At 49.5% G+C, this 60,948-nt stretch overlaps 1 protein-coding gene across 1 annotated transcript; it reads right to left on the bottom strand.

Annotated features, from left to right (window-relative positions):
* Positions 1–200: 200 nt before the first annotated feature.
* SLC1A7 (solute carrier family 1 member 7) lies at positions 201–52,133 on the bottom strand. The gene is made up of 11 exons (XM_070786525.1): positions 51,999–52,133; positions 43,691–43,770; positions 26,462–26,677; positions 13,769–13,811; positions 10,352–10,574; positions 6,830–6,929; positions 5,945–6,178; positions 3,421–3,615; positions 2,466–2,600; positions 1,969–2,071; positions 201–1,373 (listed from the first exon to the last, which is right to left on the bottom strand). The coding sequence occupies exons 1-11, from the start codon at positions 52,131–52,133 to the stop codon at positions 1,155–1,157; spliced, it is 1,683 nt and encodes a 560-aa protein (XP_070642626.1). The 3' UTR covers positions 201–1,154.
* Between the last annotated feature and the right edge of the window lie 8,815 nt (positions 52,134–60,948).

Here is a 60,948-nt window from a genome sequence, read left to right as displayed (position 1 = left end):
GCCCAGGCAGGCCCATCCACACACTGACAGCCCAGACAGACCTGTCTACACTCCAGCTATGCAGACAAGGCTGTTTACATTCCGGCTTCCTGGACAGCCCCTTCTGTACTCGGACTGCCCAGACAAGCAAGTCTGCGCTTTGCCTGTATTAACCCAATAAAGAAATGCTGGTTTGGGTATGGTCACTAAGCCCACAAGCCTTGAAAAACAAAATACCTTTATTTAGTTATCACTGAACTTGAAAACACAGAAAGGAATAGAAAATCTAACTCCTCTTCATCACATGGGCTTTGGGGTGGGGGGTGGGGAGTGCTGACCCCAGGGCCATCTGGGCAGCTTGACTGAAACATCCCAGGTGAGTCTGCATCCCCAGTCCTGGCTGGCTCACCTGTCCAATGGGAGACTAGCCCGGGGGTTTCTAGGGGCCTTGAAGCTCTGGTGAAGACATCTTCATCTCCACATCAGATGAGCTTTATGAGACAGAACCGCTAGGCCAGGAGATGGGACGGGCTGTGGCACGTGGAAGGCAGTGGGTCTCGGCTTTAGGCTGGGCCCGTCCTTGGGGAGAGCTGTTGGTCTGAGGCCACATGTTATGGGGCTGGGTGGGGGCGGGCCTGGGCTGGGGCGCAGCTGGGGCAGAACCAGGACATTGCTATGTCCTCATAAACTGAAATCAGTGATGGCTCTGGGGCTCCTGGAGGGGGCAGAGCCTCCCTCTCAGCATCTGACCCTGCAGCCATCCCTGTCCTCTGGCAGGGAGTGGCCAGGGCTTGAAAGCCTTGAACTAGAGTCCTAGTCCTGATATCACTTGTTCCGAGACCTGGGGCACGTGTTTTCAGCTCTCAGAGCCTCAACTTTGTGATCCAGAAAGTGGGGACCGTACCCCTGCCTGCCACCTGCACAGGCCAACCCAGTGGAAATGTCACAGTCGGGGCTCAGGCTACGCCTGCCTGTAACTCTCCAGCTGGGACCCCCACGTGCAGTCTTTCCCCTTCCTTACACTCCACTTTCCGTCAAGTGGAGCCCATTCTGGACCCTCAAGGGTGGGGAGATAGTGTGAGTCTGGCCCTTGTGCTCAGGAAAGTAGTGAATTGAGATCCTGCCCTTGGCCCCTAACCCTGGAGGCCTTCCTCAGGCCCCGCAGTTCCTCAGGCTCAGACGTTGGTCTCGAGCTCGCTGATCTCAATGGTGCAGTGGTCCAGACTGGCGGTGGCTGGTTCCTCATCCTGCTCCACCTGGACGGGGACGTGGTGGGGACAGGAGGGGCCCAGGGTCAGCTCTGCGGCCTCAGCCACGCTCTTCACACAGCCATTCTGCTGGGTTGCCACGATCTCCTGGAGGCTCACGGGCTTGGTCTCACAGGGCAGTGGTTTCTGGGGAGAGGAAACAGGTCTTGGCAGCAGCAGGAGGGACTGAGGTTAGACAGTAGGGAGGACTGGACAGGCAAAGGGCTGGGGACAGTCTGATTGGTTTTCCTACAGACATGCTGTGAGACCTTGCTAGGTCATAGGGCCTCTCTGGGCTCCAGTTTCAAGTTGTCCTGCCTCCTGGGACTGTCTTAGGAGAGGGGGCACCTGCCCCCTGGGATCCAGTGTGGGAGTGGACAGCTCCCCTGCCTGAGCCTCAGCGTCCTCCCCATGGAATGGGACAGCCACTCCAAGTAGTTGTTGAAGGAGCCCTGAGGACCATGAAGCTCCCAGCAGACGTGTGAACACTGGCCTTGTTGTCAACAGGACACGAGGGTATGGCTCCCTGAGGTTGCTGTGTTCACCGCCGGCCATGGTGGGTGTTCAACAATCAGTTGTGAGAGGAGTCTGTCACCCGGGTGCCCGTGAGCAGACCAAGGTGTGGAGGGATCGGTGGAAGGCTGCCCCGCTGGTGGGTAGCTGATGTGCTGCCCTGCCCACCACTCCTGGCTGCACCCTTGGGCCTTTGGGCAGCCTGGCTGGAGGGAGACGGTGTGCTCACCTCGGTGCCCGTGTCCTGAGCGAAGTCTTTCCGGCAGACGTGAGCCATGATCCCAGCAGCCAGTGCGTCACCCAGCACATTAATCATGGTGCGGAAACGGTCCCTGGTGGGCCAAGGTGGGCGGTGAGCAGCAGGCCCTCTGTTGTAAGGGGAGCTGGGAGAGGGCGGTGCTCACAGGACGGGTGTCTTCCTGGTCCTCCCGGCCCAGCACCCCCTGGCGGTGCTGAAGTGGGTGATGCAGGCATGTGGCTGTGTGGTGCCTCAGGGCCTGTGTGTCAAAGGGCTTGGGCTAATGCTCTGCTCCCACCCTCCTGAAATTCTTTGTAGTATTTGGACAAGGGATCCTAGGTTTTCACTTTTGAAAACTGGGCCCCACAGATCATGCAGCTGGGCAGGTGTCAATGAGTACCCACTGTGCCAAACCATGACAGCTCCCCAGTCCACTGTGAGCGCCTGCCTCCCAGGGGACAGGAGAGGGTGGGGGGAACGGCACTCACAGAGCCCAGTCGACAGCGATGATGAGGGTGATGTCGTCGGTGGGAAGGCCCACGGACGTGAGCACGATGACCATGGTGACGAGCCCGGCCTGGGGGATGCCAGCTGCCCCGATGCTGGCTGCGGTGGCTGTGATGCTGCAGGAGAGGGCAGAGAGCATTGTTGGGCCCTGGGCCCAAGGAGGAGGCCAGAATGCCAGAGCCTCTGGGGCCAGCATTGTGGAGCAGGCATTATTAGGAATGCCACAGCAGGGCATTCTTGGGGCAGGGGCATGCCTCTGCCCAAGGTACTGTGGTCCCAGAGGCTGTATCCCTGGCCTCAGCAGAACGTCCTAAGAAGTCTGTGGAAAGCCCTGTGTCTGGGTTGGGAAGATCCCCTGGAGGAGGGCGTGGCAACCCACTCCAGTATTCTTGCCTGGAGAATCCATGGACAGAGGAGCCTGGCGGGCCACTGTCCCTGTAGGAGTCCAGGAAATTGTCCTGGCACTGGGAGTCCAGGCTCCCATCATCCACTGGCACTGGGTCCCCAGGGTCAGACTTGTACCCTCAGGCTGGCATGTGAGGCCTTCCCCTTCACCTCTGTCCTCTCTTGGCACCATCCCCCAGCTCCGGCCACACCAGCAGCCCCTCCACTGTCCTCAGTCCCGCCTCTGGCCTCTGCTTGCCCTGTGCCTGCCTGCAGTGCTTCCTGCTATGCATGTCCCCGCTGCAGGCCCTCCTCTGGGCCCTAGCTCCCCAAGTTGCTCAGAGCTCCCCACCTGCAGGGCAGCCCTGGGGAAGGAGCCTGGTGCCCTGAATCATGAGACCCCAGCACTGACTTGCTGTGTGGCCTGGAATGAGCCCCTTGCCCTCTCTGGGCCTCAGAGACCGCATGAGATATGGGAGCTCAAGACTCCCAAAAGCCCTTCCAGAGCAACCATCCCCCATCCACACTGGGTGCAGGGCGTCAGGACCACACCTGATGGTGATGATCTGGCCGAAGTCCAGCTCATAGTTGTTGACCTGGGCAATGAAGATGGCAGCCACGGCCTCGTAGAGCGCTGTGCCGTCCATGTTGATGGTGGCGCCCACGGGCAGCACAAAGCGGGCAATGCGCCGGTCGATGTGGTTGTTCTCCAGCAGGCACTTAAAGGTGATGGGCAGTGTGGCTGAGCTGTGAATAGAAGGGCCAGTGTCTGCCCATCACCCTCCTCCAGGATGGTCAGGGCCCCCAGGTTGCCAGCTGGTCGGTAACAGAAGCGACCCCCCCAACCCCCAATGCCAGGCAGCTGGCCCATCTAGGGTGAACAGACTGAAGGAGCTTTTAAAATAGTCATGTGGCCAGACTTGCCCAGGCTCAGGGCCTTAGAGACCCCCTGTGCACACTGGTCAGGAAGGCAGTGACCGCCAGCAGAGCATCTGATAGGTGCCAGGTGCTGTGCTTTACACCTCATGGCTTCCTGCTAGGAAGGTTTTGAGTTCCTTTAACAGGTAAAGAAATGAAGCCCAGAGGGGAGGAGGGGCTGACGCCATGTCACATGACTATGCAGAGTGGAGATGAAGTGGTCAACAGCAGGGCCCTGGCTGGGGGCACTGACTTAACAGGTTCCAGCTTCCCGCTAGCTTAGTGGCCTTGGCACCTCCTCAACTTGTACGTGCCATAGTTTCCTTGTCCCAGACAATCGGTGCACTATGGAGCTATTAGGATTCAACAAGAGAGCGCTTAGAATAGCGTCTACATATCGTAGGTGGCTTCCCTGGTGGTTCGGGCTTCCCTTGTGGCTCAGCTGGTAAAGAATCTGCCTGCAAGGTGGGAGCCTAGATTTGAACCCTGGGTTGGGATGATCCCCTGGAGAAGGGAAAGGCTACCCACTCCAGTATTCTGGCCTGCAGAATTCCATGGACTGCATAGTCCATGGGGTCACAAAGAGTCGGACACGACTGAGCGACTTTCACTTCACTTCCCTGCTGGTTCAGACAGTAAAAAATTTGCCTGCAATGCAGGAGACCCAGGTTCAGTCCCTGGGTGGGGAAGATCCCCTTGAGGAGGGCATGGCAACCCACTCCAGTATTCTCACCTGGAGAATTCCGTGGACAGAGGAGCCTGGCGGGCTACAGTCCATAGCATCGCAAAGAGTCAGACACGATTTAGTGACTTAGCAAGCACACATCGTAGGTACTCAACCAATGGTAGCCCTGGCTCTTGTAGCTGTGTTGTTACTGAGCTCCCAGGAGCAGAGTTGGGCCTGAAATTCAGGTTTGCATAGCCCCACAGCCCTTACTCCCCACAGGTCACTGCCTGGGAGGCCCAGGTACACTTGCCAGAGCCCCTCATGGGCCCCAGGCATGCTGGGCCCGAGGCTGCTGTTCCTGTAGGAAACGGCGAGGGCTGCTGGTACTGGTGGGGCTTAACCAGCGGCATGGGGGCCAGCAGCTGCTCAGGGCTTCATCTTTCCCTCTCGCCTCCTCCCTCTGCCCTGGATGGGGTTCCCAGACAAGGCTTCTAGGGCTTTTCCTCATTGGTTCTGCTCCTCCCGAGTCCTGCATGAGGTGCTTCTGCTGCCAAGGGTGGGTTATGTGGCTGCCGGGGAAGGAGGTCTGTGGTGGCCCTTATTTCCATTTTACAGACTGGGGGACTGAGGCCTAGGGAAGAGAAGGCAGTAAGGGATGGAGGGAAGAGCCAGGCCTTTGATGCCAGAGACATGGGCTCAGGTTTAGGTGAGTTCCTTCGTATAGAGCTTGGACACTCACTGTGGGGAGAACCACTGTTTCTTCACAGGGTTAGATGCCCGGTAAATGACCACCTCCTTCCCTCTCCTCACTCAATAGCAGAGTTTGCATGACTTCATCTCCCTGGGTCTTTTGCACTCAATTGCGGTTTGGGATGCTTGAGGTCAGGTGTTGCTTCACCAAGCCCAGAATGGCCTTAGTGGGTTATCTCCATTAATCACACCACAACTCTACATGCCAGAGGCCACAGTGATCCCCAGTCTGTATATGAGGAAACTAACCCCACCACCCAGGGAGGTGGAGTGACTTGCCCGCAGTCACAGAGCTAGTGGGTAATGGAATCATGACTCAGATTCCCACTGTCTAGAGACACTGCCAACGTTGTGACAGGGCTACCTGCCAGTGCCAGTAACCAGGCAAGGTCCCTGAAGAGCAGAGGGCCTGACTCCAATGGAAGCACCACGTGGCAGTGAAAGGCGGCAGAGACTGCAGACTCATCACTCTTCAGCTCTGCCTGCGCCTGACACGTGGACACCAACCCCCACGTGGACTGAGTGAGCCCTGGGGATGCAGAGGAGGGCTGGCTGCCATTCGGGAAGGTAGGGGCTCATGCATTTCAAGAATAGGTCTTGTTACCACATCCTCTCCCAAGTTTGTGAAGTAGGTCACATCGACACTTTCCATGGTTCCATGGCTACAGACAAATGATGGCTGGACAGAAGAATAGCTTTCAGCCATGGTCTCTCCCTGACACCTTCACCGCCCAGGGCTACCTGGAGGAGGTGGCCAGTGCGATGAGCAGGGCCTGGAGGATGCCGCGGATGAAGACGATGGGGTTCTTTTTGGTGATGAAGAAGTAGAGCAGGGGCAGGATGAAGAGGCCATGGACGACCAGCCCGCACACCACGGTGACTGCATAGAAGCCCAGCTTCTTTCCTACGGTCGTGGGGTTGTCCATCTCCAGGATCTTGCCAGCGATGAGAAACACGATGCCAAAGGGGAAGTACCTGGGGTGGGCAGGGCAGCCGGCTCACCACCAGGCAGGCAAAGACCCTGGGAGGCCCCGGGCACTACATCACTGCCAGGCCTGTCTGCCCTGAGCCTCCCAGGACTCTTGTGAGGATAGAATGTGACTATGTACCTGGGTACCTGGCATACGGTGTCACTAATGCCCCCTTAACCAGTCCAGCCATGCACAGCCTTCACCCTTCTGCCTTCTTCTGCAGGCCCACATTTCAGCCCAGTGATGAGACAGCCTCTATGGCTGACCTTGGCAGGCCTCTGCCTTACCCTATCTCACTGTGCAGGGTTGGACTAGAAGATTCCTAAGGTCTGAACTCTGAGCCAAGGAGTGGCAGCTGGCTGTCACTTCCAGGGTCTCCTTTCTCCAAAAGCTGAGCTAATGAGGCCCCAGGAGATGGGGAAACAGCCTGAGAGGTCAGGAGGATTAGCTCTTGGTTTGCCTCCAGGGGGCCTGTCGGGGCCAGAAGTGGCAGGCCCGGGGCTAGGACTTGGCCTGGGCAGGGCTGGGGGTATCCTCCTGTGCAGCTTTCTGCTCATTCCTACGGGACCACGGGGTCCCTCCAGCTGCCCAGGACAGGGCTGGAAGGGGGTGGAGTAGGTAGGAGTCCACCCTCGACCCCCGCGACGAGGCTCACCACACAGCCACGGCCACGATCTTCATGACAGACTCGTTGAGGCACTGGCAGAAGCTGACCAGCGGGGCCCCGCTGTCACCCATGCGGCCCAGCATGATGCCTGCGGAGGGCGGGGACACGGCAGATGACACCTGGCAGAGGGAGGCAGACCTGCCTGACACCTGCATGAGCCAGCACGTGCTGGGGCTAGGCAGGACAGACCACGGGCACACACAGATCTCAGCGCCTGGCCGACAGCCCAGCAGCCTCTGCCACCCGGCGCTTCCCCCCTGCTTCCCCTCCCTTCCTGGCCTCCCCGCTGGAGAGGGCTGTGACCTCCCCACGGGGCTCCATCTCTTCCTCCTCTCTACCCAGCTGCACGTGCCACCTTCTAAAGATAAAAATGCTCCCTGCCAACACCCCCAACTGACTTTCCTGCACACAGAGACCGTAACCAACAGCCCACCGCTCTCACCCTGGCTCAGGCCCCACTTGGCCTGGCCATGCCTCTAACTCCCGCCTCTGTCTGGCCCCCGCTTTCCCTTCCTCACTCTGTTCCTGCATCCTGCCTTCTTCACATTTTTAGACTACCTCAAGCTCTTGGCTGTGGTGGGGCCTTTGTCCACTCAGTTCCTGATGCCTGAAGCCCTGGTCTGGAGGCCTGCACCTCCCCAACTCCCCCTTGGCAGACTCCCCACATCTCTTTCTGATCCCCTCATAGCACTTATTATAACAGTCATCCACTGTGTTGTTCTGTCTCCTCCAATAGAAAGTTAACCCATGAGGGCAACTTATCATTGAATGAATGAACAAGGGAATGAATGACAAAGCCTTTTCCAAAGCCCCTGTCACCCTCCCCTTGGGGTTCTGAGCTCATGCAGATAACCACAGTTAGGTCACTCCTGGAACAGTGACAAGCACCTGCTCTCCCACTGGTGACACAAAAATGGAGAGCATAATACACTCTGTGTCTGCCTTCATGGAGCTGACTGTCACCGTGTCCAAGAGGTTCATCCACTGACTTAGCCGGTGAGGGGCGGGATCTGGATCCTGGCCTCTGGAACCCCAGGGAAGAGCTCTTTCCCTGCCCAGGATGCTCCGAACCCATGCGGAACAGGGAGCAGCTACCACGGGGGAGGGGAGTGGAGGGGCCCTACCGGGGTGGGCAGGAGAGGCCAGAGAGGCAGGCGACACTGGGCCCAGGTCTGTCCATCTGGCCTGTGGAAGCCTGGCTGAACTCAGAGCCAGGCTCCCCGCTGACTGTCCCTCCCCAGCTATTCCTGTTCCTCATCAAGCTCCCTGTTCCACCCCCAGGCTCTGGCTGGCTTAGAGCAACTGTACATGCGGAGGGTGGCAGTGGGCTTCCTCCCACAAGCAAGGCCAAGGCCACCTTAGCATCAGCCACATCCCAACACCAGGGAGAAGACGGGGAAGGAGGCTCAGTGAGGGGAGCAGCTGCATGGTATGCTCACTCACACTCAGGCGGGGGCACACAGAGACATCGACAAGGCAAGAGGACACACGAAAAATAGTCACTGACACGCGGACAGTGACGTGCTCAGTAAACAGTGAAACGAGTTGAAGGCTCTCAAACTTTTCTTTAGTTCTGCTAATAGATGTCCTTTTAGTATGCTCCCAGCCCTAAGAGAGTGGTGATGGCTGGGGAAAAGGAAGAAAGTCCAGGGCGGGGGACAGATTATCAGAGGTGCTGAGGATGCTTCCAAACACTGTCCTCTCATACACCAGGGTCTCTGAGGTCCTGGCCCCTCTGTGTGCCCACCTGGCCTTTTGACCAGGATGAAAAGAGCTCCATTCCCCATTGTCATTCATCTGCCCATCCACCCATCTTTCCCAGTCTACCGAGCACCTGCTCTAACCAGTCACGTGGTGGCTGTGGGGCTACACGGAGACCAAGACCTGTGTCTGCCTGCATGGGATGTACACAGCTGCCACGCAGGCATTGAACAGCCACACTAACAAGTAGGCAGTTGTATTGGGTCAAATGTTTAAGGAATAACACAGGGCATCTGACTGGGGTTAGACTTTTCCCCAGGATGGGATACTAATATTAAGCCCCCTCAAGGATGAGGAAAGTGTAGCGGAGAGCGAGGGGCAGGAGCAGCCTGGCTGAGGGAGGTGCCTTCCAGGGACCGACAGGCAGAGCGGCTGGGGAAGTGAGCCGGCCGAGAGAGGCACCCCTCTCCGAGCCAGTGGAGGCTTTACATGGGGACTCAATGACCCTGTGAGGAGGACACACAAGGACAGGGGACTCTTGGGGCAGTTTTTCCAGAAACCAGGTGAGAGATGACAATGACCTTGGCTGGGGCAGTGGGCAGAAGGAAATGCGGAGGCTGGAGAGATTTCAGAGGCAGACCTGATGGGATTTGGGTGTGAGTTGAAGCAGAAGGCAAAGTAGAAAGTAACCCCCAAGTTCCTTGCCTAAGAAACCAAGAAGATGGGAGAATTAACTTGAGAAGAAAACCCTGTGTAGGAGTTGGAAGCTGGAGAGCGCTCCACTAGGCCCAGGGCTGGGGCTGGGGGAAGGGGCTGATAGGATTTTATAGTGAGGCTCCTGGTGACCCCTGGCATGACCTAGAAGGACGAGGCGGGACTGACAAGCTAGATAGTTGTGGAGGGGTTAGGAATTCCTAGACTCCAAAAAAGAAAAGGACTTCACTGGTAGCTCAGTTGGTAAAGAATCTGCCTGCAATGCAGGAGATGTGGGTTCGATCTTTGGTTGGAAATATCCCCTGAAGAAGGAAATGCAGCCCACTCCAGCAATCTCACCTGGGAAACTCCATGGACAAAGAAGCCTGGTGGGCTACAGTCCACGGGGTGGCAAGAGTTGGACACGACTTAGTGACAAACCACTGCTACCAAAGAAGGAAGAAGGCTGTGTGCATATGTCGGTGGGGGTGGTCAAGGGGGGGACGCTGCCGGCAGAGGCATATCCAGAGGTTTTGTAAGATCTGAAGTTTGCACAGTTTGGTGCCTTCTTCAAGAAAAAGAACACAAAATTTAAAAAAGGAAAAAGTATACAGGCCTTAGAAGGGACCTGTGCAAGTTAAACTTCACCAGCTTCATGATAAGTAGCCTGTGGTGGGCCTTGGGGACCCAGCAAAGGAAAAGGTATGGTCACGGGCCCCCAGAAATGGCACAGACAGGTCTGCAGAGAGAGGTGCCCACTGAGAAAGCCCTGTGGTTGAGGGTGGAAGGGAAGAATGAGGGCTTTAAACAAACAGCTGCTGGCAAAGTCAGAGGCATGGCCTTCTCAGAGAGAGGACCATCATCCCTGGAGGCAAATAGCACCCAGGGATGGGGAATTCCCAGTGAGGAACAGCAGCTCCAACTCAGGGAGGGCTAGGGACATCCCCTTGTCCCTGGGTAATGGAATAGGGACTTGAGTCACTCCCTCGGAAAAGGAAAGGAAGGAACCTCCTGGAGATGGGGAGACTCCAGGCTATTCAGGTTACTGGACAGGGGATGCAGGGAGGGGTAAACGCAAGGAGGGCCAGGCTTCCTGGGGTGGTGGGCAGCACATACCCATGGTGGCAGAGAAGATGACAATGCCCAGCACGTTCATGCCATCGCTGGTACCAGGCTCTGACTTGTAAACGACTTCTGGAGGGGGTGTCAGGTCCAGGGCGAAGTTCTGCACACGAGAGCCATTCTCCCCCTGGACTCCATAGATGAGGATCCGCCGAGAAGGGGCCTCCTCTGATGCCACTGTGGGGGACTTGACAACGGGGGTGGTCTTGGTGCGATACTGGTGGGCGACACCCCAACCAGGAATGAGTCAGGAGTAAGCGTAATATCAACAACAATAATAATAACATCTTGGAAGCACATCTGTATCCACTCATGAACTATGTGATTGACAGTAACCCTGTGACATAGGCAGGACAGGGATTATTAATATTTTACCAAAAAGCAAAACTGAGATTTGTTCATTCATCCACACACTACCCAGGCACACCTCCCTCCATCCCTCCTCCCCTCTTCCTTCTGTGCATCATCACACCTACCTGTGATAAGTCACTTCAGTCATGTCCGACTCTGTGAGACCCTGTGAACTGTAGCCCACCAGGCTCCTCTGACCATGGAATTCTCCAGGCAAGAATACTGGAGTGGGTTGCCATGCCCTTCTCCAGGGGATCTCCCCAACCCAGGGATCAAATCCGCGTCTCTTATATCTCTTGCACTGACATTCTTTACCACTAGCGCCACCTGGCTGGGACCCTCTCTAACCATCCATCCATCTCTTACACAGATAATCTGCCTGGATAATCCTCCATTCACCTGTTTGTCCTCCTTCAGCCACCCACTATCCATCTGCCTAACAGCCAGCCAGTCCTGCCTCGCACTGAAGGAAACTTGCACCTTCTGTTAGGAAAGCTTAGTTTGCCCCGAGCTTTCTTGAGATGAGACGCCAGCTGGGGAGAGCTACATCCGCTACCCCTCTTCCTCAGCCCCCAGGACATGGCCAAGTCTTTTCTTCTCATTCCTCAGGTACTATGAGCCCAAACAAGGGCTGCCATCTTCCTACCAGGTATCAATAAAGCAAAGTTTCTGGGGGTGGGTGGAGAAAAGGAACCACTCAGGAAATATACCTAAAATTTCAATGCTTCAGTTCCCTCATCTGTGAAGTGGGGTCTTCATAGTTACTCACCTCATTAGGTTAAATGAGATGATGTATGTAAAGTGCTGACAGTAGTGCCTGGCACACGGTGAGCCTTCTGTAACCATTACTGCTATTACCACTACCACCACCATCACCATCATAACCACCGTCATCATCCCAGTGTTGAACACTCTGTGCCAGGTGCTGATTCTTGAAGGATGGGTAGGAGTTTGCCAAAAGATAGAGGCATTTCAGATGGGGTACAAAGTAGAGCAATGTTCTCTTTCTCTCTCACATCTTCAGTAATTGCCCATCACTGTTGGGATAATATCCAAACTCCCTAGCCTAGCATTCAGGGCCCTTCACTACTTGGCTCATTTCATAGATGAAGACACAAGAGGTGAGGGAAGATACAGTGATTAGCTCAGGCTTTCACAGCTCCTTATTTTGGGGCCTCTCCTCCATCTCTCACCCACCTCTTGTGCGTCTCCAGGCTCAATACGGGGCCCACCACAGGGAAGCTCAGGAAATGCTTGTTGGACTGAGTCAACCAACAGACTGACATTTTAGAAGGGAAATTATTAGAAGTGCAAATAAGGATTGGTGTACAAGATTGTTGGAAACTGACCTGACTATTCATAAGCTCCAATTCTTTAGCCACTTGATGTGAAGAGCCAACTCACTGGAAAAGACCCTGATACTGGGACAGACTGAAGGCAGAAGAAGGAGGCAGCAGAGGATAAGATGGTTAGATAGCATCACTAACTCAGTGACATGAATTTGAGTGAACTCTGGGAGACAGTGGAGGACAGAGGAGCCTGGTGTGTTACAGTCCATGGGGTACAGAGTCAGACATCACTTAGTGACTGAATAACAACAACAAGGCTGTTTTGGTAAACAACCAAAAGGAGAAATAGGCAAATAAATTACAGCCTCGGCTTACATCAGGCTATGACATCATCACTAAGTGTTGTATTTTTTGCTGTTGTTCAGTTGCTCAGTCGTGTCCCACTCTTTGTGACCCCAAGGACAGCAGCACACCAGCCTTCCCTGTCCTTCACCACCTCCTGGAGTTTGCGCAAACTCATTTCCATTGAGTCAGTGATACCATCCAACCATCTTATCTTCTGTCACCTGCTTCTCCTCCTGCCTTCAATCTTTCCCAGCATCAGGGTCTTTTCCAATGAGGCGGCTCTTTGCATCAGGTGGCCAAAGTATTGAACTTCAGCTCCAGCATCAGTCCTTCCAGTGAATATTCAGGATTGATTTCCTTTAGGATTGACTGCTTTGATCTCCTTGCAGTTCAAGGGATTCTCAAAAGTCTTCTCCAACATCATAGCTTGAAAGCGTCAATTCTTTGGTACTCAGCCTTCTTTACGGTCCGACTCTCACATCCGTACATGACTTGTATTTTTAAGAAACATTAATAACCATGTAAAGTGCTCATGAAATAATGGGAGTGGGGGAAGAAAGCAAGATGCACGCTGTGTGTGTACTATGATCCTAATTTTATTTTTTAAAACATTTCAACAGAGAAAAAAAGACTAGAAGCATACCATCTACTATCACTATTGTTAGGTCCTGGAACTACAAGTATTTTTATCCTCTGCTTTGGGCTTCCCTGGTAGCTCAGCTGGTAAAGAATCTGCCTGCAACGCAGGAGACCTGGGTTCAATACCTGGGTTGTGAAGACCCCCTGGAAAAGGAAACAGCTACCCACTCCAGTATTCTGGCCTAGAGAATTCCTTGAACAGAGGAATCTGGCAGGCTACATACAGTCCATGGGGGTCACAAAGAGTTGGACACAACTGAGTGAATTTCACTTATTTATTTTAGTATTTCCCTAATATTTTACAGTGAGTGTTATTACTGTTTTTATTACAGGAAAGGGTTATTTTAAAAAGAAAGAGAAAACAGGCTTTGATGCCAGCAGGTCTGAGTTCACCTACTAGTTCTGCCATTTACTAGTGATTTAACCTTGGGCAAATCCTTTAATCCTCCGGAGTCTCAGTTTCCTCATCCAGGAGATGTTCTGGTCCTAGCCCAGGGTAGGGTTATTGTGAGGACTGAGAGAGACCCTGTGCGTGAGCATGGGCATAACCGAGGGCAGAGCCAGCACTCAGTGGGGGCTTCCTTCTCCCCTCATAACTCTTCCTCGTGAAAAGTCAGAACCCAGGGCAGGCGTACGGCCACAGGAGGCTCTAAAGAACTAGGTCTTCCCCCCACCCCCCGCCCCTCTCCTGTAGCATCCCACCCCCAGAGACAGGGAGACTAACCAGCCAAGCCAGGCCCAGGCTGGCCCTGCCTGCCCACCCTCCATCACCCAGGAACCCACTCACCTGCTTGAATGTGGCTTCCACCAGGTTGGCTGGGAACATGTTCCTGAGAAGAGAACTAGTAATTGAAGAATTCCAGGACAGGAGGGCCCTTGGGGTCACCTGAACACCTCCTTTGGCAGTGGAGGCCTTCCATGACCTGCCCCACCTGCCCCTGCAGCCTTGCCTCTTTCCATCACTCCAAGACTTTAAGCTTCAACACCAACTGCATATGGTTTCTCAAATACGCTGTGTACTTTTCCAACTCCAGGCCTTTGACTGCTGTTCCTTCTGCCTGAAATGCCCTGCCTACTTCTCTGGCTGATTCCTACACCAGTCAAGCAGAGACCAAACCTTTTGCAACTGCTCCAGGCAGACTCCTTGGCCCTTCCCCTATAGTTACCTACGCTCCAGCACGCTGCTGGTGGCACTAGTCAGGTGTCTGCCTCCCCGTTGACTGGCCTCCTTGAAGGGGGGACTTGGTCATTCATATCTTATCTGTGGCTCCCAACACAGGACCTGGCATATAAATCAGATCATTATTCTTGTTAACATAATCTTCATCTTCTAAAGCAGGAGGGGGTCTTGCCCTACCAGATGTGAAAACATACTATAAGTATGCAACTCTCAAAACAGTGAGATACTGACAACCATCAACAGAAAAATCAATGTAATGGAGCCTATACCTGGAGACAGAACCTGGGACATCTTAGTATTTCATATCCTATAGAAGTTGCTTCACAGATCGGTGAAGAAAGGAAGGACCCATTCTAGAGAACTGCATAGCTGACCAACTATTCAGAAAAAGAAACACCAGGTCTTGGAACTTCCCCGGTGGTCCAGTGGCTGGGAGTTTGCTTTCCAGTGCAAGGGGCACATCAAAGCTGCATATTGTCACCTTGTTTATTTAACTTATATGCAGAATATATTATGCAAAATGCCAGGCTGGATGAATCATAAGCTGGGATAAAGATTGCCAGGAGAAATATCAACAACCTCAGATATGCAGATGATACCACTCTAATGGCAGAAAGAGAAGAGGCACTAAAGAGACTCTTGATGAAAGTGAAAGAGGAGAGTGAAAAAGCTGGCTTAAAACTCAACATTCAAGAAACTAAGATCAAGGCATCTGGTTCCATCACTTCATGGCAAATAAATGGAAAAAACGGAAACAGTGACAGATTTTATTTTCTTGGGAAGTGATTTCAAAATCACTGTGGACAATGACTGCAGCCATGAAATTAAGACACTTGCACCCTGGAAAGAATGTTTTGACAAACATAGACAGTGTATTAAAAAGCAGAGACATCATTTTGCTGACAAAGGTCTGTCTAGTCAAAGCTGTGGTTTTTCCAGTAGTTATATATGGATGTGAAAATTGAATCATAAAGAAGGCTGAGCGCTGAAGAATTTATGCTTTTGAACTATGGTGCTAGAGAAGACTTTTGAGAGTCCCTTGGACTGCAAGGAGATCAAATCAGTCAATCTTAGAGGAAATCAACTCTGAATATTCATTGAAGGGACTGATGCTGAAGTTGAAGCTCCAATACTTCGGCCACCTGATGTGAAGAGCTGATTCATTGGAAAAGACTCTGATGCTGAGAAAGATTGAGGGCAAGAGGAGAAGGAAGTGACAGAGGATGAGATGGTTGGATGCCATCACCAACTCAATGGACATGAGTTTGAGCAAACTTTGGGAGACAGTTTGAAAGCAGGGAAGCCTGGTCTGCTGCAGTCTATGGGGTCACAAAGAGTCAGACAACCCTTAGCGACTGAACAACAGCATGGATTGCAAGTTCAGTCCCTGGTTGGGGTGCTAGGATGCCATGCATCTCACAGCCAAAAAATCAAAACATGAAACAGAAGTGATACTGTAACAAATTCAATAAAGACTTTAAAAATGGTCCCCTTAAAAAAAAAAAAAAAACTTTAAAAATAAACCCTAGATCTTTATGCTGTTGTTTTTGTTTAGTCACTAAGTCATGTTGGATTCTTTGTGACCCCATGGAGCCCACAAAGCTTCTCTGTCCAGGGGATTTTCCAGACAAGAATGCTGGAATGAGTTGCCATTTCCTTCTCCAGGGGATCTTTCCAACCCAGGATCAAATCCATGTCTCCTGCTTGGCAGGCAGATTCTTTACCACTGAGCCACTTGGGAAGCCCTAGATCTTTATGTACACTGCACCAAAATAAATCCCAGATGGCTGAAAGAAATAAATAATTTAGAAAATAAAACCATAAATATCTAGAAAAAATACAGATTAATATTTTATCAGATCTCAGGATGCGGAAGGACTTCTAAGAACAAAATGAGCAATTAAAATAAATCAGTAGATTTTACTTCATTAAAACTAAGAACTCCTAAGTGCAGCTTAGTATCCTGGATTGGATTCTGGAACAGAAAAATAGGACACTAGTGGAAAACTGGTGAAATCCAGTGAAGCAATTTAGTTAATACTGTTGTACTAATCTCATGTCTTACTTTTGACAAATGTGCTAGATGTAGGTTACTAACGTCAGGGGAAGTTGAGCAGAGCTGGGAACTCTCTGTACTCTGCAACTTTTCTATAAACCTAAAATCAGGCCAAAATCAAAAGCTAAAAAATTAAGAAGCTCTTTAAGACAGATTACAATACAAATAAAATAATAAAGCAAACAAACTGGGGAAACTATACAACAAAGTGTTACCATCTTCAATCTTTAAAAGAGTTTTTACAATTCTTGGCCTTGTTTCCACGTTCACTCTCTGTGTTTTCTCGCCAGAACATCAGCTCCCTGGAGGGTGGGATCTCTGCTTTGTTCTCTGCTATGTCCCTAGCTCCTGGAAGAGTGCCCAACGCATAACAGGCACTCAGTAAATATTTGCTACATAAATAAATGGACCACAAAAACATTAATACCTCAATAGAAAAATGATCCCCTTCATGGATCACAGACTTGTCATGGCAAAAGGGCTTGCATGACTCTATTAAGCTGTGAGCCATGCTGTGCAGGGCCACTAAGATGGATGGTCATAGTGTAGAGTTCTGACAAAACATGGTCCACTGGAGGACGGAATGGCAAACCACTCCAGTATTCCTGATGTGAGAACCCTATGAACAGTATGAAAAGGCAAAAAGATATGAAACTGGAAGATGAGCCCCTCAGGTTGGAAGTTGTCCAATATGCTACTAGGGAAGAGTGGAAGGCAATTACTAATAGCTCCAGGAAGAAAGAAGCAGCTGGGCCAAAGCGGAAACAACACTCAGTTGTGGGTATGTTTGGTGGTGAAATTAAAGTCCAGTGCTATAAAGAACAATATTGCATAGGAACCTGGGATGTTAGGTCCATGAATCAGGGTAAATTGGATGTGGTCAATCTTCCAAACAGGAGATGGAAAGAGTAAACATCGACATCTTAGGAGTCAGTGAACTAAAATGGATGGAAATGGGTGAATTTAGTTCAGGTGACCATTATATCTACTACTGCAGGCAAGAATCTGTTAGAAGAAATGGAGTAGTCCTGATAATCAACAAAAGAAGAGGCTCCAAAGCACTTTCCAAAGACAAACTTGCACACAAAGGTCATAGTCACTGTTTGATGGTCTGCTGCCCATCTTATCCACTACAGCGTTCTGAATCCTGGAGAAACCATTACATCTGAGAAGTATGCTCAGCAAATCAATGCGATGCACGGAAAACTGCAATGCCTGCAACCAGCACTTGTCAACAGAATGGGCCCAATTCTTCTCCATGGCAACGCCTGACTGCAAATCACACAACCAATGTTTCAAAAGTTGAATGAGTTGGGCTACAAAGTTTTGCCTCATCTGCCATTTTCACCTAACCTCCTGCCAACCGATTATCACTTCTTTAAGCATCTCAACAACTTTTTGCAAGGAAAATGCTTCCACAACCAGCAGGAGGCAGGAAATGCTTCCCAACAGCTCATTGAATTCTTAAGCATAGATTTTTACACTACAGGAATAAACTTATTTCTCATTGGCAAAAATATGTTGATTGTAATTGTTCCTATTTTAATTAACAAAGATGCGTTTGAGCCTAGTTATAATGGTTTAAAATTCACAGTCTGAAACCACAGTTTTTTTTTGTACCAACCTAATAGAACTAATAGAACTTCTCCCTGGAGAAGGAAATGGCAACCCACTCCAGCACCCTTGCCTGGAGAATCCCAGGGACGGGGGAGCCTGGCAGGCTACAGTCCACGGGGTCGCAAAGAGTCAGACACAACTGAGTGACTTCACTTTCACTTTAATAGAACTAACACCAAAAAAAGATGTCCATTTCATTGTAGGGGTTTGGAGTGCAAAAGTAGGAAGTCAAGAAATATCTGGAATAATAGACAAGTTTGGCCTTGGAGTACAAAATGAAGCAGGGCAAAGGCTAACAGAGATTTGTCAGGAGAACATGTTGGTCAACCCTTTGGTAAACACCCTTTTCCAATAACACAAGAGATGACTCTACACATGGATATCACCAGGTGGTCAATACCAAAATCAAATTGATTATGTTCTTTGCAACTGAAGATGAAGAAGCTCTATACAGTCAGCAAAAACAAGACCTGGAGTTGACTATCACTCAGATCATGAACTCCTTATTGAAAAATTGAGGCTTAAATTGAACAAAATAGGGAAAACCACTAGGCTATTTAGATATGACCTGAATCAAATTCCTTATGATTTTACAGTAGAGCTGATGAATATATTAAAGGGATTAGATCTGGTAGACTGCCTGAAGAACTATGGACCAAGGTTCATAATATTGTACAGGAGGCAATGACCAAAACCATGCCAAAGACAAAGAAATGCGAGAAGGCAAACTGGTTGTTTGAGGAGGCCTTACAAAAAGCTGAGAAAAGACGCAAAAGGCAAGGGAGAAAGGGAAAGATTTACCCAATTGAATGCAGACTTCCAGAGAATAGCAAGGAGAGTTAAGAAAGCTTTCTTAAGTGAACAATGCAAAGAAATAGAGGAAAACAATAGAATGGGAAAGACTAGAGTTCTCTTCAAGAAAACTGGATATATCAAGGGAACATTTCATTTAAGTATGGGCACGATAAAGGGCAGAAACGGTAAGGATCTAACAGAAGCAGAAGGGAGTAAGAAAAGGTGGCAACAATACACAGAAGAACTGTACAAAAACAGTCTTAATGACCTAGATAACCACAATGGTGTGATCACTCATCTACAGCCAGATATCCTGGAATGTGAAGTCAAGTGGGCCTTAGGAAGCATTACAACGAACAAAGCTGGTGGAGGTAACGGAATTCCAACTGAGCTACTTAAAATGCTAAAAGATGATGCTGTTAATGTGCTGCCTTCAGTATGTCAACGAATTTGGAAAACTCAGCAGTGGCCAAAGAATTGGAAAAGGTCAGTTTTCATTCGAATCCCAAAGAAGGGCAATGCCAGAGGATGTTTGGTGACATGGACTCCCTCGCATGGTTCTGGCAGCAAACTATAAAGCAATTTTCAATTTACAGTGAGGGTTTCTGCCTTTATAATCTGCCTTAGGAATCTATCCTAAGTCAGAGATGCTCACAAGGATTTTTGTTCCTGTGCTAGCACTTCCCTGAACAGCCCAGAGCCTCGTGTTCATGCTACGTCCTCTACCTGGACCCTCCTTCCTGCTCACTCTTGTTCTTGGCATGTCTCTTCTTTTGCAAGACTCAGCTCAGATATCCATGGAGTTATACATGTGAACACAAGTGTGGGTTTTTTTTCTTGACTTTACACCCCAGCAGTAAGTGTTGAGAAGCAGAAACTATAATTTTTTTTCACTGCTGTTAAAATACAGGTTCAGGGTAACCTGTATTTTATGTGGCGGTTAGAAGAGGACTTACAATGAGCTGCCAAGGCAGAAAACTGGTAGAGAATGGCCATGGTTTTCCCCGCTGATTTCAGCATTGTCACAAGGGAGAGGGAAAGCAGGGTCAGGAGCTGAGATTGCAGAAGCTCACCTGAGGATTTTTTTTCAACAAGTGATAAGCAAATTTCTGCCACCAGAACAATGGCTGCCAGCAAGGGCTTTGGAAATCAAGCAGAGCCAAAGCTCACACTAGGCACGCTGGCCTGAGCACTCGTGACCAGAATGAAGGATGTCCATATTGCGCCAGTGATAACAGTTTGAAAACGTCTCCTGGGTACAGTCCCAGTAGGTTCAAGTGACTAGATGTTTCTCTAATAAAACTTAGAAGGAAAGCCACTGTTGCCTGAGCAGAAACCAAGAGCATTCAAAAGGCCACATGTAAGAAAGCGAATGGAACTTATACCTCATGCGTTCATCTCTTTACAACATCCTTAATAATGGAAATAATTTAAAATATGTGCTGTGGCAGGGATGACTAGCTGTCTACCCAGTCTCCATTCTTTCTTCTCACTAACAGAAACTGAAGGCTGTTACAGGGACCAAGAGGGCCCTGACAATAAGCCCTGTTTCCCAGCCTCTTTCCAGAGGGGTGGTCAGTGCAATGTAAGTGGGAGTGATGGGGTGGCGTTTCCTGGAAAAAGTTTGCAAAGATGCTTATGCAGCCAGGACCCTTTGGTCCTTTCCTCCAGCTCATTTCTTTCTGCCCAGAACATGGACATAACAGGTGGAGCTTCAGCAGCCTCACTGCACCATGAGACACTGATGAGAAAAGCCAAATGCTAAATAAACACGCCAAAGCACAAAGGTAGAGGGAGCATGGGCTCCTGGTGATCCTTGCTACCTCTGATCTGCTTATTGGAGAGAAAATACATGTCTTTACATTAGTTAAGCCTCTGCTGCTTCAGGTTTCTCTTAACTAGCAGCCAAAAGCATTTCCTGATGCGTGTGGCTGTATTATTGTCCACAAGCTTATCCTCAGATTTTTTTTTAGTGTGTTTAAAAACATTTGGCGGGAGTAAGCTGGGTCTTCATATGGTGCATGGGCTTCTCATTGCTGTAGCTTATCTTGTTGCAGAGCACAGGCTCTAGGAGCACAGGCTTCAGCAGTTGTGACCCAGACTCAGTTGTTGTGGTGCATGGGCTTGGTTGCCCCTTGGTATGTAGGGTCCTCCCTGACCAGGGATCAAGCCCGTGTCCCCTAGACCACCAGGGAAGTCCTAGCCTCAGGTTTTCATAAAGAATTATACTTTTGATTATTAAATGAAAATACATACATTTTCTTTTGGCTTTGAAGACCCATCACAAGCCTTCCTTTTTTCCCCAGGAGACCTGGGTAGACATAAAATTCAGACATAATGTGCCTGGGAGATATTAGTAGGCCAAGACCATACACTCTGCCCCAGGCCTCCCTGCATGTCTCTTGGGATGAGGCCACGGTCCACCTCACTTAGTATTCCCACGTCCCCAGCCCAAGCTCCAAAGGTGGGAATTATTCCTTTCCAAGCACAGCTCCCAAGAGCTTCATCCAATCCCTGAAGGGGTGACTGGGGGCTATAAATAGAGCCAAGCTGACTTAATCTCTCTGGTGTATTTGAAAGATTAGAAAACAAAGAAGGGGCCCAGCTCTGATTGGTGTTTTGCTTGGGTTTGTCCCAGGAGGCTGCCCTGTGAGCAGACATCAATTTTCTGGAGCCCCTACTTGGAGTTCTAGGAAATGAACTCATGTCTTGGAGACTCATCCAGGGACATGGTCTATTGTGTTCCTCTGGAAGCATCTCAGAGAGACATAACGTATATCTTCCCACCCTGAAGGATGCTGTGAGCCTTATTTTCCTGTTCAGTTGAAGCCCTCATCTTTCTGACTTTGCCTTAGTCATGTCTGCCTCCATTTCCCAGTTCCCTCTTCTGGTCACCCGTACTCTTGTTCTGTTACAGCACTTGGTGGGCATCTGCTCTGGGCCAGAGCAAGGCTGAGACAGCTGCTTTAACTTCCCTGCTGGTGTCTTCATTTTCTGCACAGCCTCTTAGCATCTCAGAGCTAGCAAAGGATGCCGAGAATGGCTATCCAGGGTGCTCTTCCGATCTGTCTGTCCTAAGATGATTGACGGCTGGAATCAGGGACCTTTATTCTCCTGCCTTCCCCACCGCACCCCTCCCCCTGCCCTCCCTCCCCACCACCTCTCAGTCCAACTCTGCCCAGAGAAGTTACTTAATAAAAATGGGCTGAATGGGACCGAAGTGACTACACCTCTTCCCAGGGCATCCCCATGCCTCCAGGCACATCCTGCCCACTCAACGCTACCCTGCTCTGATCCATCCTTCCCAAACCCACTGGCCTTCCCCTTCTCAAGTAGAGCAGCCACCCCCTCAGCCTGGAATCAAGGTCTGCAAGGTTGAGCTCTACACCGTCCTGCCAGCCTCGTCTCCCAGAACCTGCCTCAAGAACTTTCTGCCTGTGCCCAGAAGCCTCCTCACTGGCCTCTGGGCCTTTGTGTTTCAGAACCACAGAGCTAGAAGGGATCGTGAAACCCACTGGGGAAAGAGGCCCGGGGAGGGGGCTGGCCCCCAGGAGCCACACAGCAATCCCACAGAGCTAAGATGAGGGTCCCTGCAGGAAGCACGTGACCTTCCCTTGCAGCCCCACTCTCTGACTGAGACATGATGACAGCGATGTCCAACCACCCAGCTTTGCAAAAAACTTGCTCAGGGTTGAAAGCAACTGGGGGAAAAACCTCAAACCAAAAGTATCAATTTTCACCACGTGAAAAGCAGCTGAGAGCAGGGACTCCTGGAACATTTGACTCTGACATGTGTGTCCAATCCAGGGCCCTGAGCCCCTGAGCAGGGGAGGCCGTTGGGGAGGGCGGGGGCTCCCCATGCGCCAAGACTCCTTCTACCACAGGGAAAGGCTGTTTCGAATCATAGGCTCCAAGAAATGATGACTCATAGTCACCAAATCTTAGAAATAGTGGATCTTAGACATGAAACTTCTCGAAATTCCTCTGCCCTTGACTTCCAGGACATCAGCTTTCCTGGTTTTCCTCCTGCTCCAGCAGCTCTGCACAGTCCTCCAGGGTGGCTGTGGGCAAAGACTCACCCAGGCCTCGACACCTCGTGCTTGGCCATTTTCTCCGTGTCAGGGCCTCAAACCCGGCCCCAGTGCAACAGATGTCCCCGCCTCCCGCGTATGCAACCAGCAAGCACTCAGCGCCTCCACTGTGTGGGTCTGCTCTAGGCTCCAGGATACAGCAGGATGGTTTTTAAACAACTGGCCCTCCCAGAGCGTACTTTATTCCAGTGAGACAGAAATACACAGATAGGGTAATGTCAGGCACTAAGACAGGCTATGAAGAGAGAGGGGCTGGTAGGGCCCTCTGCAGAGGTGTAAATGGAGCAAGGGAAGGACTATCTTGACAGAGGCAGCAAGGAGGACAAGGTGCTGAGATAGGATCCTAAGGACATTTGGAGGACTGTATGGAGGCCAGCAGGCTGGAGCCAGGAGAGAGTTGGGGTGAAGGTCAGAGGCCCAACCTGTATGTGGTAGGGTGGATCATGATGGGCCCACAGGCCACAGTGAACACTGCGGATTTTGTCAACCTATGACAGGTTGTGAGCAGCTTTTTAAAGGATCCATCTGGCTGTTGTGCTGAGAACAGACTGTAGGGAAGCAGAGAGAAAGCAGTGACTGTACTGGACCCTCAAGCGAGAGGTGATGGTGGTCTGTGTGATGGTGGAAATGGCAGAGGGACAGGAGGCATAAGGTTTAAGATATTACAGAGCTGACAGAATTTGCTGAAAGATTGGATGCAGGATATGAGAGAAAAAGAGACACCAGACTAAGATGGGAGGACTGAGGAAAGGACAGATTATGGGGAAAATCAAGTGTTGAGCTTTGGATGTGCTCATTTTGAGATGCCTTTAGACAAGTGCATGGAAGAATCTGGAGTGCAGTTGAGAGGTTTCTGCTGGAAAAAAAATTTGGCGGTGTCACTGTACAGAAAGCGTACACCAACGTACTGACGGAATCGCCAGGCAAGTAAAAGTAGCCACAGCAGACTCTGCCTGGATCTCTCTAACTCTTGACCCTGTGGGTGAGAACCACACAGCAGGAACAAACTCCAGGTACTTTTGTGATCCTTACTTCATCACATATCTCAAAGGATTAACAGAACCTGGAGAATGGAGAAGACGGAGGGAGTGGTCACTTGATTGTACTAATGGCCCTTATCCACTGATGCCTTGTCACGCCTGGATACTGAGGTGGCTGAGTGGTAAAGAATCTGCCTGTCGGTGCAAGATGATGCAGGAAACATGGGTTTGATCCCTGAATTGGGAAGATCCCCTGGAGTAGGAAATGGCAACCCACTCCAGTATTCTTGCTGGAAAATTCCATAGACAGAGGAGCCTGGAGGGAGGGCTACAGTCCATGGGGAGACAAAGAGTCAGACAGGGCACAACGACTTTTTTGCCTTGACATTGCTATCTCTTCCCACCCTAAGTCTGAGCATGGCCACATGACTCGTCTTGGCTGATAGAATGTTAGTGGACTCAGCAAAAGTAGAGACTTACAAAAACACTGGCATGTTTCTGTTTCCCTCTCTTGTTCCTCTACCTTCCTCATAAGAACATGCCCAGACTAGTTCTCCCTTGGAACCCCATCGCCACCATGAAATAAATCCAGGCTGGCCTGTAGGAAGATGAGGGAACATGAGGAGCACAGCTAGATCTAAGCCAAGATCATCCATAGCAGCTCTTCCCCAGTGGAGCGGCCAGCTGCCTGCAGACACATGGGCCGGCTCAGCTGAGCCCCGTCCAAGTCCGCGGGAACTTCCATCTGACCTGCAGCCATGTGGTTGTTGTTTTAAGGCAGTAGGTCTTTGGATGGTTTCTCACACGGCAACAGCTAACTGATACAGAGGGCAAGGGTTACTCGAGAGAAAAAGAAAGGGAGACAGAGGGGTTGTGTGCTGGGCATCTACCCCCATCGGGGACAAGAGGACTGCTTCTCCTTCACTTTAAGTCAAGAGAACTACTCAAAGACCTTGGCTGTGTCCTCTAAGATCTGTGGTATAGGACCTGGTGCCTGACTCATGTCCAAAGGACCTGGGAAAGGCTGAACATCCACAAAGGGTGTGTGTGTGTATGTGTGTGTGTGTGTGTGTGTGTGTGTGTGTGTTCCACAGGCCAATGTGAACTTTGTGGAAGGGACTCTGCCTAAGAGGATCAGTGGAGTGAGTGGTGGTGAGGTGTCCCCAGACACCAGAGGTCAGGGCTGAGGAGGGCATCCTGAGCAGCCAAATGGTGCAGGGAGTGTCTGAGTCAAGGGGATAACAGGTGAGAGATGCCAGTGATAGAGGGGCACCAAAGAGCTCACAAAGGCTCCCCTGAAGAAATACAATCAGGGAGCACCTACCCCAGCGCACTCCACTTCCAGTGAAGGAGGACTTTGCTAGCCATCCCTCTCCCTCTCTGCTGTGCAGTCCCAGAGCTAGCAACAGGGAAGTAGATGGAGCAAGAAAGAAGGAAAAACCTGCTATGACTTTCTTCCACACTCCAATTTCCACGTCTGAATCAGCAAAAGGCTAGGACAGGATCTGTTTTAAATGGAATGAGTTTGGAGTTTTACTGTTAGGTTGGACTGGATTTCTTACTAGGTTTTTTTTTTTTTTGGTTGTGTAGTGTGTCACATGGGATCTTATTTTCCCAACCAGGACTGGAAACTCTGCCCCCTGCATTGGCAGTCGGGAGTCTTAACCACTGGACCTCCAGGCAAGTTCTGGACTGGTTTTCTTATATCTGAAATTGGCAAGAAAATGAGAGGGACCAGAAGAAGCCCACAGAGCAAGTTTAATGGGACACCCTGTTGAGCCCAATAAACTGTTTCCAATGTGGTGCTTCCCCGGGCTCGGTCCTAGCCCTGTTGTTCGTACCCACACTGTCCTGGGAGACCCCTTTGCCATCAGGGTCTTTTTAAGGCCTCTATCTGCTGTTCTCCCAATGTCCATCTCTGGCTCAGACTCCCCACAGGATTCAGATCCAGCAGCCAACCACCAGGAGATCCACACCTGCTCCACTCTGTCCTCTGGCCTGGTGACCACGCTGCTGTCCACTCAGGTGCCCAGGCCAGACACCTTCATGCCCTTAAAATCAGCAGCCCCACCCCCTCCACTTCTCCCCCCATCTCACCATCTCCTGCTGATTTTACCTCCTGCGTGGCCTTCAGTCTTCCTTCTTCCCCCAGGCCCGTGGCTACCACCCTGGCCCCGTCCCTTCCTCTGCCTTCCTCTCTGGCCGTGAGCCCCCAATCCTATCCACCAGCACTCTGGAGGGCAGAGTAAGCCTTCTGAATTGGATCATGGCACTCCTATGTCTAAAACCCATTTCCTGTGGCCTTTAGGATAAAATGCGATTTTTGGTCTGGTTCCCAATGCTTTTCATGGTCTGGCCCCAACCGACTCCTCCAATAATGACTGTCCACTTCCCCCTTTACACCTCAGGACCCGGAATGGCCCATGACTTCTCCCTACAACACTATGCCCAGCTCAGGACTTTTGTGCAGCTGTTGCCTTCCTGAGAAATGTCCTTACTGCATCCCCTTTGCCCACCTGCTCATCCCGTCCTGATGGGGATGGACAGTTCAGTGTGAGCCTGCAGGGAGCATGGGGTGGAGGGGGCAGAGTGTAGCCTCTGTGGCTGACCCTTTGTGATCATGAGTGATCAATAGAAGACCCTGAGCACCCGTCCCCACCCCCTCTCCCACTCCTTGGGCGACAGGCAGGGCTGGGTCTGTGGAGTCAGCAGCCCCATCGGGTGTGGCATTCCCAAGCAGGGTGCTGGCCGCGGGGGTTACCGAATGAGGTCCAGCAGGGGGTCGGCTGAGCTCATGATGGGCTTCCCGCTCTGCTCAGTCGTCTCCTTCTGGGCTGCGCCACCCGGATGGATGATGGAGACCATGATGATGCCCACGATGACCGCCACGAAGGTGGTCCACAGGTAGTATGCCACGGTGAGGATGCCCAGGCGGCTGGAGGTCTTGGCATCCAGGGAGGCGAGGCCGGACATCAAGCTGGGAGAGCGGTGGGTGTCAGCGTCTGTGGGTGGGCAGGCCAAGCACTCAGGCGCACCCACTCTCACCCCCTCCTTGCTCTGCCCCGCACCCTCGCAGAGCTCCTGGGAATGAGCCGGCATGGGGATCCTCCCACCCCTAATCCCCTGGCTCCATCGAGCCTCCCTCTGCTCTTTCCCCTTGCCCAGTGTCATCAGCCAAGCCCATTCACGCTTCTAGACTTTCCCACATGCTCTTTCTTTTGTTTTCTGTGCTCTTAGCAGCTCCCTTCAGTTGCCCAACTCCTACCCAGAAGATGAGACCAGGCTCAGTGCCACCTCTCCCCGAGTTAGGACCCCGTTGGGGAGAGTCCCCACAACCCCTGGGCTCCTCTCTCATGACCCTGGTTGTCACTGTCTGTCTCTCTCATCAGATTGAGGACATGTGAGCAGAGGGGCAGGTCTGACTTCTCTGTGTTTCCTTCGTGCCCAGCATGAATTTTCGGTGCTGCCCCAGGCAGGTGGTTAGTGCAGGCTTTTGAATGAACTCATGACTGAGGCTGAATGAGGGAGTGAGTTAGAGCCATGGGCTGGGAGTTGGTGATCTGGCTCTGTGACCCAGGCGTCCATCTTTGGACGTCAGGAGCTGCATCTATAAAATGGAGCACGGTTAGATTTTCCCTGAGAGGTGCCACCCTGTGGCCGGCTTGGGTTAGCGCCCTGGCCCAGATTCTCCATGTGGGATGTTGTGAGAAGGGTCTTGTGGGTCTCATTCCTCTTGGCTCCTCCCCACCTCTGCCTGCCACCCACCAGAGCAGGTCAATCCTGGAGCTATTCTTCTCATGGCTGTTGGGGCGGAGGAGGGGGGCGAGGGGAGGTTGGGGGTGTGGGTGAGGGGGTTGAGGGTGTGGGGGGAGCAGGTGAGGTCAGTTAAGGAGATGCTTGCACTTTGCTTTGCTGCCAAAAGGATTTTTCCCCAAAGCCCTTTCATTCTTTCAGATAAAGGAAGTATTTGTCTGTTTTTAATCATGTAAACAAGAGCAGATAATCCCTTCCCATCCACCTCCTCTTATCATTAGACTGCAGGAGGCATGTAGCACAGAAAGCCTCTCCCCCACTGCAGGCTGTAACCGCTGCCTGTGAGCACCCTGCTCTTCGCTGTAGCAAAGGCCCGCTCCTCTTTTAATACACAGTTTAAAGGTCTCCTCCTCAGGGAAGCCTTCCCTGACCATCAGACAGGGGTAAGACCCCTTTGCCGGGATCCCACTATCCCTGTGCTGTCCCAGTCCCACCTCACTAAACTGTCGACTATTTACTGAAAGCGCCTCCAGGGCTGAGCCTGGGTCCGATTCAATGCTGGGCCTGTGGAGCCAGAACCCACACTCCAGAACTGCTAGAGTGTAGTCTGCTGAGTAAAGGAGTGAATGAATGAATGAGTCAATATTTACAATCTCCATTCATGTCTGTCTGCCAAGATACCATATGTTAGTGATGGGCTTAGGGTGGGTCTTAAATGTAAATCCTGAAGGGCTGGTAATGAGATTGAATGGAGAAATGAGGGGCTGCCCTGCAACATTATCCATGAGAGAGATTATCCGCAGACGAGGGCCAGCACATCAGCCCAGGGCCAAATGGGCCTCTGATCGTAACAGACTCCCCCAGAGCCAAGTCCAACTGCTGCAGGCCATAGGGAAGCCCTGGCCCTGAGCCAGGACACTAGTGGCTGGCTGGACCAGAACTCAGTCCCTAGCTCCAGGCCTGTCCTCTTTCACCCATGTAGTTATTTAGTCCTTTAGTGTATGTCCTCGGAGAAGGGCAATGGCAACCCACTCCAGTACTCTTGCCTGGAAGATCCCATGGACGGAGGAGCCTGGTAGGCTTCAATCCATGGGGTTGCTAAGAGTTGGACACGGCTGAGTGACTTCACTTTCACTTTTCACTTTCATGCATTGGAAAAGGCAATGGCAACCCACTCCAGTGTTCTTGCCTGGAGATTCCCAGGGACGGGGAGCCTGGTGGGCTGCCATCTCTGGGGTCGCACAGAGTCGGACACGACTGAAGCGACTTAGCAGCAGCAGCAGCAGGTTCTTGCTCTTACAAATACTATTCCCTATACACTTTGTTTACTTTCATGTTCTCAGACCTAAGGAATGTTTAGCTTTCCCTTTTCAGACTTCCAGCAAATCCTACTAGATCTGTTGTTAAACCCTGCCCTCCTCTGTGTTCTTCTTGGGCTGGCGCTCAAGGCCACTCCCACGCCTGAGCTTAGTCCATCTCTTCTGCCCCGCATGTCACCCAACCGAAAATATGACCTGAGCTCTGACCACATTAAGCACCACAGTGTCCCCACACTTTCCAGCCTCTCGACCTCCCTGTTGGCTTCTGGTGTCCCACTGCCTGACACCTCTGCCCCCATCTCCAAATCTTCATCTTTCAGTGCCCTCTCCTCCAGGTAGCTCTTCCTTATTTCTCCTAGCTGGAAGTGATCCCTCCCTCCTCCAAATGAAGACAGCATGTCCTTGTCCCCTCCCTTGTGGTACTGATGCAAGCATCATGTCCTTGAGTCCACTTCTGTCTCAAGTGTCCAGGTCTGTCTTGTTCCCCACCCCCCTGCCAGAGTGGGAGCTGCTTGAGGGACTGATTCTGATTTCTGTCTGTGGGCACAGGGCATGGCAGAGAGTGGACATGCACTGCTGCTGCTGCTGCTGCTAAGTCGCTTCAGTTGTGTCCGACTCTGTGCGACCCCATAGACGGCAGCCCACCAGGCTTCCCCATCCCTGGGATTCTCCAGACAAGAACACTGGAGTGGGTTGCCTTTTCCTTCTCCCATGCATGAAAGTGAAAATGAAAGTGAAGTCGCTCAGTCGTGTCTGACTCTTAGTGACCCCATGGACTGCAGCCTACCAGGCTCCTCCGTCCATGGGATCTTCCAGGCAAGAGTACTGGAGTGGGGTGCCATTGCCTTCTCCAAGAGCAAAAACATGGAGCCATCTTAAATCACTGAGGCAGATTAGATTAAAAGTTACAACCTATCCATGCAATAGGGTTCTATGAAGCCATTGGAAGTGATGGTTTCATTGGAAACATGTTCCTATTTAATGTCAAGTGGGGAAAACAAAGTATGAGATACTTTACCTTTCTACAGGGTGCCCTGGAGCTTCTGTGGTCCAGATAAACATAGATGTGCTTGAGGGATTGTGCAGGAGAGGGGTGTAGGTGAAAATCAGATCCCAGAAAGAATCAAGGGTCCCTCAGTAGGTCACACCGAGGAAGAAGAAGTCTCACTCGGGGTTAGTGCCCTCTCAGGAACAGACCAGATGTGGTAAGAAAGAGAGTGCCAGTTCTAGATACAGCCAGAGGGGGGGACCCCTGACACGGGGGCTCTGGAGAGGAGAGAGCTAATGGATAAAATGGGAAGAATTCCTTCACCCGGGACCCAAGTGATTCCGCTCTGGAGTCGCTCTCCCAGCGCCTAGCATGGAAAAGCTTTCCCTACTGGCTGAAGAGAGGTGGGAGCAGCTGTGAACTGCTGACAATATGACAGAGCAGACCCTCGCCTCCCCTCCCCAGGCTGACAGTGAATCAGAGCAGACCCTCGCCTCTCCTCCCCAGGCTGGTGCCAGCAGTACTGGGGTGACCACAAGTGACGGCAGAGGCCAAGGAGAACAGGAGCTGAGTGCGGGAGGCCTGGATTTCACACCAGACAGCGGCCACTCCTGGGACTCACAGTCACAGGAAAGGAAGTTCAAGGTCCTGCCGTTCAGCTGGAGGGGGCTCCTTGAGGTGTAGACTTTGAGGCCAAGCCATTAAAGTGGCCTTTCTGAGAACCTACAGGCTGGGGTGGGGTGGTCTTCACAGAGTGTTAGGTCACATGGTCATGCATAGGGAAAAAAAGGAGAAAATTTACCAGTAGCTGTCTTTGGGTGGTGGGATTATGGGCAATTTCTGTTCTGTTTTTATTGTTTTTCCACATTTTCTATTATTTCTAGAATGAGCATGTCTTGCTTGTGCGATGAAAAACACAACCTCAAGTACCAGCAGCCAGAGAGACCATAATTTGTCTGGACCTTAACTGTCCCCAAACACCTGAATGTCTACCTCACTGGATCCTTAATCTCCTGTGTGAGTGTTGCCTGATGGGATGAAAGGTGAACCACTCTGTAATGTTAAATTTTTTAGTAGTCACAGTTAAAAAAAAAAAAAAAGTCAAAAGAAACAGGTGATGTTCATTTTTGGTGGAATTAACTTTAATATTTTAATCTAGTATATCCAAAATATTATCATTTCAATGTGTAATCAATAGAAAAAGCTTAGAAAAACTACTTCTGGTTTTAAATTTTTAATTTAAATCAATTAAAAACAAGAAGTTCAGTTTTTCTGTTGCACTTAGCCACATTTCAAAGGTTTAGCAGTCACTTATGACTAGGGACTGCCTTATTGGGCTGCATAGTTTAAGTTACAGATAAGAAAAATAAGGGGGTGGAGATGATTGACCAAGCTGCCCAGCTAGTCAGCTGTAGAGTTAAAATTGGGACAGGGGTTTGGGGTTCAACCCTGTGGGGTTTCCCTTCTCCCACAGTGACTCCCCATGGTACAGATCTGGTTTAACTCCTATGGAAGTAAAAGGCCTTCCAGCTTTGGCTAATCATAATTTTAGTGTGATTTAGTCCATGTAATACCTCTTTAGTTCAGCTCTCAGAGTTCTCAGGTCTCAGAGACCTGCCCCGTGGCCACTGCCCTCAGATTTGTGGTAGTGAGCCCCCCATCTTTGGAGGTATCCAAGTGGAGGCTGGGTGGCCACCTGTTGGAATGCTGTATCAAGGCTTCCAGACTTAGGGGGAGATTCCATGAGGTTGACTTCAAATATTCCTTCTGGCTCTGTGATTTATAGTGAGGGAAGACTAGGTAAACTTGCCTTCCCAACTCCCAGAATGGGGGTGCTCCTGGGAACCTTCACATCCTCAAGGGCCCTGGGAAGAGCTTCAGGAAGCCCAAAAGTCTGGGACTCCCTCCTAAGCCATCTGGCCACCGCGCTGGGCCTGAGATTGTGTTTCAAGAGATTGATGTGATTGGGGAGCTAACTGGACCCTGGGCCCAGCCTGTTGCAATCTGGTAATCTGGTAATTGCTGCATTTGCAGGGGTAGGGAAAGTGAGGTGCTGTTGCCAGACTCCTCCAGGAGGGAGAAAAAGGCTGCTGCTAACCCTCATCTGTTCTCATGCATACCCCTGAGGTGAGTATCGTGACCCTATATAACCAGAAGAGGTACCCACTGCTCCCTGCACACTGCACTGTGGAGGGCGGACAGACTGCTCCGACTGCTGGGGGCCCCGCCCTGTCAGAAGTCCATGGTGGCTCCCTTTGGCCCTCAGGAACTGTCCACACTCCTCCAAGGCCTTAGAATCATTCTTCTCCTGACTGGTACCTCTCTGGCCACCCCATTCTCACTGCTGCTCCTTGAACCACCCTTGCTCTGGTTGTTCCTTAAGCCTGGTACCCCCTACCCCACCCCACGCACACCTCTCCAACCCAACCAGTTTCCAGCTCAGAGCTCACTTCCTCTGGAAAGCCTTCCCTGATTATGGCCATCTCATTCACTTCCCCAGGGCACCCTGTACTTCCCAGTTTGTTCTGGGGCACTCTGCTGGCACACTCACCTCTGATCCCCAGGGACCACCACCTCTGGCACTGGGCAGGCTGGCAGGAACACATGCTGAGTGGCGCAGTGAATAGTGAGGGAACACTGCTGCCTTGCCCCTGCCCTCCCTGCTTTTTTTCCGGTTCTCTCCTGCTGTCACCCATTTTTCCAGTCTCCAGTCAGTACCTCCTCCTTCTGAGGGCCTCCTGAGCCCGCCAGACCAGGCCAGGCAGCTCCTGGTTGCCTGCACACAGCCCTCACTGTGTGGGAGGCTCGGGCAAGTTCCAGAGCCTCTGTGTGCCTCAGTTCCCACTGGACGATAAAATAGGGATATGCTCAGTCACTCAGTCCAGAGAAGGCAATGGCAACCCACTCTAGTACTCTTGTCTGGAAAATCCCATGGACGGAGGAGCCTGGTGGGCTGCAGTCCATAGGGTTGCACAGAGTTGAACACGACTAAAGTGACTTAGCAGCAGCAGCAGCAGTCACTCAGTCATGTCTGACTCTGTGATCCCATGGACTGTAGCCCACCAGGCTCCTCTGTCCATGAAATTTTCCAGGCAACAATACTGAAGTGGGCTGCTTTCCTTTTCCAAAATGGGGGCAGTGATAGTTTACTGTGAGGGTTAGTCTAGGTTTAGAATAGTGACTGGTACATAGCAAGTAGTCAGCACATTCCAGTTACTAGCATACCTCTGTGCTGTCATCAAATGTTCCATGGCCACCTGCCCGAGCAGACCATGAGCTCCTCTAGGGAAGGGCAGAATCTGGTTCAGTTCTAGGTCCTGAGAGCTCAGGGCCTGGCCTGGCCTGGGTGCAGGTTTGCTGGGGTGTGTGTGTGTGTGTGTTTGTGTGTGTGTGTGCGTGTGTGTGTGTTAAGCCAGGGTGAAATTCTAGACAAGATTGTGATAGGGGGTGACTTCTGAGCTCTGATGACCATGAGCACCCACTGTGGGTTCTGGAGAACAAGTCACCAGCACCAGCCTTGTTTCCCTTGCCAGGTTTAGCAAAGTGCCCCTGGCACTGTGTGTCCGTGGGCCATTGAGGTAGTTGGCACAGGGTCTCCTGAGAACGGTGAGAATGATTATCACAGGCAGAGCCCTCTTTTGAGTGCTGAGAACCTGGGAGGGCCTCTGGAGCTGTGCTTTGGAGCTCTCCCTTTAGCCCTCTCCTTCCCGGTTGTTTTTATCAATGGCTTGGCCAAGGGCACTGACAGTGTGTGGATCAGATTTGAGGAGGATGGGAAGCTGGGAGGAACAGCCAATGTGCTGGACGGGAGAGTTGGAACTAAGCAGAACTCAGGCTAGTTTAGACTGACATGATGAAGATGAACACGGACACATGCAGAGCCATACTTGGCTTCAACACCCCAGAGAGCACAAACACTGGGGCGGAGGAGGGCTGAGCCCCAGCAGCAGCACGTGGAAGGGGGATTTGGGGGGTTTGTTTGCTGCCAGATTGGTGAGTCAATGGGGAATGAGGCTGCTGAAGGGCAGCCTCTGTAGCTAGAAGCCTGGAGGGCTTGCTGAAGAGGCTACAGACCTGCCCTGGACGTTGAGACCCACAGGAAAAGGGACAAAGGAGGGAGGTGTGTGCCCCAGAGAGGGCAGCTGGGGTAGGTGGTGGGGGACAGTGATGCCAGCCTAGAGGGCGGGGGCTGTGGAGCACAGCAAAGCAGACCTGGGAAACACTGGGATCTATGGGAAAAGCCATGGGGAAGCAGGGCTCGGCTCAACTGCAGGAATAACTTTCTAGAAACAGCTGTCCTGCCCTGGAAGGGACCTCCTTGAGAAGTAGTGAGCTCCTAGTCACTGGAGGTGTGCAAGCAACTTGCTCAAATCACATAGTGAGTAGGTAGATTTGAACTAGTGAGTAGATTTGGTTTACCAGCATGACAGCATCCACAATCACAACATCCTGCCCTGGGAAGTTAAAGACAGGAAGGAGCCAAGTCCTTGGGCTCTGGCCTCGGCTGACCTAGTCAGGGAAGCTCTACTAAGCTGGCCCCTGGGTGCAGCTGCAGGCAGTTCACCCAACAGGCAAAAGATGGAGGCATCCGGGGGTCCGTGGGAGTCCCGTCAGCCCTACCAAGTACTCAGGTCTTTTTCCTTCCCCTGAGCAGACCGTAGGCCCGGCAGCTGACAGCAAGTGCCACGTTAGTACTGAATTACACTTCCCAGCTGTTGCGGCCACACCCCCACCCTCAAGCCAAACTTCTTCTGGGACCTAAGGCAGGATGCCTAGGCTCCCACTTGGCTAAGGTCTAGGTCTTCGGGCTCCAGCACCCCCTTCCCAAGGGTGGGAACTACTCTACCATCTTTGTTTGCATACCTCAGAGGACAGAGAACTCACTACCTCCACTGTGAGCTAGTTATACTTATTAGTATGACGTCTGCCTCCAGGGAGGAGAATTTCTACACTGAGCCCAGCCCTGCCCCCCTGGAGCCACGCAGACCAAACCTCTTTGGTTCCACTGTAGATTCCATGGGACCAGGGTGGGTGGGAAAGTGTGGACGAAGTTCAGGGCTCCGAGTGTGGGAGGCAGGGTGAGAGAGGGGGGAGTAGGGGTGGCAAGAAGACAGACATGGGTCTGAGGGGATGTTGCTGTGTCCCCACCTGCCTTCTGCAGGTTCCTCTTCCCAGGCCCCTAGCCACAAGAAGGGGATGGATTGGGAACTCGCAAATAACAAGCTTGAACTCGGTCAAAAGCAAAAGCTTGGAGGAGCCGCAGTTGCAGCCCTCAAGAGCTCATGTCTGACCATATGTCAGTCTCAACCACTTTGCACTGGGAAGGCTGCATTCCCAAGAGCAGTAAGGGTCCATCCAGTTTCCAGTCCCCTATCCCTTTATTTTCCGTGAAGCAAAGAATGTCAGGGGGAGGGAGCCAATGTTCCTACAGGTAACTGTGACTCAGCTCTATGGTCTCAGGTAGTCACGTCCACCATTAGGAACGGCTTTCCTGGGACAATGTCATAACTGTTATGACCAGCGCCCCCATGCCATGTTTAGGAGGGAGAGAAAGCACCCACCCAGAGGATATGGGAACACAGGTCCCCTGCCTCCCCTCCCTCTACCAGAGGGGCGGCTAGTGTCTAGTCCAGCTGGGCCCACCTGCCCCAGGCTCTGAACTTCCCTCCCCATACAGTGGATGTCCACAAAGGAGAGTAGCAGGAGCTTTTTCAAGACCTCACCCACCTCCCCAGACTCACATAGGTCCCCAGAATGCCCCATGTTGAACACTTGCTCTGCGTGCCGTGGGCTCCTAAAAAGGAAGGAGGAGGGTTTGTGGTCCTCAGGTGGGTGGAGAGACCTGCAGGGTCGACATGCAGGCCAGACCAGGGATCTAGCCCAGCCTGGGAATCAGGCTAGTGTTCCCATAGGAGGTGGCTGCTGAAAAGATCCTTGAAGGATAGGTAGGAGTTCTCTAACTGGAAGGGGGAAAGAGCCTGGGAGTCTGCGATGGGTGATAAAATCTGGAAGTTTTTTGGAGTCATCAAGCTGATGGTCTGACCCCACCCGTAGCCCACAGCTGGGCTTTGTTTCCCCTCCTGATGAGTAAGGTGATCAGCTGACTGGGCAAGAGGGCCAAAGAGTGATCCCAGGGCTCCCATCAGAGAGGTCAACAGAGCTCTGCTAAGAACAGTTGCCCCATGGCTTGTGAGGCAGAGTTCAGAAGTGCAGGCTGCCCATTCCTCCTGCCTCCCTCCCACTGACTGTCTACCCTGGGACTGCCCCCTGCAGACTGGCTCTCAAGCCAGACTTCAATGGCGGCTTGGCCCAGGACCATCTCCAGTAAGTTAGAACGTGGGTGTTTGGGAGTTGTCTGCCAAACTAGAGTTCCTCAGGAAGGGGGAGAAGGGAGGGTTGAGTTTCTTTGGCCAAACAAGACTTCCTCATTCTGAGAAAAATCAGTCTAAAATTCTTACAATAGAAAAGCAATACATATACATGTGCACACATACACTCACACAATACACGTGTGTAAAGACCTACAGCACACATTCACATACTAACCCAAACACCCGTGGATTTCTCTGCTACGATGTGGAGCTAACAAAACATTCTGCCATGTCCAGCATCAGTGAGTCACAAACACATGGATTCAGTTTTCCTTGAATGATGCCTGGTTTAAGACGTTGAAGAATGAGAGGAGAGGAGAGTTTGGCAAAAAAACAAGTGGAGATTTGGAGGCCCTAGCTGGATCCAGATGCTGATTTGACCCACCCCAGGTTCCTTGCATCACTCTTGTCTGGGGATGTGTGAAAACAAGGCTTAGATGACCTCCCAACATTAGAAGCAAAGTCTAACCTCATTGGGGCCAAAATGGTCCCCCTTCCCCATAGCACCTGCTGGGAACTTCTTTGTAAGTTTGCAGATAGCATTGTGTCTATTTTATGGTCGAAGTGAAGAGTGTGGTAAATAACAGATGTTGGGGTAAATCTGAGGGCTTCCTTCATGGCTCAGACAGTGAAGAATCTGCCTGCAATACAGGAGAACCGGGTTTGATCCCTGGGTTGGAAAGATCCCCTGAAGGAGGGCATGGCAACCCACTCCAGTGTTCTTGCCTGGAGAATCCCCATGGACAGAGGAGCCTGGCAGGCTATAGTCCATGGGGTTGCAAAGAGTCCAACATGATGGAGTGACTAAGCACAGCACAGCAGTGAGGTATCTTCCAAGAACATAAAGGAACAGAAAGTTGCCAGTATTCTTTGGGTTAAACCATAAATGTAAACTGGGTTAAATAATAAATGTAAAGCGAAAGGGATCAGGGTAGCAACAAGTGATATTACAGGGAGAACATGGGAAAGGAAGGCTCCAAGGCTTGACTTTTCTAATGAAAGAAGGTGTAATTAGCATGGAATCAGTCAGCAGTGGAGCACAGAGAAGACAGCAGAGAGTGGTAGGGTCCTTAGCACTGTCCAAGTACAGTGCCATGGCAGGTCCTAACCATCAGACTACTAGTTCCTATGCCAGTGTAACATGAGGCAGAGCTTTCTGAATTTTGTCTGAGGCTTCTGTGTTCCTTGCAGTTGAGTTCGTTTTTAGAAGAATTTTTCAAGTGGCAATTGTAAGGCAAGAAGGCACACGTTGTGCGGGGGAAGGGAGAGACTTGCAGTCTGAGGGAAGTGCCCCTCCTTGAGACCTTAAGATCTGCCAAGTTACGGAAAGGGGCACTAATTTGCACAAGTCTCAGGGGCCTTCCGAGAAAAAAGAGACTAAGACCCCAACCCCTGCTTCTTGCAATTTGAAGTTAGAATCAGGGTTTACTAGGGCACCCATGACCAAGGTCTGTCAGTACTAAAGACCTCCAGGGCTAACTCACCACGGGGGAGAATGGACTGAGGGCTCAACTGCAGTGAGCTAATCTCAGAGCATGACTGAAGTTGTTTCGAAGAACCATGATTGAACTCTCTGGTATGACCCAGGAGCCAGAACTGAGTATCCCTGTGGCTTGAGCAGGTACATGTACCTGCAAAGGGCCATGTTTAGGCTTGAACCAATCCATGCAGGACCTGTGCTCAACAGTAACACTATGTGGAAGGAACCAGAGCAACAGGGCTAGTGGCAAGATCAGATATTTCAGTTCTCTTTTTACCTACTAACACTTATAAGCTGATCTTGGCCAATGGGTGCAGGCCTCAAAAGGAAGAAAATGGGCTTCTTGCTTGTGCATATTCAGTCCTCAAGTCAGTACATAAAGCAAAAACCATTCATAATTAAATTTGCCCTTGAAGATCCCTTAAATTGTTCAAAAAGTTCCAGAGGTATATACTTTCATTCAAGACAGTTTTCCTCCCAGTTTTAGGTTGTTGTTTCTTCAGGTGATCACCAGCTGAAGCAGACAGAATTCACTTGGAGGCCATGATGTGAAAAAGAAACCATACAATCCTCTCTTCATGGCCTAGAATCACCGCAGCCATGTGGGGAGATGCTCACTCTACAAGACACGTGGGAACTGAGACTGGCTTAGAGTGAAGCGGACCCAGCTCCCCCACGGTACAGGCACCCAGCTCATTGAATGGGGGAAGCCATTTGTCTCCTTTAAATTATTTTCTCTCTTTTTCATACCACATGTAATTGAATTCACTAAATTTAAATGCATGTAGGATGGAATTCCACCACCTGGGCCCTGAAGACTAAAAATGGCAAACCTAGACACATGCTGGTTATACCGTTAAATAATTGTCCTGCCAGCAAACATTTAACCAGTGAGGTCCTCAAGTGATGAGCCTATAGGGAGAAATGCTCTGGCCAGAGGCTGTGTGCATTTGTCCTCCTTAGCAATTGTATTTATCCCTGTGGATGAACAAATTGACATTTGGTTTATTTGGTTGCTTCTTGCAGGTATCAGAGGACAGGCATGACCAGTTCAGGGGCTCAGATGAGGTTGAGTTTCTGAATCAGTAAGCCAAGGACCACACTCTGGGCCTGGTGAATTCACTATTAAGAAAGACAAGAACAAACATTCTCAGGAAAAAGAATAGGGGCAGAATTAGGGATGTGGAATGATACGATTTTTTGTTGTTATCCACAGTGTTTGTAATTTGCTTATGTAACTTTTAAAAGTGCAAACCATTTTAAAAAGATAACTCCGAATCATTGTCCAAGGGTCAGTTCAAATGTTGGTCATAAACCTTGCCTGAATTCTGCCTCAACTTCCTTCCACTGCTCTTTGTTCATTTAAAAAGCATTTCTTAGGCACATACAATGTACCAGACCCTGTGATGTCCCTGAGAGAAAGACAAATTCATATTCTTCAGGATCCTTTTTATGGTAAGGAGGTTGTCCGTTTTCAGAAGAAATTCCTTGATGAGCCACTAGGACCAGAAGCTGGGCAGCACCTCCACCCAACCCCACTCCAGGAACAGGGCGTGAGTGGAGATGACTTTTAAAGACAAGGAGCCTAGGATTTCTGGCTGGTCTTGAAGGGGTAGAGAGAAGGGAGGTATGCAGACAGAAAACAGGTGGATACACTCCAAGGTGACCCCTAGTGATCCATGCCCTTGTGTACATAGAGGGGGACTTAATTAAGAGGTGAAGAGGGCATTGGTGGGAGGGGAGCAGCCTGAGCAGAGGTGGTATGTGGCATGCTTGGAATCTAACAAGGGGACCAGCCTGAGGCCAGGGGCTTGGTATAGGCAAGGGAGGCAGATTCTCCAGGAAGAGGGGAATGGGTGCCAGGCTTTGGGACTCCAACTTGCAGATTACTAGAATTGAAGCAAATGTGCCTTGATGTGTATCCTTGCACTGCCCTGGAGCAATTTACACGTCAGGAAGCCTCTGTCTCCTGGGGGTACAGCTTGGAGGCCCGGGAACCGAAGAACAGCCCTCAAGCCAGGCTCTTTAGCTATTCAGCCAGAAGTTCTGATCCCAAGTCATCAGGGTTTCTTTTCAAACCATTAGAACACTTGTGGAACTTTCAAAACAAACCTTTTTGGGCCCTTTGGCAGTTCTGGTTCAGCAAGCCGGGGATGAGGCCTGACAGTTAAATTTTCAAGGCAACTTTGGTGATTTTGCTCTGTCCTGAGTGACAATCCCCAAAGCGGGGTGGCTGCTCCTTGAGGACAGAAATGCCTGGCCCTGGGCTGGCTGAGATCAAGAGCTCAGGGAACCGTGGGTGATGGATGGACAGATGGATTACAGACCAGTTGAAGCTAAAGGAAGACAGGCTCAGGGATGGAGCAGTTAGGGGCTCAGAACTGTGTCATTTTCTCCCAAGAAAGCTTAATTCTCTCTTAATAGGAAAGTTTTAAAGCACTTTCATTTTTCAGTGTCATGGTTGCTCTGGACCAGCCCAAACTGTACAATATAAACACATGAAACATAAGCACGCACTGGCTTTTCTCAAGTTAATACCACATTCCACTTTCAGCCAAGAGCAAGCGCTTGAGTCTGGTGGCGTGAGAGCCTTTGAGAGCCGGGACTCAGAGAGCTGGATGGGCCTGAAATCACTAGGTAGCCTGGGTAAACTGAGGCCCAGGTAAACCTGCCTGCCTCAAGATCACATGGTGATTTGTGGCAGAAGCTGGGCTAGGACCCAGGACTTTGACTCTGACTTCAGGATTTTTTTAAGTTAAATAACTTGCCCAAAGTCACACAGTTAGGAAATGGCAGAGCCAGGATGTGAACCCAGGCAGATCTGCCTGACTCCAGGGCCCATGCAAGGGCCACTTCATTTGAAGTGTTTCTGTTATGAGTAAGAGGCCACACCCTGGCAGTGAGTAAGGTCAACAGCAAAGGGTGATGCTATTGCTGCTGCTAAGTCGCTTCAGTCGTGTCCGACTCTGTGCGACCCCATAGACGGCAGCCCACCAGGCTCCCCCGTCCCTGGGATTCTCCAGGCAAGAACACTGGAGTGGGTTGCCATTTCCTTCTCCAATGCATGAAAGTGAAAAGTGAAAGTGAAGTCGCTCAGTCATGTTCGACCCTCAGCGACCCCATGGACTGCAGCCTTCCAGGCTCCTCCGTCCACGGGATTTTCCAGGCAAGAGTACTGGAGTGGGGTGCCTTAATATTACTATACAACTGGGGAAAAGGAAACAAAAAAACAGAGTCCTGTGTTCCTCCGGCAGCATGTTTATTTGGCTGTCGTGTAATTGTCTATTTCCTCATCGGTCCCCCTCACAGCCTGTGAGCTCCTAGTGAACAGAACCTCATTCATCTCTGCATCTACAGCACTCAGTACAGGGCCACATGCCAGAAAGCACAATTGTTGAACTCATTAATCCACTCAGCAAGTATTAATAAGCACTTATAGCGCACCAGGCATTTGACAAGTTCCTGGGTGGAACCTCAACAGAATATTGCCTCTGCCTTCACAGAAAGTATAGTCCAGTGGAAGACAAACAAGTTAACAATGAAATACATATGAATAATAATACATAGTAAGTGCTAAGCAAGAAAAGGAAGAGAGCATGATGGGGGAGAGTGAAGGTGGTAGTGAAGGAGGTAGTGAAGGAGGATGGGTGGGGAGGGCCTTTCTAAGGCGGGGACATGGAAGTCGAGATCTAAAGGAAGAGGAAGGGGAAGACATGGAAAGTGCTGGGGAAGCAGGCTCCAGGCAGAAGGGAGGCCCTGAGATGTGTGGAGACCCTGAGACGCGGAGGGTTTGGTTTGCTTACAGAACTAAGAGGCCAGGATGCTGGAGTGAGTGAGGCACGAGACGAGGTGGAGCACAGGCTGGGAGGACCCTGAAGGGCCTCCTAGTTAGGTTAAGGATCTGAAGTTTATACTAAATGCCATGGGAGCCATTGAAGGGTTTTAGGTGAATGAATGGCATGCCGGATGGGCTTTCCATGAGACCGTTCTGGACACCAGGTGGAGAACAGATGGGAGGGGAACAAAAACCCAAGCCTGGAGACCAGTGATGTCACAGTGGAGTCTGCACCTGTGGTGGGGATGATGATGGGTTCTAGTTGTGGGGAAGAATCAGCTGGAGTCGCTGATGGATGAGCTGGGGTGGGGAAGAAAATAAATACAGAGGCTTGAATAACTGGGTAGGTGGAGTTGCTGCTTACTGACAAGCAGAAAACAGGAAAAGGGATGGGTTTACAGGGTAAAATCTCATGTTGATTACGCTAAATTGAAATCCTCATGAAATATCAAGTGGCAATGTCCCAGGTGGCGCAGTGGTAAAGAATCTGCTTGTCAATACAGGAAATGCAGGAGACGTGGATTTGATCCCTGGGTCAGGAAGATTCCCTGGAGCGGGAAATGGCAACCTGCTTCAATATTCTTGCCTGGGAAATTCCATGGACAGAGAAACCTGGTGGGCTACAGTTCATGGGGTCTCAAAGAGTCGGACATGACTGAGCACACACACACACACACACACACACACAGTGTCAGGTAGGTAGTTTAAGTAATTCTCAGAAGCGAGGTCGGGGAGGGAGATCTATAAGCTGGACTTATAGGTGGTATGTTAAAGCCATGAGGACAGATGAGAAAAGGCCTGAGAAATTGCAACATTCAGAGGTTGATTAGAGGGGGATGAAAGTGGGACAAAAAGGCAGAGAGCAGCCAAAGCTAGAGGGAGTAAAGTCATAGGGAGGAGTGTTTTGAGAGGGAAGGAGTGACCAACCATTGTATCAAGTGTGTGAAATGTGAACAGGTCATGCAGAGCAAGAACTCAGAGTGTCCTTTGAATGTAGCAATAGGGAGGCTACCGGTGACCTTGACAGATTCCCTGACTCAGCGAATGACTCAAAAGACACATGAAGAGGAGGCAGCCACTGAAGAGGGTTGAGGGGTCAGGGAAGGCTTCTGGAGGGGAGTGGCCTTTTAGCAGAGCCTTGAAGGTTTCCTGAGAGACCCAAATGCTGCCTGCAGGAAGCTGAGCTGAGCTTGGCAAGGCCTCCTACAGGCAGCAGAAAACACCATTAGCTGGCCTTTAGATAATGGGGGACCATTATCTCCGCCACCCTAGAGGGGCAAGGAGGAGGAGCTGGCTCCCTCCTCAGCAATAGGGAGGCTGAGAAGGCTAATGACCCTGCCCAGGGGGACAGAGCCCCCTACATCCTGGAGCCACCTGAATCCAGGATTCAGAGGCTTGTCCACTTCCCTCCCTGCACACAAGTCCGAGGAGGTGAGGCTTCTAAACCCATGGTCTCAGACTAAAGGGCTCTTGGACACCATCTGGAGCCACCAACTCATTATACAGCTGAAAATTCCAAGACCTAGAGAGGACCAGGGCCTTGGTCAAACTCACCAGCACATCTGTGTTAGGATTTGCACTGGCCCTCACCCTAATGGGTAAAGACTGAATGCTTTAACTTGGCATTCAAGGCCTTTCATGATCAAGAACCCATCCTCCAGCTTCATCTCCCACCTGTCTGCCCTCCAAGCCTGTGCTCAGTGCTTGAATGTTTAGCAAATAGACAGCCTCCAATGGTCCTCACAGCAACCTTTTGGAGTAGGTGTTTTTATTCTTATTTTACAGATGAGGAAACTGAGGCTCGGAGGAGTCTGACAACCTGCCCGAGTTTCCACAGCCAGTACAGCACACAGCTGAGCCAGGATATCATCTTGTGATCATCTCCAAGGTCACCTTTCCCCCACGCCTCGCTGCATTCACCACCGAGAGCCTCTCCTTGGGAACAGGGCCTGAACTCGCTGACCCTGAGCTACCCTGGGGTCAGGTCAATTTCTAGGACTCCAAATCACTTGCTCAGGTCAATACAGTGTCCACTGAAAGGGATTGAAACAACGGGTGCCACTGAATGGCACCAGACTCCAGCAGCCCGTTCCACAACCTACTTCCCATAAGCATCCGACAACCACGACATCCAGAGCCTGCAGTCCAGACACCCGCCGCAGGAGCAGGGCCCAGACGGAATCTGCACGGAAGCCTCTCCCGGAAACCCCACCCGGCCGTCCCAGCGGAACACCCGCCCCTCACCTGGAGACAACCAGTGGGAGGATCAGCATCTTGAGCATCCTCATCAGGAGCTCTCCCGGGAACTGGAAGTAACTAATTTCCTGAAAACACAGCGGGAGCTGGGGTTAGAGCAGACGATATGGACTTCACAGTTATTTTACAATCTTCAGAGCACCATTTCACCCATATTCTCCCGTCTAACACGTGGACAGCAGAGTCCATGGAGAAAACACGGGCTCTGGAGCCAAACAGACTTGGGTTCGAATCTTGACCCCCTGTAAGTAGCTTTGTGGCCTCAAGCACTCTCTGAGTTTTTCTCATCTGTAACATGAGGGTCATAACCATTTCACAGGGCCACTGGGAGGCTTAAATGAGAGGATGCACATAGAGCACTTGGCAGAGAGCCTGAATGAGAAAAGGGTTAGTAATCACATTAAATCATCTCTCTCCCCCAACTCTGTACACTCCTAGCCTTGCTACAAATCTGTTTGAAATGATGATATGTGCCAAGGGGGCAGGGTTGCATACTGTTCACACATTCATTCAGCCCATACTGTGCCAGACTTCATACTGGGCACTCAAGAGTGAATGAGGCACAGTTTCTGCACCAGAGAAGTTGTTGGTCTACTTTATGAGAACACTGACTCATGAACAGACCACAGCATTCTTGAGTCAGTTTCCCTTCTGTCCTGGGTCCCCTCACCCCACACTTTCATGAATGCTTACCAGCCCTTTGAAGGAGGGCTCACATTTAAAATGCTGAAAGAAAGAGAATCAGATTGGTTGGTGAGACCCCACTCTCTGTATTAAAGAGCCCTTCCTGGGCACAGTTCTTAGAACCAGCTTCCTCATAACCTGCTGGTTTCCCCCTATCTGGGGGCCCTTGGATTAGAGCACCAGGTCCTTGCCCAATCTGCTGTCTCCAGAGTAACTGGTCACATAACTGGAACATGATAACTGAAGAGGAAGGTTCCCTGAGGGCCAGTTAAGTTTGAATTTCAGATAAACAACAAATATTTGTTCTTTACTTATACCAAAAATTATTTGTAGGTGATTTTTTGCTTTTGTTTGTTTGTTTGGCCCCAGCCACACAGCTTGCGGGTTCTTATTTCCCCAACCAGGGATCAAACCCGTGCCCCCAGCACTAGAAACACAGAGTCTTAACCACTGGACCACCAGGGAATTCCTTTATTCGTTGTTTATCTGAAATTCGAATTTAACTGGATGTGTTCTTTTTAAATTTAATTTAATTCAATTTTGTTATTTCTGGCAATGCTAGTTTGAGTCCACTTTCCTCAGAGGGTAAGCTTGTGGGTGAGGCCAGTACAAGACTTTCAAACAAACACCATATGACTTAAAGTTTTGTACTTATAAATATTTTTTTGTAAACCCAAAGCCAAACATAGCTTTGGTTACTGGTCTGATACTTTGAAAAGCCCCAAATTATAGAATGTTGGTGCTGAGAAGGGGTTTTAAAGATCTTCTAGTCCAGCCGCTGACTCATTTTATAGATGAGGAAGCTGAGCCAGGAGAGGGAGGTGATTTGCCCACAGAGTGAGTTAGCAACAGTGCAGGACAGAAATAGGGCCTCCCAGTCCCCTTCCACTACCATTTCCAAAACACCCAAAATCAAAAAAGACCCCAAAACAAAAGACTTTGTCTTTTGAATTAATTTTAATCCATGTATATTGTTGTTCAGTTGCTCAGTCATGTCCAAATCTTTGCAGCACCATGGACTGCAGCATGCCAGGCTTCTCTGTCCTTCTCCATCTCCCTGAGCTTGCTCAAACTCAAGTCCATTGTGTCAGTGATGCCACCCAACCATCTCATCTTCTGTTACCTGCCTCTCCTCCTACCTTCAATCTTTCCCAGCATCAGGGTCTTTTCTAATGAGTCAGTTCTTTGCATCAGGTGGCCAAAGTATTGGAGTTTCAGCTTCAACATCAGTCCTTCCAATGAACACCCAGGACTGATCTCCATTAGGATGGACTGGTTGGATCTCCTTGCAGCCCAAGTAAGTCTAGGGAACTGTCTAACACCACAGTTCAAAAGCATCAGTTATTTGGTGCTCAGCCTTCTTTATGGTCCAACTCGCACATCCATACATGACTACTGGAAAAACCATAGCTAACTCGCACATCCATACATGACTACTTGAAAAACCATAGCTTTGACTAGATGAACTTTTGTTGGCAAACTAAAGTCTTTGCTTTTTAACAAGCTGTCTAGGCTGGTCATAGCTTTTCTTCCAAGCAGCAAGCATCTTTTAATTTCATGGCTACAGTCACCATCTGCAGTGATTTTAGAGTCCAGGGAGATAAAGTCTGTCACTCTTTCCATTGTTTTCCCATCTATTTGCAATGAAGTGATGGGATCATGTGCCATGATCTTTGTTTTTTGAATGTTGAGTTTTAAGGCAGCTTTTTCACTCTCCTCTTTCGCCTTCATCAAGAGGCTCTTTAGTTCCTCTTTACTTTCTGCCATTCGGGTGGTGTCATCTGCATATCTGAGGTTATTGATATTTCTCCCTGCAGTCTGGATTCCAGCTTGTGCTTCATCCAGCCCAGCATTCACACAGTGTACTCTGCATGTAAGTTAAATAAGCAGGGTGACAACATACAGCCTTGATGTACTCCTTTCCCAATTTTGAGCCAGTCTGTTGTTCCATGTCCGGTTCTGTTGCTGCTTGTTTCTCAGGTTTCTCAGGAGGTAAAGTAGTTTGGTATTCCCATCTCTGATATATTCTTTACTTTAGATAGCACTATAATGAGACGTAAGATACTCAGGTTTGATCTCCAGGTCTGGAAGATCCTCCAGAAGAGGGCACGGCTACTCACTCCAGTACTCTTACCTGGAGAATCCCAATGGACAGAGGAGCCTGGCAGTCTACAGTCAATGGGATCACAACTGAAGAAACACACCACAATATGATGAAAAACAGCTGTTCCTCGTGCACCTTTATCCTCAACCCCCACTTCCCAGGAGTGACCATCCTCAACTGCTCTAGCCGTTTCTCCTTTAGTATTGTTATTTGTAAATAATATGGTTATAATGCTATTTCCAGATATATCTTTTTGACATCTATTAACTTCCCTGCCATGACAGATGAGGGCTTAGTTCCTACTCCCTTTTCCCTCCTATCATTTCACCATTATATCATTTTTTGGTTAAACTAATTGCCAAGATTTAAAAATTTTGATCACAACATATTGCTCACTGTTGAACCAACCATGGCTCCTTTTTGTATAATCATCATCTATTTCCTAAAATTAATAACTGACTGATTTTTCATTTTCCTTGTTTTCTGTGAACCATTCATTAGTTTCTTCAAAATGCTTTAACATCTCTTTTAAAATGCCTAACAATAGTATTTCCTATATCCTCAAACACGTGGGTCCCTTTTTAGGCTCCTGGGATCTCAGTCCAAAAGCTCTCCATCGTCTTTTTCCGGGCTGCATAGACTGCTGTCTAGGGCAGTGGTTGTCATGGGTCTCTTCTTTGGGACTTCGTCCTGTCTAGGACCCCTTCTTTCCTGGATCCCTTGTCTTCTTGGTTTGCCTCCTTGTTTTGCTGGAGCATCTCCTTTGGTAGATTCCTCAGTAAGGGCAAATGGGAGAGAAGCTTCTGAGTCTTACATAGTCGTTTAGTTGCTAAGTCATGTCCATCTCTTTGTGACCCCATGGACTGTAGCCTGCCAGGCTCCTCTATCCATGGGGCTTCCCAGGCAAGAATAGGAGTGGGTTGCCATTTCCTTCTCTAGGGGATTTTCCCAAGCCAGGGATCAAACGCACGTCTCCTATGTCTCCTGCATTGGCAGGGGGGTTCTTTACCACTAGCGCCACCTGGGAAGCCCCTTACATAGTAAAAATGCCTCCATTGTACCCTTACCTCTGATAATAGATTGGCTTTATATAAGATTCCTGGCTTGAAAGAATTTCCCCGCCAAATTTCAAAGGCATTTCCTTTTTGTCTTCTAGATCCCAGCATCACTTAAGATGTTTGAAGCCATTCTTACTTCCTATTCTTTACACCGTAGGTGTGTGTGTGCTAAGTTGCTTCAGTCGTGTCTGACTTTGTGTGACCCTATGAACTGTAGCCCACCAGGCTCCTCTGTCCATGGGATTCTCCAGGCAAGAATAGTGGAGTGGGTTGCCATGCCCTCCTCCTTGAGATCTTCCCGACCCAGGGATCAAACCCATGTCTCTTATGCCCACTGCATTGGCAGGCGAGTTCTTTACTACTAACTCCACCTAAGAAGCCCATTCTTTACATTAGACCTGTTTCATTCTCTCAGAACCATTTTAGGATCGTTTATTTATCTCTAGCTTTTTTGGTAATTTTCATGGTAATAGACCATGGGATGAGCTTCTCTTCTTTTTAAAAAAATTCATAGTACTGTGCTTATACCTTTCACTTCTGAGAAATAGTCTTGTTTTCTTTGTGAAATTTTTCTCTCCACTTTTTTCTGTTAGCTCTCTTTAAAACTTTTATTAGTAAGTTGAATGTTGGACATTCTCATTTTCTTATATATTCTTTTTCTATTTTCATCTCTTTTTGTTTTACTTTCTGGGAGATTTCTGCAGCTTTATCTCAGCTATTGACAATTTTATCGTGGCTCATCTACTTTTAATTTCCAAAATCTCTTTCTTATTATTGAATTATTCCTTCCTTTTGCATGCTGTTCTGTTTTATAGTCACTAGATCTTCTCTCATATACCTGAAGAACTTAAGAAAAGATTAGAAAATGTTCTTCTACTCCCAGCATTGCCCATGCTTTATTAGAGACCCTCAGTGCTACTTGCTTGGTCTCGCTATCTTCCACATTAGCAGGTTTGAGTTCACCTTCTGCTTATGTGTAAGTGTGAAGCACTAAACTTCTGTATGAATGAGTGGAACTTGTCAACTGAAGGCTCCTCAAGGAAGACTGATGGGTGAGGATATGGTGTTTTCACTAGGGGGAGGATTCTCCTTCATAGCAGAATTTGGAGGTCTTTCCTCTGAGGCTTCACTGAGAAGTCCCTTTCTACTTCTGGCTAGGTGGAGGTGTGGCTGTGCCTAAGCCCAGCTGACAGCAGTCATAGGTGGAGCCCATGCTCGAGATGCAGATGTTCGTTCACTAATTCTCTTGAAGCATGCGCCTCATCACCTCCCCTCTCCCAACACTTACAGGTGGGCCTAACATCTCTTAGTCAAGCTTCTCTGATTCCTTGTGTCAAGCAGGGGGATGAAGACAATAGATGAGGAATCCCCTGATTACATGAACTGGAAGGGACCTAGGGGTTTAACTGCTCCATTACAAAATCCTAGCCAGCATCCCCGATCTCAGCAGCATGCCTGACCCTTGCCTCTTGCAGCACCCTGTGTTTTCAAGTCCTGAGCCCTTCTGGAGTTTTCCAAGACAAGCTCAAGTGGTATCTGCTTCTACAGACACAAGAGTTCAGCTTTCTGTGCTCTACTAAATGAGAGCATTCAGCTCCATCCACTTCTCATCTAATGTATTATAATTCCTCAACTTCTTTTTTCAGTGTCTCCTTTTGTATCATCTTTGTTTTGGGGAGCTTATATCTTTAAACAGTCCCATTGCTACAGTTTTAGTGGTATCCCAGAAAGGAAAGAAAAATGGGTACAATTACAAATTCACCATGGTTTAACTGGAACTCTCAAAATGATCTATATTTTTAAACAAGATACCCATTTCCAAAGATAAATCTTGTGATTTTGTAAGTTCTTTTCACAAATAGGACATTCTATCCTTTTGCGTATTGTTTATGATTTTTGCCTTGTTGCATAAGCTTACAAAATAAGAAGGGTTTGGTTTCTGAGTCACAGGCAGAGATCAAACAAACAATTCCTGGATTTCAAAGTAAGATGCTGAGAAAGCCAATTCCTGCAAAATAATTGTTCTAAGACTCCACATCCTTCCTTCAGTTTATCTGGCAGGTTAATCCAGACCGGAACACATTTGCATTTCCAAACAGATGGGGAAGGCAGCTTTGGCAAAGGAGGCCCCAGCTGAGTCTGGCTTTTAATAATAGGCATTCCAATTTGTTTTCACAAAATAATCTTCCTGCAAGAGATATATTTTAGTTGCTGAAGAAAATTAAAGTGGCTTGCGGATTGTGCCATTGCCAGTTTAATTTAGCAATTAGTTGAGTGTTCTCTCTGTGACTCTTAGCTAGGCTCGCATTTTGGATCAAGAAAGCCCATGTGATAGTCAACAAGTCAAAGTTTGATGGGAGAAATAGATTCTTTACAAATGATTCTGAAGCAAGACTGCCAGTGGCTGGGCTCCAGTGGAGGGATGAGCCTGGGGTGAGTGTGGGAGGAGAGTGTAATTTCAGATGTAAGCAGGTCTGGAAGAATTTCTATCAGATTCGGGATATATGAGGTGGTTCTTGGTAGGACCTGGACTCGTAAGTAAGGGAAGGAGGAGTGAAGTAATGCTCACTAAGCACCCACTGCATCTGCTCACTGATGACTCCCTGTTTACCCCTCCCAGCAATTCTGCTGCTGCTAAGTCGCTTCAGTCATGTCCGACTCTGTGCGACACCATAGACGGCAGCCCACCAGGCTCCTCCGTCCATGGGATTTTCCAGGCAAGAGTCCTGGAGTGGGGTGCCATTGCCTTCTCCCCCAGCAATTCTAGCAGACATATAGTCCCACCCCCTCCATTTTGCAGATAAGGAAACTGAGTTTCAAAAAGGAGATGGGATTTAGCCTACAGCCACACAGCCATTAATAGTAGAGTCCAAGTTCAGAGTTCCTCTGCCTCCAGAGTCCATGCTTCTCCCTAAATAACTGATAGCAGTTTAACAGTGTCACTGTCATAATAGTGGGCTCGATTCCCAGAGAGGGGTGTTTTCCTTCTCCTGGATGATGAAATCTGATGCCTTGAGCCCCAGTTGTAGAGATCATATTAGATATCACTGAACTGCAGAGAGAGGAATTCTATGAGTTAGGGAATCTTCCAGAAACCCATTGACAAAAACTCTCTCCTTGACCAAACCTTAGACAGGTTATTCTGAGTCCTCTTTTCAATGGAGCCTCATCCTTGGGCCTTTTCTTCATCCTGCTTCACCTATTTGTAGCAAAAATCCTGCTAAGTCAATTTAGTGAGAAGCCCCCAACTCTGCCTTCAGCAAGCATCTTGTTAGTGGGTTTAGCAAGAATCCCCTTACCCTACCCTTGACGTCTCTTCTTAATAATTATCTGTTCTGTGCTGTGCTCGTCAGCTGTAAATCCCCAGCTGCCGTTGTTGTATTTGGAGTTGCGCCTGAGCATTCTCCCCTACTGCCATGGTCTTGACACCTACCACAATAGTGCTGAATAAAGTCCCCCATACCATTTTAACAGCATCATGATGGTTTTTCCTTCAGCACCATGAGAGTCCCCCCCTCTTCCACAGGAGCTGGGTGCTAACTGAGAAAAGGGCCCTTCCTCAAGCAAGTCGTCATCACCCTTGCTGTTACACAGGCCAGAGCCCTGAGGGCCTACCTTATCTTCCTGCCCCCCAGCCCCACATTCAATCAGCAACCACATCCTGGAGCTTCTTCTTTGGGAAGCAGTTCTCATATCTGCTCCGTCCATCCCCACTCTTATCCCCTCATTGCCCCCTGCCAGTTCTACCACTACCCCAAGGGGATGTCTCCTAGCTCAGGGCTGACCATGTCACTGCCCTGCTCAGAGCTCCTCGAGGTTGCTCCATGTTGACGCTGGATGATGGGATCCAGAAGCCTGATGGCCTTTGTGCTCCAGCCCCAGCCTCACAGTGTCCATTCCAGCTGCTGTGAATAGTTTGCTCCGCTCCCCGCTCATAAATCTTCCACGCCCCTCTGTCTCACCACTCTGCCTAGAATGCCCATGAACTGCTTTAGGAGGTGTTCTCTGCTTCACACACTCAGAGACTCCATTCTGCATGGACCGATTCAGCGGACATGAACTTGGGCAAACTCCAGGAGATGGTGAGGGACAGGGAAGCCTGGTGTGCTGCAGTCCAAGGGGTCACAAAGAGTCAGACACGACTTGGTGACTGAACAACAGACTCTGTTCTTGCCTCCCCCACAGCTCTTAGCCTGTGGGCACTCTCACAAGGCACCCTTGCCTCTCATTCACCTGGAGATGCCAGTGTGTAGCCACTTCCTCTCACACGCTTGTCCTGCAATGCATATCACACTCCACTTTACAGATGAGAAAACTGGGCCCTGAGAAGAAAAGTGACTCACCCACTGTCATGTCACCCGGGAGCCATGGAGTGGGGACGTGACCCCCAGATCCCTCAGGCCCACCCAGCCCTCTGAGATGGGGACCCATGATGCCCCACGTGGCTGACCTGGGGTGAGAGGCGCCGGGTCCTCAGGAAGAAGCCAAGGAGGCAGCCCACGGTGACAGAGAGCACAGACAGGATGAGCAGTCCATTCCGCTTGCACACATCCCTCCCACGTGCCAGGATGGCACCCAGCACCATGGCAAGCCCAGCCTGCTGGCCCGGGGCACAGCACCATTCCATGCACGGGAGGCCAGCCCGGTCACAGGGTCCTGGCTCTGGCTCCTCAGCAGGCAGGTGGTTGGGGTTGCTAAGCGCCAGTCGCCAGCCCCACAGCCATGGCCTGCATGGCTGCCCCAGAGGGAAGCCACAATCCTATTACCAGCTGCATCATTAGGAGCTAGGAGCAGATTAGAGCCTGGGAAATTAGAGCAGGCCACGTGGTTGGGGGTTCAGACCTCAAAGCCAAGCGCTCCTCTTAAAGAGGGGAGAGGACCGGGAGCTGGTGGGAGAAACCAGAGGAATGTTTGGTTGGTTTGATTTTTACCTCCGCTTCATTCCAGAAAGAACTGAAGGCAAGACAATAAGTAGCAGTAAAAAGCAACAATAAACTAATAATAATAGCTACCTAGCAGAGCTAACCAGAGAAGGCAATGACACCCCACTCCAGTACTCTTGCCTGGAAAATCCCATGGATGGAGGAACCTGGTGGGCTACAGTCCATGGGGTCGCTAAGAGTCAGACACAACTGAGCGACTTCCCTTTCACTTTTCACTTCCATGCATTGGAGAAGAAAATGGCAACCCACTCCAGTGTTCTTGCCTGGAGAATCGCAGGGACGGTGGAGCCTGATGGGCTGCCGTCTACGGGATCACACAGAGTCGGACACGACTGAAGCAACTTAGCAACAGCAGCAGCAGCAGAGCTAACAGTCACCAACCTTAAGCATTCACTGTATGCCACGTGCTGTTCCGGCTGCCCTTTACTTGTACTACCACATTTAATTCTAACACCAATCTCAAGAAGTAAGTACTGTAAGCATCATTTTACAGATGGAGCAAAGAGAGGTGGGGCAAAAGGAGGCGTGCTGGGTGGCAGGCCTGTTCAAGTTGTGTTATCTGTGTGAACCATCGGGAATCATCCCAACAGCCCTAGGGTTCCAACCTTCATTTTACTGAAAGGGAGACTGATACTCTAGGGAGCCAGAGCCCCTTGGCCACAGGCCTAGAGCTAGCAAGTAGCAGAGTGGAATTCACTGGTTTGGTTTCTACCACATGAACAGGTAGATGGGTTCACTGGTGCTTCCCAGTATTGTAGGGAATGTAGGATTTTTTGTAAATTTTTTTAAAGTAATTAATTTGGGGGGTTTGCACTGGGTCTGCATTGCCCTGCATGGGCTTCCTCTAGTCGCTGCAAGTGGAGGCTACTTTCTAGTTGCGGTGTACAGGCTTCCCATTGTAATGGCTTTTCTTGTTTTGCAGCACAGTCTCTAGAGCGTGGACTTCAGTAGTTGCGGTGTATAGGCTTAGTTGCCCGGCGGCATGTGGGATCTTCCTGGACTAGGGATCAAACCTATGTCCCCTGCATTGGCAGGCGGAGTCTTAGCCACTGAACCACCAGGGAAGCCCAGGAATGGAGGATTTGAGTCCAGGGGACCTGAGTTCAAACTTAGGCTTTGCTACCCATTGCCCTTCAGGGCACTTTAAGCCTGAAGCTGGAAACCCTGGAGGATCTCGGGGCTTATTATTTTTTAGAGATGACAGTGTCCAGGGGATCTACATTCAAGTCCCAGCTCTGCCACTTGCTAGCCATGTGAACAGCCATTTAATCACACAGGGCCTCTGTTTCCCCAGCAAAACGGACATAATAATCACCGTGTACTTCCTTAGGGCTGGTGTAACATTCCACTCGGAGCACATTCATGAAAACAGGGGTGAGCTGTAAAGTGCCTGGCAGGGAGAGGGCTCTTAGGATCATCATCTGTATTCAGCATTATAGATAAAGGTGATTTTTGTTTGTTTGTTTTGAGGGGGGTTGTTTATTTATTGTTTTTTTTTTTTTGTTGTTGTTGTTGTTATTTCTTGTGGCCTGGCCTGCCCTTTAAAGCCAGGGGGAATTAACGCTCTATTTCACTAGGAGTCTGTAATCTCATTAGGGGCAGTCAGGTGACAGCAGGGAGCTCGGGTCTGTGGGTCTGTGGTGGGTGGTGTGTGCACAAGTTTGCCCCCCCTGAAAAAGGTGACAGGCCCAAGGAACTGCTGGAGGTCTTGGGGGAGGGCACAGTGGTGCAGGCCCTGAAGCCCTGGGCAGAGCCCCCAACAGGGAGGGGACCCTCAGGCTCCAGTCTCAACCTGCTCTGTGACCTTGCCCTCTGTGGGCCTCAGTCTTGTCCTCCACAGAATGAGAGAAACAGCCTAGGTGCTTTCCAAGTATCCCTTGGTGCCATAAGCCAACCTTCCAAGTCTCTTCCCTGGTAGCTCAGTCAGTAAAGAATCTGCCTGCAATGAGGGAGACCTGGGTTCTATTCCTGGCTTGGGAAGATCCCCTGGAGAAGGGAATGGCTACTCACTCCAATATTCTGGCCTGAAGAATTCCATGGACAGAGGAGCCTGGCAGGCCACAGCCCATGAGGCCACAAAGTCAGACATGACTGAGCAACTTTCACTTTCTTTTCTTTCCAAATATATTGCTCTTTTTCAGTAACTTTAGGAGTATGGGTATGGATACAGGTCTGAGACTGTTTTTTTCCCTCCAACTCCTGGTCTTAAAACCAAGAATCTACTGGTAACACCTTCAGCTCCAACAAATGCCTCATTTTCCAACTGGCCAGGTGATTTTGTTGCTGCCTAGAAGAGAAAACATTCTGAGTAGACATTTGGATTTGCATTTTGATCAATGTGCGGTTCAGTTCAATTCAGTCGCTCAGTCGTGTACAACTCTTTGCGACCCCATGGACTGTAGCACTTCAGGCTTCCCTGTCCATCACCAACTCCCAGAGCTTACGCAAACTCACGTCCATCGAGTCGGTGATGCCATCCAACCACCTCATCCTCTGTCATCCCTTTCTCCTGCCTTCAATCTTTCCCAGCATCAGGGTCTTTTCCAATGAGTCAGTTCTTTGCATCAGGTGACCAAAGTATTGGAGTTTCAGCTTCAGCATTAGTCCTTCCAATGAATATTCAGGTCTGATTTCCTTTAGGATGGACTGGTTTGATCTCCTTGCAGTCCAAGGGATTCTCAAGAGTCTTTGAAGCATCAATTCATCGGCACTTAGCTTTCTTTTATAGTCCAACTCTCATATCCATACATGACTACTGGAAAAACCATGGCTTTGACTAGATGGATCTTTGTTGGCAAAGTAATGTCTCTACTTTTAAAAATGCTGTCTAGGCTGGTCGATGTGCAGCCCTGGCCTTTAGCCATGAAGTAGGTGAGTCTTGCTTTCTGTTTTGGCTCTAAGACTCTAGATTCCCATGGTGCCCCCACAACTATTCCCATCTCCTGTCCCTCATGCTCTGACACAACCACCTCCCAGGCTCCAGGCCTTCCTTTCCATTGCTTCCACTGTCTTCAACAGGGGAAGGTACAACTCATTCAAGCAAATATTCTTTTTTAGCTGATTAATTTACACACATATTTTTTATTTTTGGCTGCGCTGGGTCTTTGTTGCTTTTGCACAGGCTTTCTCTAGTTGTGAAGAATGGGGGCTACTCTTCATTGCAGTGAGAGGGTCTCCCATTGTGGTGGCTTCTGCTGTTGCAGAGCACAGGCGCTAGGGTGCGCAGGCTCAGAAGTTGTGGCACATGTGCTTAGCTGCCCTCAGCATGTGAAATCTTCTCAGATCAGGGATTGAACCCATTTCTCCTGCGTTGGCAGGTACATTTTTATCCACTGGGCCGCCAGGGAAGACCCAAGCAAATATTCTTATAGCACCTTCTCATGTCATCCCTCCCGGGTACTGGAGACATAGCAATGAGTTGATATAATACTTGCTGTCAGGGAGCTTGTAAGAATATTGAGGTGCTATAGGAAAGGACTTCTCAGGTGGCACTACTGATAAAGAATCTGCCTGTCAATGCAGGAGATGTAAGAGACTTGGATTTGATCTCTGGGTGGGGAAAATCCCCTCTAGGAGGAAATGGCAACCCACTCCAGTATTCTTGCCTGGGAAATCCCATATACAGGGGAGCCTGGCGGGCTACAGTCCATAGCGTTGCAAAGAGTCAGATACAACTGAAGCAACTTAGCACGCAGGAAAAGACTAATTCACACTAAAGTATAAGTGACTGATAACGAGCATACTAAGGACATTTACAAATCAAATAGAAAGGCTCCTGGATAAGAACCCTTTAAAAGCTCCCCATTGTCCACAGAATCAATTGCCTTACAATGCTACTAGATGTGCAAAAACTATAATTTGGATGAAATAAAGTTAAGCTAGTTCTTTACTCCAGGAAGCTCAAAATCAGACTACTCAAGTTCATATCTTAGCTCTACCACTTACTAGCTGTGTGACCTTAACCTCCCTATAAAATTTCTTTACCTCTTTATAAAATAGGAATAATAAAACGCTACATAGTTTATAGGGTTGTGATCGAATTCAGGTCAAATTCGGTGATACCTGCTTAGATGTATGCTTAGAGCATTGCCTGGATGCCCTGCAGACACTCACAGGAATTTACTATTAGTTTTAGCAGAGCCTTTATAAAACTAGCATATGTTAGAGGAAGTCTCCACATGGGTGTACAGAAACCCAGCCCTCTCTAGAGCTGGGAGTTCCATGAGTCTGGTGTTTGGGGAAAACACATTGGAACACTGAAACCTCCAGGAAGAAGTCTCTGGTTCTGAGGTCCTCAGGGGCTTGTATGTGCTCACCTCTCCAGCACACCACCTCCTCCTGCTCAACATCATACCTTGGGCTCCTATAGCACCACACAACTTTGGGTTGCTGGAGCCCTGCATCTTCTCTCAGGCCTCCACATCTGTGCCCATGCTATTTCCTCTGCCTGGAATGTCTTTCTCTGTCTCCAAAGTCACAGGTCAAATGCCTCATCTTCCCTGAAGCCTTTCCTAATCACCCTAGATGTACATCGCCCTCCTTTTCTTCCCACTAATTCAGGCCCTTTCACAATCACCACTGGGGATTAACTGCAATTCCTTTTTTTTTTTTTGCCACGACACATGACTTGCAGGATTTCAGTTCCCTGACCAGGGATTGAACCTGGGCTATGGCAATGAAAGCCTGGAATCCTAACCACTAGGCCACCAGGGAAATCCCTCCAGTCCCTTTTAGGTGGCTTGGACAAGGAAGTAAAAATCTGTGTGAATAAAATTAAGTCTCTGTTATCATGCTATTTGAAAATACCTTGAAGGATCATCCTCAAAGTTAGACAGGGGTCTGGGGAAGCCCCAAGGGGCAAGGAGTTGCCTCCAGAGCAGCCGAAACTGATGGGCAGCAGGAAGCACGGGAGATGCTTCCTAGGAGATTTTAGCCACACTAATTAAGATGCTGTGGACAGAGAAGATAAACAATGTTGTCAAAAAAAGAGCCCCGGGTCACAAGGACAGCTGTCGCACCCTGCATGAATGAGTTTGTAGTCAGGCTGGTTCTCACCACGGCAACTCTGTGCAGGATGTATCATGGTAGAGAGCTGCAGGGTCCATTTATTTGCTAATTATTAATGATTCTCCAGGGCCAGCAGAGGGGCTGACTCAGCCAAGGAAGGTGTGTGTAGGAAAGCTTCTCAGAGGAGGGGTCATTTAGTCAGAGACCTGAATAAGCCAGGAGTTAACCCAGGGTAGGGAATGTTGATCAAGGGGAAGGCATGAGAAGAGCTTGTTCCAAAGAGGGGCCCAGGTTGGGGATACAAGAGCTGCTCCCAAAAGGGAGATCTCAACACAGTTGGCTGAGTGGCTGGCAGGCCTGGGGCCTCACTCCTTCCAGTGTGTATCAAAGTGAGTTTAGGTTGAGCTGTCTGAGCTCCCAGCTGGGTTTATGGTGATGACAGCTCTGGGTTTGTTGGCTGCTTTTCAGAGACATACCAGAGGCGCCTTCATCTCCTCCCTGACGCGTCTCCCAGCTCTCTGTAGACTGGGCCCTTCCCGGAAGGTTTTCTGTGGACAAGTAACCCGGCTGGGCGTGGATTCCTGTGAGCCTTAGTCACTGAGGGGCTGTCCGACCTCTGCTGAGGCTGGTCCTTCCCTGTGTTTGCCTCAGAGAATGGGGTAAAGTGACTCCTGTGACCTTCCTTCTTCCCTGTCCAGCCCCCGTCTAGATTCTTCATCTTCAGAAGTTGGCCCTAAGCACCCACAAGACCAGCTGCTGTTTGTTGAGCATCTACTGCGTGTCAGGCTCTGCCAATGAGCTCACACCAGAGGGCTCATGCCAGAGGGAGCCAGTGAGCAACTCAGCCCCCCAAAGGCATCACTGGATCGGATCAAGTGCTGCAGGACTTGTTGGGGACAAGGGCAAGGGGAAGGGCACAAGTTCTGGATCTGTTCAGTCCAACGCAATAGCATTACTTAAAATGAAATTAATGGAACATAAAGTTTAAAATTCAGTACTCTAAGATGTGATGAGATGTTCCGCTCAAGAAATAAGGCAGAAAAAATGGGCAAATTTCTTTCCTTTGCCCTTTTGTTCTACCCTAGCCCTCAACAGATTGAAGGGTGCCCACCCACACTGGGGAGGGCAATCTACTTTCCTCTGTCTGCTGATCCAAATGTTAATCTAAGCCAGAAACACTCTCCTATACATACTCAGGAATAATGCTTAGCCAGATATCTGGGCATCCTCTGATCTAGTCAAGTTGACACATGAAATTAACTATCACAGTCCCTGAAAAGAATTTCTGGTCACCTGGTGTATGTGGACTTTGACAAGGACAGCTGGTGTCAAACCAGTGCTGTCATCCCTTGAGCCATTGAATTGAATAAATGGACTTCTGGCTGCACCCACATAAATATAGGACTAGATTTGTTCAAGAACACACACTTAAACTTACTTCAGTAGAGACTTCTTCACTGGAAACAACACTAATCATTTTGTAATGATAATAATAATAAGAATATAAGAATAATAAGAATAATAATAATCACTTTGTTATGATAATAAGAATACATGTCCTGCTATACACAGGAAAAAAAACGAATTCAGTCACACTAGTCATATTCTACAGAGAAGGCAATGGCACCTCACTCCAGTACTCTTGCCTGGAAAATCCCATGGATGGAGGAGCCTGATAGGCTGCAGTCCGTGGGGTCGCTAAGAGTCAGCACGGCTGAGCTACTTCACTTTCACTTTCCACTTTCAAGCATTGGAGAAGGAAATGGCAACCAACTCCAGTATTCTTGCCTGGAGAATCCCAGGGACGGGGGAGCATGGTGGGCTGCCGTCTATGGGGTCGCACAGAGTCAGACACGACTGACGTGACTTAGCAGTAGCAGCAGCAGCAGCCATATTCTAAGGGCTCAATAGCCCCATGTGGCTAGTGGCTACCATATTGAACAGAGCAATTACAGAATATTTATGGGATCACCAAACGTTCTACTAAAATTTCTAGTGTCATGAGGAGCTGGATTCAAGACTCAAATCTTCCCTGGAAGCTGCCCAAATTGGTAAGCCTCTCTGAGCCTCTTTTCTAAATCTAGAAAAGAGCTTGTGTTCTTTGCTACACCTAAAGCCTGTGTTCTTTACATTGCATCACACTTCCACCCACTTGAATATAATAATTGGAGCAAAGTATAAAGTTAAAATCCCCAGCAAGTTCAGATTAAGTTTCCAAATCAAAGGCTCTTGTCAGCAAATAACAGGAAATTAAATCAAGACAGTTTCAGTAAAAAAAAAAAAAAAAATTTTATAAGCAAAGCTGAGTTGATAATTTGTGGGGCCCAAAGCAAAATGACCATGTGAGGCTTTTTGTTCAAAAAGCAGGGAAAAAGTACATTAAAGGTACTAAAACATGAAGCTTTTTTCTTTTCTCTACAGTCTCTTGTAGTGTTTTTTAATTTGCTATTTAATGTCTTAAGTAAGTAAAAATAAAAATCTTAAATTACTAACATGAATTTTCCCATTCATGCTTAAAGATATTTGCAATGCCAGTTTCAAAATATAAGAACTTTTAACTAGTATGCAGAATCACCAAAATTACACAGTCTGTGTATAGTAACTCTTGCATGTATATGTATTTTGTTCTTAACCGGAACAGTGGAAACACTGGACAAAACGAATTCAACTGTATTTCACTTCTTGACACATGTACATCCAACAAGTACATGCTCTCCCTTTGGCTCACTGGTGCGTGAGGAAGGAAGTAAGGGGCTGTAGGGGTGGAGAGTCCACCTGCCAATGCAGGAGACGCGAGTTTGAACCCCGACATGAGAGGATCCCGCATGCCTCATATGAACTACGCCCGTGTGCCACAACCGTTGAGCCTGTGCACTAGAGCCTAGGAGCCACAGCTGCTGAAGCCCCCACTCTCTAGAGCCCGTGCCCTGCAACACGAGAAGCCACTGCAATGAGAAGCTTACACATCACAACTAGAGAAAAGCCCGAGCAGCAACAAAGACCCAGCCTAGACAATAAATAAATAAAATTATTTTTTTAGAAAAAGAGGAAAAAAAAGAAGAGGAACTATGGGCACTTCCCTGGCAGTCCAGTGGCCAAGACTCTGAGCTCCCAATACAGGTGGCCTGGGTTCAATCCCTTACCAGGGAACTAGATTCCACATGCTGCAACTAAGACCCGGAACAGCCCAATAAGCAAATAAATTAAAAATAAATATATAAAAAAAAAATAATGTCACCTTTGTTCTGTTCTCTATAGTGGCTGTTACCAGTTTACATCCCACCAACAGCACAGGAAGATTCCTTTAAAAAAATAAAAAAAAACTATGGGTAGTCCTGTCTTTTCTTTTTCTTCTGTATCATTTTCAGTATAGATAGTTGGCTAACAGTAAGAAAGAATATGTAACTAGAGAACAGTATGCAAATTCCTTAAAAAAAAAAACTAGGAATA

The sequence above is a fragment of the Bos indicus genome, chromosome 3 (assembly GCF_029378745.1).
Source record: "Bos indicus isolate NIAB-ARS_2022 breed Sahiwal x Tharparkar chromosome 3, NIAB-ARS_B.indTharparkar_mat_pri_1.0, whole genome shotgun sequence".
In the NCBI taxonomy this organism is placed as follows: domain Eukaryota; kingdom Metazoa; phylum Chordata; class Mammalia; order Artiodactyla; family Bovidae; genus Bos; species Bos indicus.
The sequence above is the reverse complement of the archived record's forward strand: the minus strand, read 5'-3'. Positions and strand labels throughout refer to the sequence as shown.

Coding starts and splice junctions, on each gene's coding strand:
- SLC1A7 (XM_070786525.1), bottom strand. CDS start 52,133: ATGGTGCTGGGTGCCATCCTGGCACGTGGGAGGGATGTGTGCAAGCGG. Junction 2,601..3,420: donor GGCCAGATCATCACCATCAG/GTGTGGTCCTGA, acceptor CCTCTCCTGCAG/CATCACAGCCACCGCAGCCA. Junction 2,072..2,465: donor ATCGCTGTCGACTGGGCTCT/GTGAGTGCCGTT, acceptor TTGGCCCACCAG/GGACCGTTTCCGCACCATGA.